Source organism: Magallana gigas, chromosome 4, assembly GCF_963853765.1.
Source record: "Magallana gigas chromosome 4, xbMagGiga1.1, whole genome shotgun sequence".
Taxonomy (NCBI): domain Eukaryota; kingdom Metazoa; phylum Mollusca; class Bivalvia; order Ostreida; family Ostreidae; genus Magallana; species Magallana gigas.
The window spans coordinates 37,276,460-37,348,548 of record NC_088856.1 but is presented as its reverse complement, the minus strand read 5'-3'; the positions used below and the strand labels follow the sequence as shown (position 1 = coordinate 37,348,548).

General features: G+C 33.2%; 6 protein-coding genes and 1 long non-coding RNA gene across 7 annotated transcripts in view; 4 read left to right on the top strand and 3 right to left on the bottom strand.

The window, feature by feature from the left end:
* Window positions 1-2,175, bottom strand: part of LOC105326173 (E3 ubiquitin-protein ligase TRIM71) — a 2,743-nt gene extending 568 nt beyond the window's left edge. Inside the window, exons 1-2 of the mRNA XM_034449883.2 lie at window positions 2,078-2,175; window positions 1-1,164 (exon numbers count right to left, since the gene is read on the bottom strand). The exon at window positions 1-1,164 is cut by the window's left edge and continues 568 nt beyond it. Of these exons, the coding sequence (XP_034305774.2) occupies window positions 1-1,164 (1,164 nt within the window). The 5' untranslated portion in view covers window positions 2,078-2,175. The remainder of the gene's footprint in view (window positions 1,165-2,077) is intronic.
* Window positions 2,176-11,418: 9,243 nt separating this feature from the next.
* On the top strand, window positions 11,419-13,627 carry LOC136274329 (uncharacterized). The gene is made up of 4 exons (XR_010712617.1): window positions 11,419-11,616; window positions 12,793-12,842; window positions 13,111-13,179; window positions 13,578-13,627. It is a non-coding gene; the product is annotated as an uncharacterized lncRNA (long non-coding RNA).
* A 5,935-nt stretch (window positions 13,628-19,562) lies between these two features.
* On the bottom strand, window positions 19,563-22,123 carry LOC136274750 (E3 ubiquitin-protein ligase TRIM71-like). Its single transcript, XM_066082340.1, has 2 exons — window positions 22,044-22,123; window positions 19,563-21,501 (listed from the first exon to the last, which is right to left on the bottom strand). Exon 2 carries the CDS (start codon window positions 21,499-21,501, stop codon window positions 19,774-19,776), a length of 1,728 nt encoding a protein of 575 aa, XP_065938412.1. The 5' UTR covers window positions 22,044-22,123; the 3' UTR covers window positions 19,563-19,773.
* Window positions 22,124-31,206: 9,083 nt separating this feature from the next.
* On the top strand, window positions 31,207-36,818 carry LOC136274748 (uncharacterized). The gene is made up of 2 exons (XM_066082338.1): window positions 31,207-31,288; window positions 34,774-36,818. The coding sequence occupies exons 1-2, from the start codon at window positions 31,220-31,222 to the stop codon at window positions 36,511-36,513; spliced, it is 1,809 nt and encodes a 602-aa protein (XP_065938410.1). The 5' UTR covers window positions 31,207-31,219; the 3' UTR covers window positions 36,514-36,818.
* Window positions 36,819-38,842: 2,024 nt separating this feature from the next.
* LOC117682417 (E3 ubiquitin-protein ligase TRIM71-like) lies at window positions 38,843-41,700 on the bottom strand. Its single transcript, XM_066080722.1, has 2 exons — window positions 41,219-41,700; window positions 38,843-40,772 (listed from the first exon to the last, which is right to left on the bottom strand). The coding sequence occupies exon 2, from the start codon at window positions 40,723-40,725 to the stop codon at window positions 39,073-39,075; it is 1,653 nt and encodes a 550-aa protein (XP_065936794.1). The 5' UTR covers window positions 40,726-40,772; window positions 41,219-41,700; the 3' UTR covers window positions 38,843-39,072.
* Window positions 41,701-47,396: 5,696 nt separating this feature from the next.
* LOC105337502 (basic salivary proline-rich protein 2) lies at window positions 47,397-49,381 on the top strand. Its single transcript, XM_011442228.4, has 2 exons — window positions 47,397-47,566; window positions 48,638-49,381. The coding sequence occupies exons 1-2, from the start codon at window positions 47,480-47,482 to the stop codon at window positions 49,244-49,246; spliced, it is 696 nt and encodes a 231-aa protein (XP_011440530.3). The 5' UTR covers window positions 47,397-47,479; the 3' UTR covers window positions 49,247-49,381.
* Window positions 49,382-54,959: 5,578 nt separating this feature from the next.
* Window positions 54,960-69,492, top strand: LOC105337504 (PR domain zinc finger protein 14). Its single transcript, XM_034449889.2, has 9 exons — window positions 54,960-55,206; window positions 55,701-55,981; window positions 61,058-61,177; window positions 61,686-61,846; window positions 63,940-64,207; window positions 64,847-64,979; window positions 66,152-66,278; window positions 68,786-68,896; window positions 69,197-69,492. Exons 1-9 carry the CDS (start codon window positions 55,139-55,141, stop codon window positions 69,356-69,358), a joined length of 1,431 nt encoding a protein of 476 aa, XP_034305780.2. The 5' UTR covers window positions 54,960-55,138; the 3' UTR covers window positions 69,359-69,492.
* Window positions 69,493-72,089: the final 2,597 nt, after the last annotated feature.

The window sequence follows — 72,089 nt, the reverse complement described above, 5'->3', positions numbered from 1 at the left end:
TTTGTTTTGTTTGTCTGCACATATCAGATCCTCGTCCTGTGTGACTGTGTGGTAACCATATCCACCACTGGTTTGTATTTTCTGTAGCTGATTCCCCTGTAGATCTGTTTGGACAAGGTTACCAATATCATTACTGACCCAGAGTCTGCCTGATTTACCCAGTGATACATGATATACAATGTAAACACCTGGTACTTTGTACTCCCTGACCTTAGTGACAGAAGGAGACAGAGACAGTGTTTTTGTCACGTCAGATTTCTTTCTGCCTTGTTTTTTCTGTTTCCCTGTAGGTTTCAACTCTGTAGAAGCAGTCTCCATGGGCTTTATTTTTCTGTTCACTGGTTTAATGTTAGGAACGGTTAATCTACCCAGTAGTTTGGCAACATCTTCCTTGCTGTATTGACCAGCAGTAAATACGGGTGGGACTGGTTTGGATGTTTCTGGTATGGGTCTTATGATCAAATTTTCAGAATTGAGAGCAAATGTTAATTGTTCTATGTTTGAAGGGGATAGGTAACCATAAAACGTTTTGATTAAATCATTTAGATAGTTGATATAATCATCAATATTTTGGTTTTGGTCGTATAATGTTTCTAATAATGACTGTTCTATTTTGTCGACTTGTTCTATTTTATCTGATGTGACTGTGTTTATCAGATTTTTCACAACCTCAGCTTCAGCCTTCATGGATGTTCTTAAACCTTCCATGATCTTCTTTATTTCTGTGACATCACCAGCAATATCTTTTTTTAAATCATGAGAGGTTGGTTCGAAATAATTTCTAATTTTGGCAATTTCTTCTTGACATAGTGATACCTTTTCATCAAAGACCATTTCTAGATCGGTAAACACATGACCGTGATGTTCTTTTGTGGTTGTACATTTGTAACAAAGAGGAATTTGGCATTCCTCGCAGAGAATAACCATTTCTTTTGTGGGATGGATCTTGCATTTCTCTACAGGAAGTTGTCGTTTGCGTTGTTTATAAGGGACCACTTCATGGTTTTTGGTTTTCTCATTTTTCTGATGTTCATCTCGGCATTGTTCACACAGTGGTAGGTGACAGTCATTGCAGTAAAACTGGCAGTTATTTTTACAGTCTTCAGTGCCACACACCAAGTAATGCTGGGCGTCGGGTGGAATTTGTGATTCAGATAATGCCATCTGAAATTATTTGGAAAGTCCAAGAAATTTTAAGGAAGCCGTGACATTTATTTATTTATTAATTACCAACTTTTTTTCTGGTTAGGCAGGAACGTAGCATCGAGGGGGGTTGGGTTTGGGGGGGGGGGGGGGGTCGGCTGCCCCCCCCCCCCACTTTTTATCGCAGAAACGAATGTTTTAAAATTTACATATATATATACTATGCCAACCCCCCCCCCCCCCCCCCCCCCACGGATTAGGATTTTGAAGATTTTTGGAAACTTTAAATTTTACTTTCCTTCCCTTTATTTTGCTTGTCAAGATTTGTTGGATGAGTCTGCCCCCCCCCCCCCACGTTAAAAAACGATGCTACGTGCCTGCTAGGTAAATATGTATACAATGTATAGACCTGGTGCTGAGCAGAAATTTAATATAAATCATTTAGCAATTTAAGGCACTTCAGTAATCATGCGTGGAATCAGAACTTTTTTTCTAGGGAGACGTCTCCTGCAATTGTGTTGCGTTTGACGGTTGGGCAGTTAGTTTCTGGCACAGGTCATTTGGTTTACAGTATACAATTAGGCCTAAATATTATGTAAAAATACAATTGGTTGAGATTATATACACTTTTTGTAAAAAAAAAAAAAAAAAAAAAAAAAAAAAAAAAAAATGGTTGAATGGATGAGATGCTAGTTCGAAAAATGCATGTCCCTCATTAGCTCCCCCCCTCACACACTCTCAGTTTGCTTCCGACGCCAGTGATTATCACCTAGATTCTAGTGTTTGAAAAAGGCCGCTACTTTCGGTTCGGTTAATAAGAATAGTACATATAAAATTGTCCATTGTTGATCAACTTAATAATCGTAAACGCAATCTATTATTTACGCAAGTGAATGAATACATCATGAGATATAGATACACTTTTTCAACTTACCGTGTGTATCGATGTGACCTTCAAGTTATTTCAGCCATTATGACGGGAATGACAACCGTGAGACTCGAATGAGAGAATGCGAGACCTGTGTAATTTACTTCCTGGTTCTATGTTTAAATCTCTTGACCTCTTACCCTGAATAAACAGTCATTTATTTACATTAGAGACCCGGTGTTTTTGTGATATGGGTGCTGTAATATCAAAATATAGATGTGTGTAAACAAAAGTGTACAAATGTCATACAAGATTAAACAAAATAAAATTAATACTGAACTAGAATCTAGGTGATAATCACTGGCGTCGGAAGCAAGCTGAAAGTGTGTGTGTGTGTGGGGGGGGGGGGGGGCTAGACTAATCCTTAGAAATATTGACAAGCCAAAAAAAACCAACATAATTCCCAAAATCATGAAAATCCTAATCCGTGGGGGTGGGGGTTACAGTTCCATTCAAGGTAAATTTAGGAAGAATTATGTTTCCTGCGAGAAAAAAGGGGGGGGGACTGAACCCTCTTTGTGCCTAATGGTTTAGTCTAACTTTGCAAACAAGTGGGGGGGGGGGGGCTAAGCTTCAATCAATCATTTGATTTAAAAAGCTCACACGATCTTCACCTTCTATCACTTGAAAAAAGCCAAAATTGAATTTTTTCGAAATGTGAGTTATGAAAAATCATGACACCGATTTTATTCTTGTTGATTGAAGTTGGATGAACTTTTTAATAATATAAAGGCCTATTACAACTTCAGAAATATATAATCAAAGCATTATACACTTTAATTAAAGATAATGTTTTGTTATGGATTAAACACGCTGTCAATGATTGTACATGTAAGTAGAGCATTATATACATATGTTCAATACTAGTATATATATATAGGCTATGCCTGCATGCGCCAATCTAGTACATTTATGCCCTTGGACTCACCCTCCCATGCAGCCTCAAATATCTTCCGGACCTCCTCCCCCCTACTCCTTTTGAAAAAATATTCTGGATTATTGCATGTGCATGTATTCTAAATCTGATTGAATTTTAAAGATAAATATACAATATATCAAATAAACACAATAAATCAACAGCTTTTAATGGCAATATTCATCTTTTTTTTGACAAGTGTCGCTCTGGATATCACCAAAGATGACGAATCATCATTAAAGAGGAAGGCAAACAGTTCCAGTAAATCGTGACAAGAAAATTACCGTCCCCTGAATAGTAAAAAAATGTTCTTTTGTGAAAATTTGACTCAATTTTGATGATACCATTCTTGTTCTTGAATTTGACCTTAATAATTTTTTGCTGACCTGAATGTCTGAATTGTCTCGATTTTGACTACTTGCTCATAGATTAATGGCACAATATATCTTTCAATTTAAAGTTTCACAATTTCTCAAGATGCAAAATTCTCTCAATATTAAATTATTTTCTTGATAGATTAAAAATTGCAAACATTGTCAAATTCATCGTTTTAAATTGATAAAAGTTTAACATTCATTAAAGCTTGTATACGTACATGTGTTTAACTCAGAACTTTATCCTGAAAAATCAAAACTGAGAGGAAAGCCTGTGCATTGTTTAGACAGTTATTAACGTTCATGTTTTGATTTGTTTTCCATGTAGATTTCATTACAGTGTTTATGAGAGAGAGAGAGAGAGAGACAGAGATGTTAAATAATAATTGGGCTTTTATTTTCATTTACAAACTGTTATATTCTGTATGTTTTTAGAAGATGGTGTGTAGTCTGAGAGAGTAGTTCACAGAGAGAAACATGTGTGCAATAAACAGTCTGGATGAGGCTAAAGAGGGACAACTCCGCTTGTCCTTAAAATGGAAAGATGAACTACTTTCTGCTGGAGATTTACTTTTCCCTGTTGAACAACAGAGTGAATGACTGCATGGCCAGCTATAAACATAGTCAACATGGAAGCTGGCTAAGATACCGCTAAATCTGTAGCAGAAATAGTTATTCTTTTATTTTTTTCCAGATTTCTATCAAAGAGACAGATATATTTATATTCTATGTACATGCTTGTTCAAATTATTCATTCATACAAAGGTAGATCAAATCTGTAATGGTACACAGAGATATAGTTTGATGAATAAAGGGAGGTAGGGCTTGAAATTTAAAGGTTAGTGAAGCATTTGTCATTTCTTTAAGGGTTGATCGAATATTAAATGCGTTGGCCGATAAGTGGAAGATCAAAAATCCACAAGCACCTAGATCCACCAACTATTCATTATCTGTTAAAAATCAATTTAAATTGTCTCAGGAAATTTTACTCTGGGATCACACAGACTGTGCTGGTGGTTTAAATTTGTATAAAAAAGTTGCCAAGAATGCTTAACACATTACACATTTTTAGATAAAAGCTTAATTAGAAATTGTTAGTAGGAAAACGTCATGAACTTATTATTGTTGACTGCTCTGACACTCATATTTTTTATTTACTTATTGAAATGTTGATATGCGTTTAGTTATAACAAGAGAAGATTTTTTTTACCTTATACAGTCATGTATTTCTCTCTTTCTACACATCAATCTGTGTCAAAAAGAATTTACATGCATGAATACTACACGTCAATCATCTAAAATCTTCCTTTAATTTTTTATTTACATTGTTAATATATACTGTATATTATTTAACCTATGTATATGAAAATTATAAGCATTGCAGACAATAATTTGTGTCAACATTTTATTTTTTTCTGGATATTGTACGTTGTACAGTTCTTAGTGGCTATGATAAGTCAGATTAAGTCAGATTCAAACTAGTAAGAGATACATGGTATCTGACTTTGATGTCTATTTCACTTAATGAATGAAACAATAAAATATACCAAACAAAATTACTGAGTTTTCAGTTCAAACGTTTTCGTGACCCTTAGATTAAGGATCAAAGACATGTTATTTATGTTGTCCTAAATTTTTCAATATTAATGTCTAGTTTAAATTTTAATAAGCTAAGGTTGAGTAGTTTCACGTTGTCACTTTATTAACCCCCCCCCCGACTCCAAAAAAGGTAGTGACAGCACAGGTGCTTGTGGACTGGACCATGCACTACCCCTACCCCCCCCCCCCGGGCCCCCTTTCTATTTTTTTTTCATTTTTTATTTCAATTTAAAATAAAGTAAAAGAAATACCACGTCTCGGTATCATTTTATATTCACACTCGTTTCCCATATATATATATATATATATCTGTTATTTTTTATCATATATATATATATATATATATATATATATATATATATATATATATATATATATATATATATATATATATATATATATATATATATATATATATATTAAACGCTAACAATAAATCTATATGATCTAATTTTTTTATTAAGATGTCATTGAAATCAATGCAGCTTTTGACTGTTTTTATACAGACTGCATGAAGTTAGATATACTGAAAGCGCAATTTGTATTTCCATGACAGATTTTATTAATGCTCTGAGTTACGGTCACCCTTCTTCCTCCCATATCAATTCAGATAGTAAGATATTTCATAATTGCCGAAAATTAGCATTGACGTCCCCTCCTGCAAACAGACCACCCCCCCCCCCCTCAACCACGTTGACTATGTCCTAGATCCTTGCATGATAAAGGCAATGCAATCAATGCTATAGTCCGATAGACACGGTTATTTTAGATTTCACAATAGGAATATATGCATTTTGAGGTCCATATTTTTTTGATTGTAAAAATTGAAATATAATAGTTTACATTCTAGAGTTCTGAATAGATATATATTTTTTAAAATCAAAATGAAAAAAAAATTACTTAACATATATTTAGTTATATACGATCAAGATAGAGAGAGGAATCTGGGCCCACCCACCCACTTAATTAAATTATAACACAGGGGCGTCGGAAGGTATTTCATATTCAGGCGGCGAATTTGATGGATAAAGGAGGGGGTGTGAACCGGGTCTGAATTGACTTGAAATGAAAATATTCTCCGATATTTCCAATTATTGTTAAACATATGTATTAAAATTATGATAATGTCAATTTTTTGATGGCACTATAAAAGAAACAAAGCAATTATGTTCACAAAGGCATATTCCATGTCCACTGAGGCTCAGCTCGTGCCTACAGAGGCACAGGATGTGTCCACAGAGGCACATACCATGCCCACAGACGCATATGACGCACTAACAGAAGAGGGGCAACTGCGCCCACAGAGGCCGAACACATGCCCACATGTGCCCACGACCTGTTCCAAGAGATTAAAACCGAGTCCTTAAGAACACAGACCATGCCCCTGAAAATCGATACAGAGGGACCTGGATTTATAAAAACAGATGCAACATGTGAAAGTTTCGAGAAATATTCCGAAACCAAGGTAATTATAGGTTTATCATTTTGCTGAATGATTAATTATTGATGTGTAATTATTAATTGTATTGTTCAATATTATTTCTTCATTCCTCTATTAACTTAAATTCATATGTTATTAATTTTAACATACTAGTGATTTGGAGATACCGGGTCATTCGTTTACATCGACCATATGCATGATTTATTGTTAAAAATGAAAAAATAATTGTGTAAGGTGGTCCTTACATTGAAAAATAAAATACAATTCTACAAAAATACAGGCTGTTGATTTTAGGGAATTATGCTGGGCTTTGTGAAATCTTTAATTATGCAATGAGAGAGAGAAAGAGAGAGAGAGAGAGAGAGAGAGAGAGAGTTAAACTAATTTGGAAAAGTGCTCCTTTTTTTCTTTTAGATACACAAATGTTCCATGAAATCGATAATGTTAGACCATGATAATGACGACAGTGGTGACGACGAGGAAGAACTGGACCAGGTGGTATGGTCATAACTTATTGTTATCAAATTCATTCTCGGCAATCTATACTTGTTATGAATATCAAAACAAATTGGAACATTCAATAATTCATAGTCACGTGGTTTACAGGCCCTGTCCAGACTTTGTGCCGTGTCGGGGGAGATAATTCTTTCAGAAGAGGTACGGAATAAAAACTTGTGCACCTTTTGTTGAAATATACAGATTACGGATTAATCTAGTTGATTTAATATTATATATCTATATACATGTATGCACACTCTCTCTTAAGACACGGGCATTGTCTGAGCTGACCATCAGGACAGTTTTGGCTGAGGAGCGAATAACGTTAGAGGTGATTATACTTATATGCATATATCAACCGATATAGTCCTGAAAAACCGTATTGTTGTAAATTTGGGTTTACTAGTTGGGAGTAAATAAAACATTAACAATATGTTAATTTTGTGTTTCCTGCCTCCCGGTAAATTAAAAATGTGTAACGGGAAAAAATTACTTACATGTAATAAATCGAGAAATGCGTACTTAATCACATGAACCTTTTTGTTTAAGGATAATTGTTTATATCTGTTTTAAGACCAGAAGGATATCCAAGATGGCGATACAGTCTGCCTACTCAGCGGTCGTGGTAACTACACTAAGGTCCTCTTAGAAGGTGAGAAGGAATTTAAGTTCAACAAATAAATAATTATTCTAATGTTAAAATGTAAATCAAAGTACTACATGTGAATCTCTCTAGTGTAAAGCTAAAACACGTAGAAAAAGGTTCTTAATTTTTATTCCCAATCTATAAGCTATAGTTTAGCTGTATGTCTGTAGCTCCCGATTTGATGAACATAAAACTCGGATGGAGGATCAGGTCGTCCATCCAAATTTTTCAGACCGGGATCCACAGACCTGCAGTTATTTCATAACTATTGTGAAATGATTTGCCAAACGTTCATCGATACGTACAGGTATATTAGATGGCCGCATATATCAATGAATCAGATGCTTAAACCATGTGCAAGAAACGCGAATAAATAGCTTCAAACCTATAATTATATAACCATGAACGTGCATTGCCATGAGAAATGGTCGGGGACAAATTAACGCGGACGTATGAGAAACTACTGGATTGGAACTGTAGTATTTCAATCCATCTCACCGTTAAATATACATATCTAATGCCTGCGTTGAGAATTTACAATAAAGCAAGGAATTTTAAATCTAACTTTAGCTCTATAACCAGGAAGTAAATTACACAATTTTCGTATTCTCTCACGACCAGGGCATTACCTTGATACAGAATACACGTGATAAGTCTCTATCTTAACGAAACATGTAAGTTAATTAGAATAATTTTGTCTGAAATTGTGAGGAAAAAAACTTCAAATATCTTACATATCTCATGATGGTACAGCATTAAATTTTATCATATTCCTAATCGTAATCTAGATAGATAGATAAACCAAAAAGGTCTTGTCCTTATTATTAAACCGAAAGTAGTGACCAACTTTAAAGACATGATGAAGTCATCCAGTTTTATTATTCCATTTCGTTTGCATTTGTAAAGATATGTTCTATTCTAGAACAGTTTCTGGTGTAAGCAAAGCTTCAACGGTCAAAATATCTATTTATAGTCACAACCTTTCATATTGAAATTCAGTACAATGTACAATGCCTTTTTTTGCAGTGTGTTCTTGTTGCATGAATTCCAAAAGAAAAAACTTGACCCAATGGGTAAGTGTGCCATTTATTGACCATTAAATGACAAAATTATAACCAAATCAGATTAAATAGAATAATTAATATATAATTACAATTATCATATAAGCTAATGTAATAACTGGGCTAAGGTCAGAAAGGTCTTCTGATAAATTAAGGATTTAAGCCTAGAAATGTTCAGTTGCAATTAGTGCTTATCCCAGTTATTATTATATAATGAATATAAAATTTTGCAAACAGAAGATGTTAAATGCTTGCATGACGCATGCAGCGCCACCCAAAGAAAATGGATTTCTAAACAGAAACATGTCATAAAAAAATTAAAGCTATTTTCTTAACACATATTGAAACTATGAGCAACCATATGATAAACTCTAATAAAATTAAATCTTTAAAAACTTGGTAAAGATATACCTTATTATGTTGTTCATGACTAGGTACATGTAAAAACAATATGCTGCAATGATTCAAAAAGCAATGAGCATCACTTGTTAACATACAAAACATTAGCATAATACACAACCCATTATGATGTGACCACATGAATATAAGAATTTCTGATATATTACAATTAAATTATCATGATGGTAGGTTCAGGGTAAGCAGCACAATTCGTGCACATGTATGAAGATGGCATGACTGTGTATACATGTACATAAAATAGAGCAGACAAACTCTAAACTCAATTTAAGTTCTCATCTGCACATAAGTTCAATTGAACATATTATCTCATTTTTTGTTATTTCTTTAGATATCTATGACTTATCTACCTGATGAATGTAAATGTACTTGGTTTTTGTTTTTAGTTAATACATACATGTTAACTTTTGAAAAATAACTCTGGAAGTTTGATGATGGTATTTGATATCTGTTCACAGGAGTGGTTTGTGCCAATATCCGTGGTGGTCTAGGGGAAACAACTTATTTTGCATTCTCTTCCTTTTTTAAAAAGTACGTCAAAATCATACCCTAGAAGTTCAAAAGATATAATTTTATAAAAAAAACTTATCTACATTTTATTTCCATGCTTTTGACTATTACACGAAAATACGTAGTTATTTTGATAATTTCAGAGTCTAATTATAATGTGCATTCTGAAGCTTTTGAAATGAAAATTAGTCTGGTTAACTGGTATATATCTTTTATAAGTAAAGCAATGCTTGCATCTGAAACAATTGTAATTATTAAACTGTTACTCTATTTTGCATTATTTTATACACAGTTGAAGTTTCAATGTTTTTTGGTAGAAAAGTTATATCGGTGTATTCCTAAGGGGCAGGTGGTACTGGAATATTTGGAGATCTGTCGTATGTTGCAACCACTATTGAAATAAATTATTTCAATAGTGGTTGGGAATGTATTTCATTAAAAAAATCACATTGCAACCACTATTGAAATAAAACCACTATTGAAATAAATTATTTCATTAGTGGTTGGGGACGTATTTCATTAGAACAACTATTGAAATACAACTACTATTAAAGTAATGATTTGATAGTTTGCCAAAATGATATACTAATTCGTTCTTTCCAAATGTGTTACTATAGTGATGACAAAGTTGAATTTAAAAAGAAATTCATTCCCATCTACGATAGAAAAAATAATTTTGATAGTAGTTGTACTTCAATGGTGTCTGTAAAATAGTTCTTATAATGAAATACACCCCCAACTTCTATTGAAATCATTACTTCAATGGTAGTTGTATTTCAATAGTGGTTGCAAAGTGATTCTTCTAATGAAATACGTCCCCAACCATTATCAAAATAATTTTTTTCAATAGTGGTTTTATTTCAATAGTGGTTGCAAGGTGATTTTTCTAATGAAATATATTCCCAACAACTATTGAAATAATTTATTTCAATTGTGGGTTTATTTCAATAGTGGTTGCAACAGTCGTACGCCGGTTTGACGTCGGCCGGTCTGTCACCTAGAAAGTGTGATAACATAACCTGATATAGACACAGATACAAGTAATGTATAACCTGATATGTACACATGTACAGGTATAATATATAACCTAATATATACACAGATACAGGTGATGTTTAACCTAATATATACACAGATACATGTTATGTATAACGTGATATACATGTATACACAAGTACAGGTACATGTAATGTATAACCTGTTATATACACAGGTACAGGTAATGTATAACCTAATATATACACAGGTACAGGTAATGTATAAAATTTTACTGTGGAATCACTCTTGCCCAGAAATTTACATCATCACAAACCTAATATACACAATAATTTGTTTAATACATGTATTTATTAAAATTATCCTGATTACACTAGGAACGAAATTACGTCCCCACGAACTAGGAATAGTTTGTCTACCCACGAACATTGATCCCCACAAATGTAAATGATTCCACAGTATATACAAAGGTACAGGTAATGTATAACCTAATATATACACAATGTTAGGTACATATGGCATTGCGTGTAGTGTCTGGGCAGAAATCCAATGTTCTGATAACTTATTTTATTAAACTTCCTCCTTACTATTGAACATCCTTGTGGCAAGATGAAGACTTCATGTAAATCAAAGATATTGATTAAACTCAAGGTAACATTGATTAAAGAAATTGGGCAGGGTTGGCTATTGTTTAATAGGACCATGATCGTTTACCGATTGTTTAAAAGTGACAAATATCAGTTGTCCGTGCAATTACAAGATAAAGGGAATAACTAGGTTTTATACTTCCTGTTACTAATTTCAATGTCCCATATTTTATACAGACAAAACCTCATACTACTCTCTCTCTCTCTCTCTCTCTCTCTCTTTCTCTCTCTCTCTCTCTCTCTCTCTCTCTCTCTCTCAATAACCCTCTACAGAAATGAAATCTTTTAATTTAATATCAATCAATACGAACAAGCCATTTAATTCTGTTTCAGCTTCTTTATTGTGATAAAGAAACCCAGAGAGTTCTATCAAAAAGAATACATTGTCAAATACAGTGAGGACACCAGTAGTCTGCTGAAAGAATCAAAAGATGCAGATGGTAAGCGAATCCACCATCTTGATTTTAAGAAATCACATTCTTGAGATATATTGTAAAGTTAACCTGATCAAGTGTTTTGTGTTACCACTGCTTGCGAATATTAATTGTTGCTTACAATTGTTAAATTCTTTACGTAAAAAAAATATGTAAATTGATTATGGTACTTGGACATGTACTTGCTTGATTGGATTCATCGCCTTGGGGTTTAGTTTTTGGCCATCCTCACTAGACAAGGGTTTTCAATCCACTTCTCTTTCTACTTCACATTAGGAGAGAAGCAGATTCAAAACTCTTGTAACCAAAGATTGTTTTAGTCGCCTGTTTGCAAAATTTAATATTAAATGATGAGTAAATAACTGCTGTGCATACAATTCACCGGCAAATCTGCATATACTGTGGTTTCATTAATATTCAAGGGTATCAATTTTCATGGATAAAGTAAAAATCACAGTTTCAAGGATTCGTAAATTCGTGGCCAATCGGCCTATCAATACATAATATTAATAGAAATTGCAATTCAATGAACATTTAATTTCGTGGATCAACTGAACAACGAAATCCACGAAAATTGGTATTCAACGAATATTGATGAAATTATTGTAGATACAGGATTCAGTTCATCATTTCATCAAATAAAGAAGATAGAGTAAATTTATTACTAGATCGAATATTATTGCAAAATTGATGGGTTAGCATAAAACTCTATATATACATACAGGAAATGTTAACATTTTGCTGATTATTGATTGATGTTACATATGTATGTATTACATAAGGAATAAGGAATCATTCTTTGACTATCATGAGGTGATGATTTCGGTCGCGGCGTGATCAAATCCAATAAAGCCTGAAGGGCTTTGCGATAGATTTGATCATGCCCTGAAATTATCACCTCATAATATTCAAAGAATGATTCCTTATTACTTATATTTATATAATTTTAAACCATCCTACGATTAAATATTTAAATATAAATAAGCAAACCCCGCTGGCACCTCAATTTGGCTTCATTTGAAGTTATGTGTTTAATATAGTACAAAATCGATAAGTATTGTTATCACAGGCAAAGGCACTGGAAAATGTAAATATATGTAGTTAGTTCAATTTTTAAGAACAACTTTTGATCTGAAACCTTAGACGTGGACCCCAATTTACACTGCTGTTTTTCTTTTTCAGATAAAATAAAAGGAAGATTAACATTGAGAGAAAAATTACTTCTTTTAAAAGTAAGTCATTTGAAATTATACAATGTCATGTACTTGCTATGTGTACAATGTATTAGCAAGAAAAGGAATATGAGGTGACCTAATGAAATGACCTTGAACACAAGTCATAGGGCAAACATCAAACATCCAGATGAAAAAAAGATGAATATAATTTGAAGAAATTTTAAAATGGAATAATTTTAATTTATGACTGAATATTATGTATATATAACGTGCATGATTGTCTGTGTATTACTTACTATCATTCAAACAGCTGTTTTATTTATAGCCACTGATGAAATACATGATACCTCTGTGTTTAGTGTACATCGCTGAATACTTTATCAATCAGGGATTAGTAAGTACATTTAAATATACTTTTAATTAAACTTCTCCACACTGGAAACCAAAAAAATTTTTTCTCATAAACCAGGTTTTTAACTACGGTATAAATGTTTTATGACAAAATGCAAAGCAAAAATGTTGTTAAATAAATGCACTTTAAAAAAAAAAATACTTTTAAACTTCTCCATGCAGCTTTGAAACCAAAAAAGGTATTTCTCTTAAACCAGTATTCAATTTTTTTAGAATTATAATTATATAATGTATTATGACAAAATGCAATGAAATTTTTTTGTACATGCATAAAAGCACTTTAAGCCTCGATAAGGTTTTAAATGACGGATAACTATGTGCCTTGTAAGTGTTTTAAACCATTTTGCTGTTCAATAAAATGATGGTTATTGAATTTTTCAGTATGAACTTCTGTATTTTAATCACATTTGGCTCTCTGAGAAAGAATGGTAAGTATAGATGGTAAGTATTTTGATCATTTCCCAAAATTTGGAATTAAATCTTCATACAAGAAAAAGCAGTACCAGGTTAGTTTTATATGACTGTTTCTTATGTTGATAGGTATCAAGTGGACTACCAGTTAGGGGTGTTTATATCCAGGTCATCTGTCAATGTGTTCAAAATCAACAAACTTTGGACTCTTCCAGTGTTACAGGTACAGAGAGAGAGAGAGAGAGAGAGAGAGAGAGAGAGAAAGAGAGAGAGGAGTAGTTACAAAGAGATAGAGAGAGAGAGAGAGAGAGAGATTAGGGTAGAAATAGAAAGAGAGGTACATAAAGAAAGAGAAAAGAAGGGATAGAGCTCTAAAGATGTGCACAAAGAGGATGTTTTCGGAATGAGAGAGAACAAAAGAAATGTGAGCAAGAACTAAAGGAATGTTAGCAAAGCACCAAAATAAGAGAGGACAAATAGGGGGTAGGAAGGAGACAATTTATATGATAAAACTATGAGTTTGGCTTTTTTCTTTGAAGATGGCTACATTAATTTTTTTTACATCTTAAGTTTGTATACGTCAATGAGTTAATTATTTCCAGTTCAAGCTGCATGGCCTGATTTTTTCGCTATTACATTTATTATTGATAAAAAAATTTCCTTATAAGCCAATTATCTTAGAAAGTTATAGACTTTCGCCTATTTACACCAGCAGAGTTGGTCTCCTTTCAAAGTAAATAAAATAATTTCTTTATAGGCATACAAAAAAACAAACCAAACTGCATCATGGTAATGTTTAGAAAAGGGAACCATTTGGTTTTGTAACCGGAATGATCAGGTTTATTCAACTCGCATGATATGCATTGATTGTAAACAAAACAAACTTCAGAAATATTAGTGAACAAAATGTACACAGGTTTTTTTTTTCTTTTGATTTGCCAAAACATATTGACCTTTTTTTATAGCGATGTCAAAGTCGTAAAACAATCATACATGCAGTCGCCTAAATTTCAGGGGCAGATTTCAATATGTGATGAAACAACGTGGTACCTTTTGTTTCGTTCGTTTTTAAAACAAAATTTGTACATCATTTATATCATTGTAATATGGCTTAACTGACCAAGAAAACTACTGCAAAGTCTTTTATTAATTATTATACACATATTTAGCATAACCATTGTTTAAAAGCGGTCACAAAATTTTATATAAAATTGGACCAATCAGCTTTAAAAGGGAACACCTCAACTATTTAAAATACATGTACTTTGTCGGAGGCTAAAAAAACTGTGCTTACCAATTAAGAGATAACAAACCATTTAGACTTTTAAATTCAATTTGGTTTTTTGCAGTGTGTTAATGTTGCAATACTCACAGCCCAAGTCTTTCTGCGGTTCATCCCCAATATCTGGATCATCTTTGCCCTTGTCGTGTTTGAGGGACTTTTGGGGGGAGCCGCCTTTGTCAATACGTTGTACAAGATCTCAGAGGGTGTAAGTACATGTATATAGTACTTCTAAATGCTGGTCAACTTTGTTATATGTATTTTTGATTAAAATTATATTGCGGATATAATTCTTTTATTTGTGGTACTTTAGTGTCAATATGCAATTTCAGTGGATCAGATATTTAGTGGTGCACATTGTTTAGAAGCATGCTCAAGAAGGAAACGACAAAATTAGATGCACATGTTATTGAAAGAGCAAAACCAATGTTTTTTAATAAAGAAAAATTATGCATTATATTTATCTTCATAATGTAATTTTCCAATTAAACATTCTTCATAGTTTAAATGAGACATAATTATGATTTCTTCTATTTTCAAAGTAACACAAAGTTTGAGAATTATAAGGCATATAAATTATAAACAAACAGCATTGAAAGTGCCTCAGTAAAATTGAACCAGGGTTTTTATGTTTTGAATGTTAATAATGATATGTTTTTATTTCATTTTGAGGTTTCTATTACAGATTGAGGCAGAATTCAAGGAATTTAGCCTGGCAGCTGCTACTATTGCTGACTCCGTGGGAATTTCTATCGCTGGTGCGATCTCCATTCCAGCTCACAACCATATATGTTCACTCAATCTGAAAATGTGAATGTCTCCTGTATATTGTATAAAAATGATGACTGTATGGACATTCTCCAACACTGTGTTAGTGCTAACCATAATTAATTTCTTTATACTAAAAAAACAACAAGTATTTTAATTTGATGGCATATAATTTTGATGGAATGTCATGATAAGTCTGCCCTTCTTTCCCCCCTTCTATACCATGAAAGGGATACTACATGCACTAATACATGCTGGAATTTTAAATCTTTTAGAAATAGTCTGTGATGAAATGTCAATATTTCTCTTAAATTTAAAGGTTAAGTTGCTATGAATATTCAAAAGCTTGTGTGTGTGTTGCTAAAATGTATGATATAATTTTGAATGATGATCATTTGTTAAATGGATATTTAATTTTGAAATATTTATGCAGCATGTAAGCTCCAAATGCGAAGTACATAATATTTGACTCTATATTAAGAAAGATAACTCTTTGCAGAATAAATGACTAATTTATAGATAATGTTTTAACATTGATGTGTGCAATTAACTGCGTACAGAATTTAACTTCGTCTAAAATTGTCAGAATAAAACGTTTACTGTACATTCAAATGGATTATTAAATCCAACATGTTCATCAAATTTAGGTAGCAAGGTCTTGTATTTTTGAGAATAGAAAATTTAGTTATAAAATTATCATATATTGTTTGATATTTTCTCGTTCTGACTTAATAATAAACTCTGTTTTTTATTCTTAGTTCACCGCAAACTCCTTTTTTCTAAAAAGTAAATTTTTACGTTGTTAATATACAAAACATGTAAATGTAATACATGTGTACATGTGAAAATGTGTACATGTAAAAAATTATGTGCAAAAACTATTGTGTATTGAATTAAATTATACATGTGTATTAATGTTCATGCTTAATTTATTTCTATACAAAGTGCCAAAAAATGCAAATCTATTATATTTACGATTTATTTTTACTTCCAGTTATTTTATCTAGTACATAAAAGAGAACAATCACACCTCAGTATTGAACATATTTGGAATGTTTGATTTAATTTGAATGTTATGTATCAGTTCTTTTATTTAGTACACATGTAAGAGCATCATATTTTTAAACATTTTTTTTTAAACATTAAAATGCTTTTTTTTCGGTAGTTCATGAGAGTATGAAGGTACATGTAGCAAGCATTGCAGAAAAAATACATTAACTGTGTTATGTATTCCTTTGGGCTTCACAAGATTTGATAACGAGACCAACCAAGTTTATATCTCACTGTAATTGTTTAAACAGTGTTTATTAAGTTTACCATCATACATGGCCATTTTACGCATAACTACAGCGGTAATGGTTTTTATCTATGTGAAGAATGACTGCGTATTATTCACTTGACGTAACGCCTCAAGCATATTACTTCAATATTTCGTTGATATGTCATTGCAGCTGGTTTGTTTGTTTGTATTGAGTTTTCTTTGCTTTATTTGTGTAACACTCGACTACTTAAAGATTGTCTTTGTTGTCCACATATAACCAATATGGAATACAATTGACACATATTGGGGTAAAAAAAAAACCAAAATTTAAATATCACCGAAATCTTATAATTCAGATTAGCATTTTAGAAGTTACCGCCACCAGATGGACACGGGAGCATATTTGGGGCGAACATTTGTTGGATAAAAAAAAATATTCATTGTTATACCTTTTATCGTCTTATCAACATACAAAAAAATTGTGTCTTTTTATTTATGCAAATATTTCATATTGTATTGATGTGATTCTTCCTAATTTAAATCGCGTTATAAAGTTTGATTGTTGAAAATTGGCTTTTGCCATCGTGATAGACTGTTTCCCTGAACTACCCACAATGCTACTTTTGCGGAGCATTATGGGTAAGCCAGAGGAACAGGCTACATATGAGTGTTCCCCACTGATATTTAAGAAATAAACAACGTTATTTAGTGAACATGGCGTTATGAATAGCTATTGCTCTGTTGGCATATTCCATGATGCGCGCTAGCGCATCATGGAAAATATGCCAGCAGAGCAGTTGCTATTCATAACGCCATGTTCACTAAATAATCGTTGTTTATTACTTATATTTGCATTTTACTACTTGCAAATACCCTGTATTAGACTAGACCTTGACATTTAGCTATTGCATAAAAAATAAACATTCAGACTGTAATGTATTTTTTTTATTCACATAGATTTGTTAACAGAATCAATGATATTCATAATGTTATAACATGCAGTAATTCCTTTAAAATGTTATTATATTAAAGACACGTTTTAATATTTTATGGAGTTGGAGAAAAACACATGATGTATCGTTACGTATAGTGGTTTAAATCTATAACATCATGGAAAAGTATATGACGTCACACCTTTATGACGTCATAGTATATAGACAGAGCAATTGCGATTATAGAAAAATAATTGCAGTTCCTCCGTATGGACTTATAGTGGGAAAGTACAATGCATATGCAAACATACATGTATATATCTTGTAAATTTTATCCATATATTTGAAAAATATTGTCTAGAGACAATTTCCATTTTCGTAAATAATTCTTCTCTCAAAAATTGCTTTAATATATTACCTGAACTTCTTTGGTAGAATTTTAGGCCCTGAGATATCCTGTTTTTACCCCAAAAAAATCTGTTTTAATTTCTAAATAAATACCAAAATGCTTTCAAATTTGGATGTTTTTCTTCAATCTTTATATATATACAAAGCCCTTCTCAAAGATTGATATTGTCTAAAAAGAGCAATTTAGATATTTGAATCCAATCTTTTTAAAGTGTATGAACAATTGGCAACTGATGAAAAGAAAACGCTGAATCCAAAAACTCAGGAAAATGAGAGTCAGGGAACATCGTTTACCTTGTGTACACCTTTGTATACATCGCCAGTGGCACCGCGCCTGATACATTAATCTATCTTATACACAAAATTCCTAGTGGTACGATATGTGCTCTTTTTTTTTTTTTTACACAAAATCGCCTACTTTGGAAAGCGTAACTTGTCCTCCACTCCCCCCCCCCCCACCCCCCTTTCAAAAATCTTAAAGGGAAATAACTCTCACATCGGTAAAGGCTAGAATATAACAAATGAAACATCCCTTGATCTTGCATGCACAGATCTCCACGGAGGGGAGTATCAAGGGTCTGCCGGGGGAAGAGGATACCCCTCCCTCCACTAGAAAATCCAGGCTTATTGAGTTGACGTATTAAGTAACTTATTGAATTTATTTCTTGTACATGTAGCGATTACTGCAGAAACAATGACATCATCCGTAAACGAAAATGACAAGCTTAAGGGGGCGTTACGAAAAAAAATGGCATTTTTTATTCATATTGAATTATATAGAATATTACACTCTCTCTCAATGTTTAAGTTCTGTGGTGCACGGAACTTCATGCAGTTAACTTTTATAGTGAAATAATAATAATTTCATTCCCACTAAGGCAAGAATACTTGTCATACAAGAGAATTCCGATATTATTCAGATCAAATTTGATTTTAATTACCGACACCTCCTTATTTCCAACAATTTCTTTTAAAATTTACAACTCTCAATTTCCAACAAATTCCTTTAAAATTTTCAGATGTGTCAAACAAACATTATCTAAAGAATATCGGATTTATAAAAAAAAATTGGGTATTCACAATTGTCAAGAATTAACATTTTTAAAAGCAGTGGGAAGGGGGTATATTTATTGGCATACGATTTAAATATTTGATAGATCTATATTTAAAGATTCTGAATGTAACAAATGTGTACTGATCAAATATATTTGTAGGTCAGTTTAAAAAAAGTTAATGTATTTTAATAAACCTATTGCATCAATTAAAATAACAATACCATAAAACTACTAAATAAAAACGAAGAGTGTAAGTACCTGTATATTTAATAGTTAACTCTTCAGCAATGAAATTATTCTATATATTTACAAATTAACATACACAGGTTTACATGAATGATATGTACTCCAACGTACACTGTAGATACCAGTCATTGTACACTATCACTGTGTTGTTGTTACATTGTCTTACAACATACACATAATACATAGATGAAATTATCTTATGGATATGTAATGTTCACTGTAGATACTTGTACACTGTCACTTTGTTACCCCATTGTCCCACCCAGAGATTGTTCTCATCATCCACACACAAACTACGGGGATACGTTATCCCTTGTTGTTCTGTAAGTAGTGGGGACAAGAATTGACCGTCCTGATCCAGAAGATGAACTGTTTCACTGACACTATCACACACCAGGATGTGACCGAGTACATCAGTACATATTTCAAAGGGATTAAACTCTGACCCCTGACGTGTGTAGGAGAACCTGTGTTGTCCTGATTTATCCACCACCACTACAGCATGTTTGTCAAAGTCTGATACACAGACATCACTATTGATGTTTTCTGTGATGTAGTGTGGATCACCATACAGTCCCTGTCTTTTGTTGTCTCTCTGTATGTTCTGTATTTTTGTCCCTGTCTTGTTGTACCTGGTGACTTTAGCCTCTTCATCCTTTATCATCCCCACCAGTATGTCCCCGTTGATGTGGGAGGAGTGTACACTGATTGGTCTCCAGTCTCCTGTTTTAATGGATTCAGTGATTGTATTACCCGGTGTTATCCTTTTGATGACTTTGTTCTTTCTGTTTGTATAGATCAGATTCCCGTCCTGTGTAACTGTGTGGTAGCCTTCAGATCTACCACTGGTTTGTATCTCCTGTAGCTGATTCCCCTGTAGATCTGTTTGGACAAGGTTACCCAATGTATCACTGACCCAGAGTCTGCCTGATTTACCCAGTGATATATGAAATACACTGTCAACACCTGGTACTGTGTACTCCCTGACCTTGGTGACAGAGGAAGACAGACACAGTGTTTGTTTCACGTCAGATTTCTCTCTTTCTTGTTTTCTCTGTTTCCCTGTAGGTTTCAACTGTGTAGAGGCAGTCTCCATGGGCTTTATTTTTCTGTTCTCTGGTTTGATATTAGGAACAGTTATTCTACCCAGTAGTATGGCAACATCTTCCTTGCTGTATTGACCAGCAGTAAATACGGGTGGGACTGGTTTGGATGTCTCTGGTATGGGTCGTATCATTAGGTTTTCTGAATTGAGAGCAAATGTTAATTGTTCTATGTTTGAAGGGGATAGGTAACCATAAAATGTTTTGATTAAATCATTGAGATAGTTGATGTAATCATCAATATTTTGGTTTTGGCCGTAGAATGTTTCTAATAATGACTGTTCCATTTTGTCGGCTTGTTCTATTTTATCTGATGTGACTGTGTCTACCAGCTTTTTCACAACCTCAGCTTCAGCCTTCATGGATGTTCTTAAACCTTCCATGATCTTCTTTATTTCTCTGACATCACCAGCAATATCCTTTTTCAAATCTTGAGAAGTTGGTTCGAAATAATTTCTAATTTTGGCAATTTCATCTTGACATAGCGAAACCTTTTCATCAAAGACCATTTCTAGATCAGTAAACATATGACCGCGATGTTCTTTTGTGGTTGTACATTTGTAACAAAGAGGAATTTGACATTCCTCGCAGAAAATAACTAATTCTTTTGTGGGGTGGATCTTGCATTTCTCCACTGGAAGCGGTCGTTTACGTTGTTTATAAGGAACCACTTCATGGCTCTTGGTTTTCGTATTCTTCTGATGTTCATCTCTGCATTGTTCACACATTGGTTGGTGACAGTCATTGCAGTAAAACTGACAATTCCTCTCACAGTCTTCAGTGCCACACACCAAGTAATGCTGGGCGTCGGGTGGGATTTGTGATTCAGATAATGCCATCTGAAATTAGGAAAGTGCAATCAATTAAAAGGAAGTTAAGGCATTTATTTATTCATTCATTACCAACTTTTCTTTTCTGGCTAGGTACATGTATATATATATCTGGTGCTGAACAGCAATTTAATATATTTTATTTATAGCAAGGCACTTAATCATGCGTGGATCCAGAGGTTTTTTCTCTAGGGAAACTTCTCCTGCAATTGTGTTGCGTTTGACGGTTGCACGGTTAGTTTCTGACACAAGTCATTTGGTTTATAGTATACAATTATGTATTAATTAAATATACAATTGATTAAAAGTATACAATTTTTGTAAAAACAACAACAACAAATGGGCGAATATATGGGTCAATGAGGGCTAGTTCGAGAAAATACATGTCCCTATGTTTGAAAAAGGCCGCTACTTTCGGTTCAGTAAATATTGTCCATTGTTGATCAAATTAATAATCGTAAACGAAATCCAATATTTAGGCAAGCGAATGTATGTATACATATGTCAACGTTTTAACATCATTAGACATCAATAAACTTGTTGTAACTTACCGTGCATATCAATGTGACCTTTAAGTTATTTCAGCCATAATCGGGTGGATGACGCCCTGATCATGAGATTGGAATGAGAGAATACGAGACTTGTGTAATTTACTTCCTGGTTGTATGACCTCTTACCTTGAATAAATAGTCATTTATTTGCATGAAAGGGACCCAGTGTCATTGTGATACGCGTGCTATAGATGTGTGTAGACAAAAGTGTAAATATATGTGATGCAAGATTTAACAGTAAACGCACGTAGCATCGGGGGGGGGGGGGGGGCTTTTTTTGCGTAGAAAAGATTTTTCCTTAACGTTCATACAAAAAAATTAATTAACAAGGAGTTTGCACCCCACTTTTCCTTTCCCGTGACTATGTAAAAATTAGATTAAAAAATAAGGAATAAGTGAAAAGGAAGTTAATAGTATACCTTTACCTTCTATCACTTGAAAAACTCTATGAAAAATCATGACACCGATTTCTTGTTGATGGAAGTTTGATAGACTTTTTAGAAATATATATAATCAAAGCACTGACTATACACTTTATTTAAAATAATGTTTTTTATGGATTAAACACGCGTTCAGTGCTTGTACATGTAAGTAGAGCGTTATATATACATAGGTTCAATAGTATTATGTCTGCATGCGCGGATCTAGTATGTCGGCAGCCTCAAATACCTTGCGGACCACCCCCCCCCCCCCCAACACATCCTTCCCAACTCCTTTTAAAAAATATACTGGATCCTTGCAAGTGCTGTATTCTAAATTTTATTGAATATTAAAAAAAAAATACAATACATCAAATGAACACAATAAAACAACAGCTTTTATTAGCGATATTTATCGTTTGACAAGTGTCGCTCTGGGCATCGCCAAAGATGACGAATCATCATCAAAGTGGAGGCCGAACAGTTCCAGTAAATCAGGACAAGAAAATTACCGTCCCCTGAATAGTAAAAAAAAATATTTTGTGAAAATTTGACTCAATTTTGATGATACCATTCTTGTTCTAGATTTTGACCATAATAATTTTTAGTTGACCTGAATGTCTGAATTGTCTGGATTTTGACTACTTGCTCATAGATGAATGGCACATTAGCCTTCAATTTAAAGTTTCACATTTAAGATGCACATTTCTCGTATTATAAAAATATTTTCTTGATAGATTAAAACTTGCAAACATTGTCAAATTCATCGTTTTAAATTGATAAAATTTTAACATTCATGAAAGCTTCAATACGTACATGTATTTAATTGGGAAGTTTATTATAAAAAATTACAACTGAAAAGTTAGCATGTGCATTGTTCAGACCGTTATTAATATTCATGTTTTGATCAGTCTACATGTAGATTTCATTACTAATTAATAATAACTGTGTTTATGAGAGAGAGAGAGAGAGAGAGATGTTAAATAATTCTTGGACTTTTATTTTCATTAACAAACTTTATTTTATATTCCTGTTTTTACAAGATGGTGTTGCGTCATCTGAAGGAGTAGTTCACAGAAACAAACAGTCTGGGTGAGGCTAAAGAGGGACAACTCTGTTTGTCCTTAAAATGCTGAGATAAACTATTTCTGCTTGACATTTACTTTTCCCTGTTTGTACAACAAAGTGAATGACTGGCTAGCTGTAAACATAGACAATATGGAAGCTAACTAAGATGCCGCTAAATCTGCAGCAGAAATAGTGATTCTTTATTTTTTTTCAGATTTCTATCAAAGAGACATATTTATTTATATTATATGTACAGGTTTGTTCAAACTATCCATTCATACAAAGGTAGATCAAATATGTAATTACACACAGAGATAGAGTTTGATGATTGAAGAGATGTAGGACTTGAAATTTAAAGGTTAGGGAAACGCATAGGACTATGCCATTTCTTTAAGGGTTGATTAAAATTTGAATGTTTTGGACGAGAAGTGGAAGATCAAAAATCCACAAGCACCTAGATCAACTTTTTACAGAAATGTATATCCATAGTTGTATTTTTTTATTTATATTTGTTAAAAATTCAATTTTAATTGTTTCAGGAAATTTTACTCTGTGATCACACAGACTGTGCTGATGGTGTTAAATTTGTATAAAAAAAGGAATGCTTACCACATTACACATTTTTAGATAAAAGTTTAATTAGAAAATGTTAGCAGGAAAACGCCATGAACTTATTATTGTTGACTGCTGTGACACGCATATTTTTTAGTAACTAACTGAAATGTTGATATGCTTTTAGTTATAACAAAAGAAGATTTTTATAAGTTATACATGTATTTCTCTCTTTCTACATATCAATCTATGTCAAAAAGAATTACATCCATGAAAACTACACGTCAATCATCTAAAATCTTGCTTTAATTTCTTATTTACATTGTTAATATATAGTGAATATTATTTAACATAGGTATATACAAGTTATAAACATTGCAGGCAATAATTTGTGTCAATATTTTATTGTTTTATTCTGGATATTGTACGTCGTACAGTTTTAAGTGCATATGATAAGTCAGATTAAAACAAGTAAAAGATACAAAGTATCTGACTTTGATGTCTATTTCAAGAACCGAGTTTTCAGTTCAAACGTTTTCATGACCCTTAGCTTAAGGATCAAAGACATGTTGTAATTTATTAGATGTCCTATTTTTTTTAAATATGAATGTCTAATTTAAATTTCAACAAAGCTAAGGTTAAGTGGTTTCATGTTGTCATTTCATTAAATTGTTTTAACACCCCTCCCGACCCCAAAGAGGTAGTGACAGTTATCAGAAATAGACACAAATGCATAAACATACAGTAATGTATTTTTTTATACTTTCACGTTAAATACTGAAATCTGATTGATTTAGACGCAGTTGATAATCCGTTCTATTACCCTCAGCGTTAACAGCACACTTAGCAACGGGTAACACGACGATTTGTTACATGCGCGTAAATTATGCGCGTACGGTTCGCCGTAGAATTTCCGTCATTTCTATATAAAAGCAATATAAAAATTATAATATTAAATTATAATGCAACCTCTGCTTCGCGTCAGTTGACAATGGTTATCTCGGGGTGTCCATTTCAACTGTTACCATCACAAACAGGCACTATTTATATTATACTCCCTCATAACACATAAGCGGATCTAGACTAGAAAGGTTGAGGGGGGGGGGGGCGGCAGGGTTTGTGTTTGTCTTCACACCCCCCCCCCCACCACTCGCACACCAAAAATATGTCTCAATCCCCCCCCCCCTTTGCAAACAAAAGTATACCTCGAACCCCCCCCCCCCTTGAAAAATATTCTGGATCTGTGTATGTAATCCATGTTGTTTATTTGGTTTTTAAAATTAGACCAAAAGAATCTATGGGATCCGATGTTTCTATTATGATGTCATTAAAAGCAATGCAGCGTTTGACTGTTATTTCAAACAGCCTGCATGAAGGTGGATATAATTAGAGCCCAATTTGTATTTCAATGACTGATTTTATTAATGCTTTGCGTTAGGGTCATGCATGGATAAAGTTGGGTGTGGGGACCCTTGCTCCTCCCCATATAAATTCAGATATCAAGATGTTTCAAAATTGCCGAAAATTAGCATCGACTTGACACCCCCACCCCTTGCACACAAATCCCCCCCCCCCCCCCCCCCCCCCCGCCCGCGTTGACTATATCCTAGATCCTTGCATGATAAAGGCAATGCAATCAATGCTTTAGTCCGATCGACACGGTTTTCTTAGATTTCACGATAGGGATATATGCATTTTAAGATCCATATTTTTTATTGTAAAAATTGAAAAATAATAGTTTACATTCTAGAGTTCTGAATAGATAGTGTTTTAAATCAAATTTTTTAAAAAAATTACTTAATATATATTTAGTTATATCTGTATCTAGATAGATAGAGAAATCTGGGCCCACCCACCCCCTTCACGAAATTTCAAACACAGGGGAGTCGTTGGAAGGTATTTCATATTGGGGCGGCGAATTTAATGGATAAAGGGGGGGGGGGGGGGGGGGGTTGAACTGGATCTGAATTGACTTGAAATGAAAATATTCTACGATATTTCCAACTATTGTTAAACATATGTTTTAAAATTATGATAATATCATTTTTATGGCACTATATAAGAAACAAAGCAATTATGTTTACAGAGGCATATTCCATGTCCACCGAGGCTCAGTTCGTGCCTTCAGAGGCACAGCACGTGTCCACAGAGGCACATATCATGCCCACAGACGCACATCATGCACTCACAGAAGAGGGACAACTGCGCCCACACAGAGGCCGAGCAAATGCCCACAGGACTGAGGTGCCCATGACCTGTTCCAAAAGATAAAAATAGAGTCCCTAGGGACACAGAACATGCCCCCGAAAATCGAAATAATGGCACCCGGATTTATACAAACAGATGCAACATGGGAACATTTCGAGAAATATTCCGAACCCAAGGTAATTATAAGTTTATCATTTTGCTGAATTGTTAATTATTGATGTGTAATAACTAATTGTGTTGTTTATTATTATTTCTTTATTCCTCTATTAACTTAAATTCATATGTTATAAATTTCAACATACCAGTGATTTGGAGATACCGAGTCCCTCGTTTACACTGTTTTGGAAATGTGCGCCTTTTTTCTTTTAGATGTTCCAGGATATCGATGATGTTGGACCATGACAGCGATGGTGACAGTGATGACGAGGAGGAAGGAAACGACAAAGAACTTGACCAGGCGATATGGTGATAATTAATTGTAATCAGATTAACCAGATTTATTTGATTATATTTTCATCATGTAATTGATTCAATATTACGAATTAATTTGTACAGTCATTTCATGCATATCGTTTACAAATTTATGCTATGCTGTAGTATGCAATTTCATTGATATGCTATGAGATTTCAATGCATTGCTATGAGATTTGTTTGCTATATTATGAGAAATTGACATGAAGGGCTTAATGATATGGTATGCTATGAGATTTGAACAAAAACGCCTCCATACACAGAAGAGTTCTACACATTTGGAAGTTAAATGATAAAAAGCCAAAATTAACCACTACTCTACAATGTGAGCGTTTATTCTTTCAAATAAAACCATTTAAACCCAGTTAAAATCATGTTGAATGCTATGCTATGGAATGCTATGGTATGATATGACGAATGCAATTCTATGAGATTGTATGCTATGGTATGAGATTCCAATGCTATGCTATGAGATTGCAATGTTATGCTATGAGATTTCAGTACTATGATATGCTATGTTGTAAGTTGTAAAAGATATGCTTGAACTGACTGTAAACATTCTCAGCAATGTATTCTTGTTATTAAAAGAAATATCAAAACAAATCTGAACATTCAATAATTCGCAATCGCAATTTCTCGGGCCTTTCCGGCAAGCTCGGAAAAATACCTCGAATGTATTAACATCACCGGATGTTAGAATTTTATACAAAATAGAGTCGCTTCCCAGTAAAATAGATATCGGCTAGACAGCATTGTATGTCGTTCCTGTTGTATATTTTAGGGTATATCATTGACTTTAATGAAGTCGAACTCACATTTCAACAGATCTTAAATATGGAGGGTAATCGTGTTCAAAAATCCAGACATGTAAACTTGTAAATCCGAATATGCAATCTTGTTGATGTGTGAGCCTGAGTATGAATATGTGTAATTCTGATTGTGTAACCTATAAACTCGGGCATAAACACGTGTAAGATTTGACTCAGTTCCTTCGCACGATGCACATTTTGCAACTTTATTGTTTACATTAGTTAATTAAACCTTCAACTTTGCACACTTTTAATCCGTAGTTTCTGCATTTGTAACTTCAGGCTCGGCAAAAGCACATCTGACATGATACAAATTGACAAATGTAAAGTCTACAAGTTTGTCGAATTTTGACATGACCTTATATGGCAACTGCCTTGCTGCGGGAAAAGGCATGCCGTAACCGCCGGAATGAACGAAAAATAAACATAATATTCAGCTGAACTGTTGCAATAAGCTTTTAATGAACGACACCTTTTCTATCGAAAATACCGGTATTATTTTTAGAAAAAAAATTGAGGTATGATTGAAGCTGGACCAAACAGGAAGAGGTTCATGTAGAAAAAAAATCGTTGCCGATGTGACGAAGGCGCAAATTTCCGTATAGATATAAATCTCATCGTATTATAAAAGGAAATGCCTAATATTTTATTTCTTTAAAAAAAAATTTGACATGTAATTTAAACTGGAATATAAGTAAATGCGTACTCTTTTCTAGAAATGAGATGGATCAAGAAATTTCCTAAGGGGGTAAATATATTTTGAGCGGCATGGGGTTCGAAGACCGCCGTGAGGTCCCATGTAACTCCATTGCTTCTGAATTCTAAGAATTTGAGATAGAATTTTTAACCGGGTTTCCGATTATTGAAATGGTAAAAATTGCAAGCGGACGAGTGGCTGTCAAAAAGGTACCCTTACTGTACCGATAACTCCTCGAACAGTTTTCAAGATAGGAAGTTGTTCTTTTGCAGATCATTTATACATATATATCAGAGGTATGCAAATTGCTAGGATTTTGATTTCTGATAATTTATGAAAAAATATCAGCTGTTGAACTTAGTCATTTTTGGGCAAAAACATTGCATATAGAGTACCCAATTTTTACTCTTGTTATTTTTCTGAATTAGTTAGAATAAACGACCTGCAAGGATTTGGTAATTTTTCGCGGAAAAATTTATGTTACTTTACATGTATTTATTTTTTGTTGTTGTTGTGTAAGTGAAAGATAAATAATAACACAATCTTCAATAATAATATAAAACAAGCGCGTATTTTTGTGCGCCGTAAATTGAAGTTTTACTATGGGAGACAATGTAGCTCCCAGATCGTCCATCTGTATTTTTAAACAGGGAGCTACAGACCTGCAGATAGTTCACAAGTGGCTGTAAGGCTGTATTATAATAGCTCTTCAGAAAATTTTTATCAACCAATTTCACAAAGTGAGTCTGTATTGAACCGACATTCAGGACGTCATACTCATATCCCGTAATAATTGCTTGAAATAATAAAAAACAAAATGTCAATTTTTACCTGCATGTATGCTTTTTTCTCTATATATTGCCGACAATGCTTTTTTCCCTATATATTGCCGACAATGCAAAGAAACATTTCTTAAAATAATATTGATACATATTTTAATTTTAACCTTGTTATCTTTAGAATTTTTATTCATTTTTTAAAGAGGGTGTCGCTTCTTATGTCTCATATTAATCACAATCTCCAAACCAATGTCTTTAAATAGTTTGTTTTTCTTATCGATAACTTTGCAACTCAGATGGCCGACCCCGTGTAATTTTTCGCGGGGATGTGGGGGAGGGAGGTCTTGTCACAATTTTGTGGTAGCGATAAGGATGCATTTGGAGATATTTTTTTAATTCAGCCGAGGCCAATACTTTAACAATAGGTTGCATGTACTCTAAAAACAATGGCGTCGGAAGCAAATTGAAAGGGGGTGGGGCTAAACTAATCATAAAAAAATATTGACAAGAATTCCCATATTTATGAAAATTCTAATCCGTGGGGGAGGGTATATCAATGACTCCAATTTTACCTGCCCAATCCCCCCACCCCCAATCATGAAATTCCTAATCCGTGGTGGTGGGGGGGGGGGGGTGGTGCTAGTTTACCTACTATGACTCTAATTTTCAATTTCACTATTGATATTTCATTCTTTTTAAGGTCTTTAAAGGAACAATTTTGTTTGTTGCGAGGAAAGTAGGGGGGGGGGTAAATCCTCCCTGTTGCTATGTTCCTAATGGTTAGGTCTAACTTGGCAAAAAAGTGGGGGGAGGGGGGGGGGCTAAGTCCCCCCCCCTCCCCTAGCCCCCCCCCTCCCTGTTCCGACGCCTATGAATAAAAATGCGTATATATCTTTATACACGTGTATTCAAACAAAGTCATTAAATGTAATTTTTTTCAGTTCTAGGAGGATATCTGAAGCCGATCGAATTCTTTACTCGCATCTTTTATACATTCTCTTGATAAAATGTACACCAATCTCATAATTTAATTTTCCGAAAAATAATACTCTATGAAATGTTGTTATCCAGAGATAATATGATTTTAGGCCTACCTAATTTTTTTTTTTATTTATTCCGTCCCTATTCCGGCGATTACGGCATGCCTTTACCTGCAGCTAGCCTTTTTCTATCAGTGACGTCACTGTTTCCATATAAGGTCATGTCAAAATTCGACAAACTTGTAGACTTTACATTTGTCAATTTGTATCATGTCAGATGTGCTTTTGCCGAGCCTGAAGTTACAAATGCAGAAACTACGGATTAAAAGTGTGCAAAGTTGAAGGTTTAATTAACTAATGTAAACAATAAAGTTGCAAAATGTGCATCATGCGAAGGAACTGAGTCAAATCTTACACGTGTTTATGCCCGAGTTTTATAGGTTACACGATCAGAATTACACATATTCACACTCAGGCTCACACATCAACACGATTGCATATTCGGATTTACAAGTTTACATGTCTGGATTTTTGAACACGATTACCCTCCATACTTAAAATGTGTTGAATTTATATTAAGTTTTACAAAAAGGGGGTGTCATGGACGCCTAGGTAATACATTTGAGGTGTTTTTCCGAGCTTGCCGGAAAAGCCCGAGAAGTTGCAATTGAATATTTCGTAGTCACGTGGTTTACAGGCCCTGTCCAGTTTTAGTGCCGTGTCTGGGGAGATAATTCTCAGGGAAGAGGTACTGAAAAAAGGGCCCACCTTTTGTTGAAATACAGTATCCAAATTACAAATAAATCTACGAGTTTTAATTTTTTTCTGTGTAATTTCTTTATATACATGTTCTCTCTTTAGGCACGGGCGTTGTCAGAGCTGACCATCAAAACATTTCTGGCTGAGAAGCGAATAACGTCAGAGGTGATTATACTTATATGCATGCATGTATATAAACCGATCATATATTCCTGAATTAATCGTCTTGATGTAAATTTCGAATTTACCAGTTGGGAGTAAATTCAAAATTAACAATATGTAAATTTTGTATTTCCTGCCGCCCGGTAAATTAAAAATATGCAACGTGACATAAATACTTAATAAATCGATAAATGCGTAGTTGATCATGTGAACCTTTTTGTCGAAGGATAATTGTTCAAATGAACATTTATATCTGTTTTAAGGCCAGGAGGATGTCCAAGATGGCGATACAGTCTGCCTACTCAGCGGCCGTGGTTACTCCACTAAGGTCCTCAAAGAAGGTGAGAAGGAGCTTAATCTTTACACAGGAATAATTATTCTAATATTCAAATATAAATCAAAGGTTCTACATGTAAAGCTCTGTAGTTTAAGCTAAAACACATACAAAAGTATTTTACTTTTATTCACATGCTATAAGCTATAGTTTAGCTGCAGGTCTGTAGTTTCCCGATCTGAAATAAAAAATTCGGATGGAGGATCAGGTCGTCCATCCGAATTCAGTTTCAGACCAAGATCCACAGACCTGCAGTTATTAAAAACTATTGTGAAATTATTTGCCAGTTTATTGGCTAGTAAAAAGTAGACAAGGTTCTTAGATATTGTCAGTATAAACAGGGCAAGATTCTTAGATATGGTCAGTATAAACAGGACAATGTTCTTAGATATGGTCAGTGTAGAGAAGACAAGGTTCTTAGATATGGTTTATATAATGAGACAAGGTTCTTATGTACGGCCAGTATAGAGAAAACAAGGTTCTTAGATAGGGTTTGTATAGAGTAGCCAATGTTCTAAGATATGATTAGTTTAAACAGGACAAAGAGTTTAGATATGGTATGTATAGAGTAAACAAGGGTCTTAGATATGGTTTGTATACTGAAGACGAGTTTCTTAGATATGGTTGGTATAAAGTAGACAAAGTTCTTAGATATGGTCAGTATTAACAGGACAAGGTTCTTAGATATGGTCAGTGTAGAGAAGACAAGGTTCTTAGATAAAGTTTATATAAAGTAGTCGAGGTTCTTAGATATGGCCAGTATAAAGTCGACAAGGTTCTTAGATATGGTCAGTATAAACAGGGCAAGGCTCTTAGATATAGTTAGTATAAACAAAACAAGGTTCTTAGTTATGGTTTATATAGAGTAGACAGGGTTCTTAGTTATGGTCAGTATAAACAGGGCAAGGTTCTTAGATATGGTCAGTGTAGAGAAGACAAGGTTCTTAGATATGGTTTATATAATGAGACAAGGATCTTATGTACGGCCAGTATAGAGAAAACAAGGTTCTTAGATATGGTTTGTATAGAGATGAAAAGGTTCTTAGATATGGTTTGTATAGAGATGACAAGGTTCTTAGATATAGTCAATATGAACAGTACAAGGTTCTTTGATATGGTCAGTATAAACAGGACAAGTTTCTTTGATATGGTCAGTGTAGAGAAGACAAGGTTCTTAGATATGGATTGTATAGAGTAGAAAAGGTTCTTAGATATGGTTAGTATAAAGATGATAATGTTCTTTAATATGGTTTATATAGAGTAGACAAGGTTCTTAGATATGGTTTATAGGGAGTAGAGAAGGTTCTTAGACATGATCAGTATAAACAGGAAAAGGTTCTTAGATATGGTTTATATAGAGTAGACAAGGTTCTTAGATATGGTCAGGATAAAGAGGACAAGGTTCTTAGATATTATTAGTATACTGAAGACGAGGTTCTTAGATATGGTTAGTATAGAGTAGACAAGGTTCTTAGATATGGTCAGTATAAACAGGACAAGGTTCTTAGATATGGCTAGTATAAAGTAGACAATGTTCTTAGATATGGTCAGTATAAACAGGGCAAGATTCTAAGATATCGTTAGTATAGAGAAGACAAGGTTCTTAGGTACGGCCAGTATAGAGTAGACAAGCTAGGTTCTTAGATATGGTCAGTATAAAATTATCGTTCTTAGACATGGTCAGTAAAGACATAACAAGGTTCTTAGATATAGCGTATGTAAAGTATTTAAGGCTCTTGAATCAATATGGCCAAAATGTAGTGTTGCACATTCTGGTACATCGAGACAGCATAATATATATTGAAATTTAGAAGAAAAATCCGTGCTTTTAAAATAAATTAAGGAATAATTGTTTTCTTATCATTTAAAAATGTAGAAATCTGATTATCAAGCGTGCAAGGCGACTATAGTAAAGTTAAACAAGGAAAATCATTAGCCAATGACTCGCTTAACTATGGAGGCGTAGTAGGCAACCAATCAGATCGAGGTTCTTATCAAGGTTCTTAAATCCAATAATACGTTACTATTATACCTCTGTACAGAACACAGGTGGTTTGTAGACTGGTCATCTGTCTCTGTCGTACGAAAAAGATATCGTGCATATCATACAGGCATTGCAAGTCGAAGGTGGTAAGTTAATTAGAACAATTTTGTCTGAAATTGTGAGAAAACTAACTATCTAATATATCTCATGACGGTTCAACATTTTACATATTCCTAACCGTAATCTAGATGATAAGTCAACAAGGGCTTGTCCTTATTATTGAACCGAAAGTAGTGACCATTTTTAGAGACATGATAAAGTTATCTAGCTTTATTATTCCATTCCTTTTGCATTTTTAAAGATATGTGTTATTCTATAACAGTTTCTGGTGAAAGAAAAGTAAACGGCCAACATTTTTATTTACAAACGAGACTTTGACCCGTGCCTGCACGGGTTGACATTACATATCGGACATTTACGAAATAGATACATCGACACACCATATTGTTGACATTTACATAACAAAGCTATAAGCCTAAAATAATGCTATGAAGTTCACTACACTTTCATTTGTTAGAATAATCTAACTGTGTCTTGTCTCGTGAATTTGGCCCTTGCAACAGTTGGATTGCCTCCCATATATCCTTAATGTAGCAGAAAATTGCAGAATCGCTCCGAAACGATTTAAAAAAAAAAATTAATTAAGTTGCATTGAAAATAACAGTCAAATTAATTGTAATAAACCTTTTTGAGTCTGTAAATATCTTTCAAAATTTAATCCATATACTAGTAATCGAAAAACTCAACACTTTTTCATTAAACGTAAAGTTGCGAAATTTCTTTGCTACAGAGACAATACACGGAACGCATTCTATCGTAAAACCGGGTCCGTAGGAAATTGATCATTTTAACGATAAAACATATTTTTCCATGGAATCAAATTGCCATCACGAAGACAAAAGTAATTACTCAGTTTATAGGTATATTTGTTATTTTATAATTGCTCTCATAAGATATAGATGAACAGAATATATAATTATAGCAAATTTCCTATTAAATTTTACACGTATTTGTATTATCGTTTCTGAGTTTATTCATGAAAATATGATATTATGGAAACATAAACTAAAGATTCCGTTAGCGTGAATGTATTGCGCAAACGCAAGATTGTTAAATCCAAACAAATCCAGATGATTTCAGGGATTTTTTAAGGAAATTTCGTTGATTATTAATTATCAAAGCTGAATTGAGAAAATTAAAACAAATTGGCAATCTTCAAGTACAAATGATGTTTAATATATATAAAACTAAAGACATTACTCTTCCGGTATTAAAGGCCAAAATTCGGGTCTATTGTTTTGATATAGTAGTATTGATATTTGTATGACCTGAGTAATAAACGCTGTAACGTGTTTCATTGTCTTGATAAGTTTTAGTGGATTTGTAAAGTGAAGCTATTTACCTTATTAAATTGTATATACCGGTATATTAAAATTTTCTAATTTCAGATGGCATTATCTGAATCCCCAATACCACCCGACGCTCAGCATTATTTGGTGTGTGGCACTGAAGACTGTAAGAAGAACTGCCAGTTTTACTGCAATGACTGTCACCAACCAATGTGTGAACAATGTAGAGATGAACATCAGAATAATAAGAAAACCGAAAAACACGAAGTGGTCCCTTATAAACAACGCAAACATCAAATTCCTTTAGAGAAATGCAAGATCCACCCATCAAAACACATAGATCTTTTCTGTGAGGAATGCCAGATTCCCATTTGTTCTAAATGTACAACCACAAAAGAACATCGTGGTCATCTGTTTACCGATCTAGAAATTGTCTTTGCTGAAAAATTTTTACTTTGTCACGTAGAAGTTGCCAAAATTCGAAGCTATTTTGAGCCTACTTCTCAAGATTTGAAAACGGAAATTGCTGAAGATGTCAAAGAAATAAAGAGGACAATTGAAGACATAAGAACATCCATGAAGGCTGAAGCTGAGTCTGTGAAAAAGTTGGTAGACACAGTCACGTTAGATAAAATAAATCATGTTGACAAAATAGAACAGTCATTATTGGAAACTTTAAGCGGTCAAAGTCAAAAAATAGATGACTACATTAACTATCTCAATGATTTAATTAAGACGTTTTTTGGTTATTTATCTCCTTCAAACATCGGACAATTAACATTTGCTCTCAAATCAAAATACCTAATGATGCAACCAATACCAGAGACATCCAAACCTGTCCCACCCGTATTTACTGCTGGCCAACACAACAAGGAAAATATCGCTAAACTGCTGGGTAGAATAACTGTTCCCGACACCAAACCACAGAACAGAAAAGTAAAGCCCATGGTGACTGCATCTACACAGTTGAAACCTACAGGGAAACAGAGAAAACAAGACAGGGAGAAATCTGACATGAAACATACACTGTCTCTATCTTCCTCCGTCACCAAGGTCAGGGAGTACAAAGTACCAGGTGTTTGCAATGTATATCATATATCACTAGGTAAATCAGGCAGACTCTGGGTCAGTGATATGAATGGTAACCTTGTCCAAACAGATCTACAGGGGAATCAGCTACAGAAGAAACAAACCAGTGGTATCAGATCCGAAGGCTGCCACACAGTCACACAGGACGGGGATCTGATCTATACAGACAAACAAAACAAAGTCATCAATAGAATAACATCGGATAATATAATAACTGAATTCAATAAAACAGGAGACTGGGAACCACTTAGTATACATTGCTCCCACATCAACGGGGACATACTGGTGGGGATGATAAAGGATACAGAGGGTAAAGTCACCAGGTACAACAAGACAGGGACAGAAATACAGAACATACAGAGAGACAACAAAGGACAGGAACTGTATGAGCTACCGCACTACATCACAGAAAACATCAATGGTGATGTCTGTGTATCAGACAATAACAAATATGCTGTAGTGGTGGTGGATAAATCAGGACGACACAGGTTCTCCTACACAGGTCAGAGGTTAGGGTTTAATCCCTATGGAATATGTACTGATGTACTCGGTCACATCCTGGTGTGTGATACATATCTATTCAGTAACACAGTTGATCTTCTGGACCAGGACGGTCAGTTCTTGTCTCTACTACTCACATCACAACAAGGGATAGATTATCCCATTAGTGTGTGTGTGGATGATGACAACAATCTCTGGGTGGGACAACGTAACACCACCACAGTGACAGTGTACAAGTATCTACAGTGATCATTATATGTCCATACACTAATTAGGTACTGTGTGTGTGTTGTGAGACAATGTAACAACACTGTTATATACTGGTATATACAGTGTAGATAGAAATGCATGTAAACATTCATGTAGCCTGGTATGTTTATAATTTTGATTAATGAATCATATTCATTGCCTGACAATTGATGAATAAATAAACATGTATTATTTTTCTTTTTATAGCTATTAGACACTTATTTTCTGATTGAATCTTGACAATAGCTATCAAAAGGACTTGCGTAACATATGGTTTTACTAGTAAATGATGTCATCAAACTCTGATTGAAGTAAGGAGAATGTTTTCTGAATGATATCCTTAAAAGTGACATCTTAAAAAACAAATGTAATTATGTGAACACAAAATTGTTAATAGGCACTGATCATTTAAGATATTGATATATAAATTATCGTATTATTCTCTTTCACTAGTTCTAATCTAATTTATGTAAGAACACTGTCTTAAAAGCCCGTGAAGTTGCGATTGGATTTCCATCTAAGTGAATTCTTTCTCAAAAGGTTGATTTTCCCCTGTGACCTTGATCTTCGAGCCTTGTTGTCCAAATGCTGGGCCTGACTTGAAAAAAAAACCGTACCTTGAAAGAAATACAGACAATATTCAACATTCAGCGTTTCATCAATTGATGAATTTGATAGAAGATAAATATTTAGGGTCCTCCACATCTTTGGGAGAAGTCCTAAACATCTAATTTATAGTAACTGAAAGACATGGATTTCGAGTATACATTCGACTTGAAAATGACAGAAAAACTCCATTTTGGGGGGGGGGGGGGGATCAACGTTTAAAATATCACCGCTATATTCAATAAAACAAAGTGAAACGTCCCTGCAGTATTCGAACTGGAGACCTGCGGGTCAGTAGATCAAAGGTACATCCATTGCACTACAGTGATAGACATCAGAATTCGGCGATACAAACTGTGTCATAATGGGATAACCATGCGCGGATACAGAAAATTTTTCGGGGCGGGGGGTTCCGACGGTGATTTGAGTTTAGCGGGGGGGGGGGGGGGGTTCAAGGCATATTTTTGGTAATTCTATAATGAAACTGAAAGAAATTTGAATTTTACAGGGGGAGGGACCCCTGGCCCACCCACCCCCTTTTCTCGATCTGCGCATGTTATCATCACCAATATTTCATAGTTTTCTTAGGTTTAAAAAGGTTTCGACTGCATAATCGATTATCTTGTTACATGTAAAACTGGATAATGTAGATTTCATTCTTGTTAGCTTCTATATACATGAAGAGCTGTGAATTAAAATTAATTTCCGTAAGAAATATAGGGAATTTAATGATACTTTAAAGTTAGTCGATGTGAATATATTTTAATAGTCATTGATGGAAAACATATTCGTCATTATTTACACACTTTGTTTTTTTGTTTTATTTTGCTCGTAAGCGGAATCAACTTATATTTAATGCTTACTAAATTTGGTCTTTCAATATAATCAGTTTAAGTTTGAAAAATTGTCTTTTTCTAGAATTTCTTTTTAAATATATTTTTTTTATATTGCATGGAATTGAGTTTTTTAAAGTATAAAACTTAGGAGGAACATCTTTTGGTTCAAGTATCAATTTCAATCTAATTTTGCATAATATGTATATGATGATAAAGAGCTCCCTGCATTCCATTCATAAGCTATCGTTAATTGATTATCTTTATTCATACATACCCGTTTATAGTACAAATACAAGGACAAATTAAAATTAACAAAGTTAAGATCAAATGTTAAACAAGTGACATTCTATAACATACATTCCTCTCTGTATGGATGTTTAATATATGATAATATCTACCTTTTGAAATTATGCACAGCTGCCAAAAATAATTGTTTGGCGTCAATCGATGTAAAAAAAAAGAATTGAATAATGAAAGAATAAACAACTTTTGCATGTTGAAATAATTAAAACATATAATGATTCAGTCCTACTAAGGAAATAAACTTAATTTATATACAAGTATTTTACAACAAATTTGAACCCTTTGCCATTTTAGGCATATAGGAAGTTGAATAAAGTTGGAGATTGTCACTTATGTTGTGCTACATATTATTTAATTTTAATAGCCAAAATAACACTGACACGGAAACAAATAATGTTAAATGGAAATATAAATATTTTTCCGCTGGAATACTTTGCTTTAATCGATCGCACTCATTTCCGATTTGCAAATAATATTGATTACATGCTATTTAACACTCTAAGGACTTATTTGAATGACTCAAACTGCTGAAAACTTTTTTCGATAGGAACATGCAATATCTAATTTATCAGCGTTAAATTTGCATCTTCAGAGGTTTTAAAATCTTATAAAAAAAATTCACATACATATATGTAGATACATTTCCGGTTGTATTATTCATGATTGTCATTTTCATCTTTACATGTTTTGTTTTTCAGATACAAACACAAATTAATATCTTAAAGGACATGTAACCGCCTGAAAGATCATTATATCATTTCAAATGGGTAGCAAAGACACATTCATCAGGAAAAAAATGTGCACTAATCAGTGTCTAGAACATGTAATTTTGAATCAATTTCATATTCCCCGATTTCCACTCAGCCACAAACAGGTTGTCGTTGGTGTCCACACATAAACCGTAGGGACAACATATATCGCAGTTGTCAATGTAGCGGAGGAACTGTCCGTCCTGATCAAGGATATGGATACTGTGGTTGTTACAGTCAGCCGTCAGGATCCGACCCTGGCTGTCTGTGGTGATGCCGTAAGGATTAAATGATCTGGTGGCAGTAGTGGATGGCCCATTGTATGTAAAGCGATATTTTCCTACTCGGCTGGCCACAACTACTGCACTGGCCCAACAGATAGATACACAGATATCTTCATTCCTATTTTCATTAATGTATTTTATGCCACCAGGTGAATACAGAGGGAGACCGTTAGTATCAAACTGGACATTTTGTTTCTCCTTTCCTTTTGTGCTACAGTAACGCACGACTTTTGATTCTCTGTTATTATCACTGTCCATGATTACCAGGAGGTCACCAGAGGAGGTAGTACAGACACCATGGGGTCTCCATTTTCTTAATTTTATCTCCTGTATCTGTTTTTCCTTCACTATGTTCAGAGTTTGATTAATGTAATCAGTATATGCTAGATAGCCTTTCTTTGTTATTGTAATGTCCTTTGGCTTATTCCCTGACTTCGTTTCTATTGACTTCACTAATTCTCCTTGAAGATTGAAGAGCCTCAGGATATGGTCATTGCTGCACGTCCACACTTCTTGATCACTCTGACAACACACACTGTACAACCGATTTATTTCTTCATGTTCAAATTTTATATCTCTGATTATTCGTGGTTTTTCAGTTTCTGGTCTTTCATTCGGAGAAGCAAAAATTACTGCAAAACCATGTTCATCTGATAATAAGAGAGAACCGAACTGTTGATAGATATGTTCTTTTTCGATCTTTTGAGCCGTAAATATACCCCTTGGTTGGGCCGATTTCTGTAAAGGGTGCATTTCCTTAAAATGACTGTTCCGGGATTTATATGCAAAGATAAAACTTATATCATTTGACTCTAAAACTGTTTGGAGATCTGTTATAAACTGTGTGATTTCAGACATAACGCAAGTGATGTTAATTTCCTCTCCGCATAAGACGGCCAAACTGTTGGATTCCATACTATTGACGTCTGTTGAAAGTTTTTTGATAATTGTATCTATTTCTCTGTGCCAATCATCTCCATTTTTCTTAATTTCTGTTCTCTGTTTCTCATAGTGTATTCTTATATTGTCTTTTTCCGTCTGGATTTTGGAAATATTGTCATGATATTGTGGATAAATTATTTTCTCCAGTTCTTCTAAATCCCTTTTCAACATTTTTCTTTTCTCTCCGAAACTTTTTACAATGTCCATTTTTTTGTGCTGTTCATGTTCCCCAGAAGAAATACATTGCACACAAATAGGAATGTCGCATTGCTCACAGTGTATTACGCATTGTTTTGGTGAGTGTTTAGAACATGTAGGAGTAGATTCTCGTTTTGTAATTGGCTCCACTTTATGGTCTTTGGATTCATCTGAAAGATGATCCCCGACACAGGCTTTACACAAATGTATTTGACATATTTCACAGTGCAAAGAGGTGTGTGTCTCACAGATATGACACCGTAATACGTCCTGGGCACAACGTCGAGGATCCATGGTTAGACACCATATATTTGGTTGGGCATTGTAGATTTTACTTTTTTCTTAAAATGAAAATAAAAATGTTATTGTTTGGTTTCTTTCCAATGTTTTTTTTTAACATAAAATTGTTTTCATAAAAATCTATTCCAAAGTTATCAAAGGTTCATTGAATATTTTGCTTAGAAATAAGGCTAAACTAAAGTCATCCAAACAGCTATACATACATAACAATTGGTGAAATATAAAATTCAAGTCAAATTAATAGCAATTCCTTCTAAAAAAGCGAAGCAAAACACCCTCAAACCCTTAATTGAGAACTCAGAAAATATGAATTGAGAACCACGTGTAACAAAGTTTTCATAGTACCACAATACCATTATTTTCTATTTAACCATATCACTATATCATTTATAAGATATGTAGTGTACTTGTTGTATCAATATATAAAATTTAATAGTCAAAGCTAAAACGACCTCGATCTTGTTATCAAAAATATATATATACTTACCGTCAGCTGTTTGTTCAATAACCGATGTTATGTCCCTCTAGACTTATTATAAGCGTTTTACCTGCAGTTGTGATAAAATAAACCTTGGCCTGTTTCAGCAATTAGGTATTTCACTTGTAATAAAAATGAAACACAGTCTTAAGACTTTCATTGATTTTGATGATAATGTAGGTTGCTGGAAGTAAAACATATGTCCTATGCAGTTAAATTATCCATGGTGCCACAAATAATTTCCTGATTAATTTAGGAAACAATCTATGGGAAAATATAAATGTCCTTATATTGGTGCTTCAGATCCACTTTCGCTGGGGTTTGAACTCAGGGTCGTTTGAACCCACCCTCTTAGCAGTGAGCAGCCAGTGCGCTAACCACTTGTCGTCTAGGCAAGAACAAATCTTGCTTTTGTTGACAACCGAAACCTAGCGCACTGTACGGTTTTTCAATTGAGGTAAAATGTAGAAAAACGACAATCTGAGAGGGTCGTGGCGATACACACTGTAGAGAAATATTCATATTATAAGCACAAACATTGCAATGACTATGAATTTGACAAAGATTTATATTTTGGATAGATCAATAACAGAGATATTCGTCGTTTTGGAGCTCCCTATGTTTTGTTTGTCTTTTACAGAGATATGTTCTCTTGCCTAAACCGAGAGTTACACACGTGTTGCTATGAAGCAAAGTGTGTGAATTGATAAAAAAAAACATCAAAGAGTCAGGGAAATTTCCGTGTGTTTCCTATATCTGCATTGTTCTTAACAACTCTGCAGCTGGGTAGCGGTAAAATGTTTCGTTCTTTTAATTTTCAGCTATTATATGACATATTTATAGCAGTGACAAAGTAGGTTTTAATACATACATGTATCTCGAAAGCCACAACAGACTGCAAATTAAAGTGTTATTTGCCGTACGCAAGTTTATGAATCAATTTAATTGCTTTTTAAACGGATTTTCACATCCTCATACGCTCAGGAAATTTTTTATGGCGCATTATCATGTGCTGAAAACTGCAGGTTTAAATTTTCTAAGTTGGTATGGAACACCTTTCAATATTAATGACGTGGATAAAAGTACAGTACATGACTTGATTGACCCTTTTCGGTATAAGGTCATGTACCCCTTCAATTGGGAATTTTTGATCGACAAATTATTCTACTGGGAAAACAGTTTAAGATTTATGACTCAACTCAAGTTATCAAAAAACCAAAAATTCTGTACAGTTTTCTTGGTTTACATTTGCATAAACCATGATTGCTCATTAAATTAATGTTTTCATCAATATAAACAATACTTAACAGAACACTAAGATAATTTGATTAATATATTAAAGGGTGTGTTATTTAGCATAGTTAAAAAATCAGCATTTATCTTTCATATCGTATAACAAACACTACTCATTTAGTTTGAGAATTTTTTCAACGGGGTTAGGTAAAAAACAGTCAATTTTCAATGTGGAATAGGTCATAATACAGGACCCGCGTACAATGGATATTATCCCCTGCATTATAATCAAATTACGTTCACCTGTTTACTTTACAATATTTGCCCCAAAAATATTCTTTTTAATTTTATGAAAAGTATCATTTATAAAAATCCCAGCGGCGTTCGAAGATATAACTTACAGATGCATAGCTACGCTCAATCCCCTTGCGCTTCATGGCTAGGTAATTTACTTTCGAAAGAAAAAGGTTATAAAATTATATTTGATTTTATTGTTTATTCGATAAGAAGTACGTCTCAATATTAGTAGTCCCCCCGACAATTGTACATGTAGCGCAGCGGGTTAATCATTTTAAAAATTTCAGCTGTCAAAAACTTTAAAACGTATATCTAGTTAAATATTGTAAAATTTTAAAAATTCTGAACTGGTAAAAGTTTTTCAAATACAATGCACTCTAATTCACATTAATATCAACAGATGACTATAACACCTTGAGTTATATTCTCAAATCTTATTTAAATAATGTGTTACACATGCCGGTATAAGTAGCATAGTCTATACATATAGTGTGAGGAAAGTTTGATACATTGTAAATGTTTTTTGTGCCATAAATTTGATTGTTTGATGGTAATCAGCAGGGTGGAAACATATAGTTCTGGATCTTTTTAACCATCCCCGATTTCCACTCAGCCACAAAAAGGTTGTCGTTTGTGTCCACACATAAACCGTATGGATAACATAAACCACAGTTGTCAATGTAGCGAAGGAACTGTCCGTCCTGATCAAGGATATGGATACTATGATTGTCACAGTCGCTCGTCAGGATCCGACACTGGCTGTCTGTAGTGATGCCGTAAGGATTAAATGATCTGGTGGCAGTAGTGGATGGTCCATTGTATGTAAAGCGATATTTTCCTACTCGGCTGACCACCACTACAGCACCGGCCCAACAGATAGAAACACAGATATCTTCGTTCCTATTTTCATTAATGTGTTTTATGTCACCAGATGAGTACAGAGGTTGACCGTTGGTATCAAACTGAACACTTTGTTTTTCCTTTCCTTTGGAGATGCAGTAACGCACGACTTTTGATTCTCTGTTATTATCACTGTCCATGATTACCAGGAGGTCACCAGAGGAGGTAGTACAGACACCATGGGGTATCCATCTTCTTAATCGAATTTCCTTTATCCGAGGTTCTTTAACTATGTTAAGAGTACGATTACTGTCATCAATATAAGCTAGATAGTCTTTCTTTGTTATTGCAATGTCATTTGGCTTATTTCCTGACTTGGTTTCGATTGACTTCACTAATTCTCCTTGTAGACTGAAGAGTCTCATGAAATGGTCATCGCTGCTTGTCCAAACTTCTTGATCACTCTTACAACACACACTGTACAACCGATTTATTTCTCCAAATTCCGTTTCTATATTTGTTATGACTCGTTTTGTTTTTGAAACTAGCATATCTTGGCAAGACGACGGAGATGCTTGAACATTCATTGTACTTCCGTATTCATTTGACATTATAAAAGAACCAAACTGATGATAAATCTGTACTTTGTCGATTTTTTGAGGTTTGAAACTGGGTAAGGCAAATTTCTGAACAGATGGTAAGTTAATGAATTCAGCATTGCGGGATCCATAAGAAAAGACAAGACTTACATCATTTGATTCTAGAAGTGTTTTAAGATCAGCAATAATATGTGTAATCTCAGAAATTATGCGGTTGATATTATTTTCTTCTTTATGTAAGATGGCAAAATGTTGAGATTCCATCTCATCAACGTCTGATGTCAATTGTTTGGTAATTGCATGTATTTCTCTATGCCAATAGCCTCCATGCTTTTTAATTTCAGTTCTTAATTTCTGGGATTGTTCATTCAGACCAGCTTTGTGAACTCGAAAGTACGATGAAATATTTTGATATTTTGGAAAAATGGATTTCTCTAATTCTTCTAGATCTCTTTGCAATACTTCTTTTTTCTTCTCGAAACAAATCAAAATGTCCACTTTTTTGTGTTGCTCATGTTCACCAGAAGAAATGCATTGCACACAAATAGGAATGTCGCATTGCTCACAGTGAATCACGCATTGTTTTGATGAATGTTTAGAGCATATAGGAGAAGATTCTCTTTTATTTATTGGCACCACTTTATGGTCTTTGGATTCATCTGAGAGGTGGTCCCCCACACAGGCTTTACACAAATGTACTTGACAAACGTCACAGTGCATAATGGGGACAGCGGCTTCACATAAATGACACCGCAAGACATATTGTGCACCAAGACTGGGGTCCATGTCACAGCCTCTCTTTATTAAAAAAGGTAGACATTTTTTATTGATTATTTATAATTTGCTACAATTTCACAATCATTTCGCCATTTTAAGTTTTCTTATAAATGAATAAAGCTTGTGCGCATTTATATATATATATATATATATATATATATATATATATATATATATATATATATATATATATATATATATATAATATATATATATATATATATATATATATATATATATATATATATATATACACCAAAGTTACTCGTTTTGTTTTCACCACACATATAAAATATAAATGGATGCATTGGAATTGGTAAAGTCAGAACTGTAACAAACTATAATAATTGTTAGTTTATTTTTTAAAAAAAAGTTTAGATACACTGCTGTTACGGTCATATTTTGCACTATTCACTATTTTTCTTCTCTAGATTTATTATTGAAAAATGATATATCTATACTAGAAATGAATGTCTTCTGTCCTCTTTAAATGAAAAATAACACTCTTACCAGTAACAATTTATGATCTAGTTTTTACTGTATCTCTTTCAGCACTGTATCCTTCCACTTGTTAATAACATGAATAAACCTAATGAATGTCTTTTTGACATTGTAATCTGGAGGTTGAATGCTGAAAACAGAGCCAATAAACACATGACTTAAAAGCTATTTTTTAGCAACAAATATTCTTGAAAAATCAATTCCATGTAGTTGATTGGCTAGCTCTTTATGAGGAATAAGTATTGTAAATACTATATACCTTGTCTGATTAATCTGTTCCGAAATAAGACGTACGTTACAAAATAACAATCTAAATATAGACTGGATGATAGAGATGAGTTTACATATAATTATGTAACACTTCTCGGATTTTAGATATCGAAACTAGCAACGAATCCAATGGCTATCACATGTGAATATATAGAAGTGGAGTTCCGTCATCTCATTTGCACAAAGTTGATACTTGTGTGCACGTGGTCAGATACCGCAATGAAACATTTTGCATCATTGAAATATGCGTTTACAGTCTAATATTTGCATTCTTTAGTAATTTTGTCTTTGATTACATTACGAATCGATTTTGTATTATAGCGCCCAATAAATTCAAATGACGTATTGTTGAGGCGGGGTTTTTACAATTAAAGAAATAAAATCACATAAAAATGTTTACATTCTAATATGTAATTGTACAATTGCTGAACATTCTTTAAATATAAGTAAAAGTATTCTTTGAATATTATGAGATGATAATTTCGGTCGGAGCTGATCAAATCTATAACAAAGCTCCTCTGACTTATTTGATTTGACTACGCCCGACCAAAATTTCACATCATAATTCTCTAAGAATGATTCTCTACTCCTTAAATGGTAGAGTTTTTATTATTCCATAAAGGCCCTTTCTGGGTTGAAAGATAATATGTAATACATGTATAATTAATACGTGGTGTATGCATTCAACTTATGATCGTAACTTTAACTATATTTAATAGCTAATCCGTTTTTAAATTAATCAATGTGCGTGTGTAGATTTTGATGTGTGAAAAATAAGAACAGAAAGAGGAAACTCGTTCATAGGAAAGAGCTTATATTTATTTTTCATCATAATGAAAAATGATGCAATTATAAATATCTAACTCATATAAACATCTGATTTACATACAGAACTGAAAAAAAAACTCGCTAGTTGGCCAGCTGTAGAAATGCGGAAGAAAGTTTAAGTCGCAATATTACCACTCACAAAATCAATTTTTTTTAAATTAATTTTAAGCATTCTTAAAAAGCTCTGAATATTATGCAGCGGTTGGATTTAGTAGTTATGATTCAGAATACGTTGTTTTTGTGAATTTAATATACTCTCTCTCTCTCTCTCTCTCTCTCTCTCTCTCTCTCTCTCTCTCTCTCTCTCTCTCTCTCTCTCTCTCTCTCTCTCTCAATGACAGATTTACAGTATCAATAAATTAATTTATATGCAGGAACTAAGCTTATTATAATTCATATTGCAAAACACCCCCTTCACCTGCTTATGCTACAAATCCTATAACACATCAATTGTATTTATTCCAGGACTGTGTAAAAAAAATCTTTTTAATTTTATTATATACAATACACAGAAATTAAAGTTTTGTTATTGCATACATTTGAATGGTATACCTAATCCAGCAGTGACGCCATTCACAGATGCGTAGCGGATTTAACCTGTTCTTGACTTTTGAACCGAAATGAATCTGAATTAAGCCAGAATTAAACAAAATTAGATTTAAACTTTTCAACCTGACTGAATCCAAAACTGAAAAAAGTATTCTATACAAAACAGGAGAAAGGTAATTTTTTCACCATCATTTTTTTTTTCATTCTATTTTATATATGTATGTATTAGAATTATAAAATGTTGAAAAGGTTGTTATGTTATTAGCTGCGTGGATTTTCTGTAAAGCACTAGGTGAACCTTTATGATTAATTATTTTTTAAGCTATAAAATCTCTAAATCGGCATCTATCCGGTTGATGTGAAGTTCATCGTTGAAATGAAGGTGTTGATTTTTCTGGCCGGGATATGCACAGTTTGGGCATTCCCTTACAACTTCAAACGGGAACTTCTTGCAAAAGCAAAGGTTTGTTTTACTGATAAATATGTAATACATGTACTTTATAATGCATACAATTTTTATCTACATATATTCTGTTAAAATTGTCAAAGCAAATTTCAGAGTTTATTGTACAATAATATTGAATATACTGAATAAAATTCAATAATGTACATTAATTTATATATTTTGGCTTTCATATTGTCATGAACGAACTAAAGTTATTTATTTAAAAATGTTTTGAACTTGTATAATTATATTATAAAGTCTGAATTTAGTTGTGATATATTTGAATCTACCGAGTATGATTCCCTATGTTTCTTACGAAAACTTAGTATAATATTTTTAAATCAAAATTCATATCTCTATGCAAACTATAACAGGACTGAAAACTACTTGTCCCGTTTATCGACTGGTCGAAACCTACAGCGACTTAAGAAAAATCACGGACTGCGCGAAATAATTATGATGAAGGCAGACTCAAATTACCATAGGAGACGATTTGGCTCTTTGTTTGAGCTATCGTACTGATTTACATTATCAGTTATTTAGTTAATTCAACCTACTTTTTACAATCACTTTATTAATTTCCTAAAAGAAAGATGTAAATATTAACAAAACAAAAATGCTTTCTTTAATGATTCATGCGGGTTATGAAGGTAGGAATCATTGCAGAGAAAAATTACCTCAATCGGTAACACAGGTTAAGGTTTTTTTGTTGTTGTTATTTTGTTTTTGTTTTTTTGTTTTTTTTTTTTTGCCGTGTTTCAAACTTCATATCCTGAAAAAAGGCATTTTTTGTTTAAATAACTATACACTTAACGATCAAAAGTATTATCATATTGTTTTTTTTTTTTCTCATGGCTATCCATATTGAATACCTGATAATGGATTTTAATTCATTTTAATATGAATTTATCGATCAAAGATTGCATGCAAGATTAAATTCTGTCGGCATTTCAGTTGTACAGTAATAATGTTAAAAACAACGTAAAGTGTATAAAATTTAATTTCATAATATTTCATGTTTTATAAGATAATATAGATAAGATGATGATAATCCGACCTTTAGTTTATGCCTTTGATATATTGCTTTAGATAGATGATGGTGAAAATAAAGAGCCTTTGAGATGTCCCCCAGAATACACCGGACCGAATCCCTCCCCAGAATGTCCTCCTTCAAAGCAGACAAAACGCAGCGAGGACCAAGGTGAAGGAAGGGAAAGACCATCGCCATCACAGGAAAATGGACGGTGGCCAAATCAGATAAATAAACAACGCAGATACATAGAAAGGCGACAAGAGGAACAAACTCCGTCGCCACAATGCCCACCGCCACCGCCACCCGGAGAGGAGAAGGACTATCCACCACCGCCACCAGGATGTAAACCACCACAGAAAGAAAACAAAGATGGAGAAAAACCACCACCACCTCAAAATGAGGAGCAACGCAGATACAAAGAAAGGCGACAAGAGGAATCCGAGTGTCCACCGCCGCCACCACCTGGAGAAGAGAAGGACTATCCAACACCGCCACCAGGATGTAAACCGCCAAAGAAAGAAAACAAAGATGGAGAAAAACCACCACCGCCTGGAGAAAAGGGGGACAATCCACCACCGCCACCAGGATCCAAGCCGCCCCCACCTCAGAAGCGTGTCTACGATTTTCTTCGGTCTCTAGAAAACATTCTCTCGGAAGAAGAATAGTTTGGATATCCTAGACATGCATGTAGGAAGAAAAAACGTTAAAAAACCCGATATTCCTTAATATTGAATGTGATTGACTCTTAATTACACTTTGTGTAACTATGGTTTTTTCTATTACATTTTAGATATTTTTTTCCCAATAATGCATTGTATATCATACTTAGATATAAAATGATTTCTTAATTACTTGAATTTTAATTTGCATTAATTTTGTTTTATCGTAGGTATATAACAACCACACTGTACATGTATTCACACATTTGTCTATTAAAAAAATATATCTTCATTATGAAATGAAAAGAAGCAATTAAATTGTTTTGAAAATATTTTATTGATTAATCAATGTGACTGGAAAACAAGTAATTTAAGGAATAAATAATCTTTTTTTTTGAGTAGTATGAGGTGAAGTGATATACTTTTGGTCGGGCGTGATTAAGGCCCAGACCGAAATTATTACCTCATAATATTCAAAGAATGATTTCTTATTACTTATTTTGAATAATTTTCAGCAATTGTACGATTAAATATTAGAATATTGATAATGCAAACATCGCTTTCGCCCAAAGAAGTCGTCATTTGAATATATTGGACTGTACATTAAATAATCGATTCGTAGTGTTATCACAAAGACATTGAAAATTGTATGTTATTACTTACAGTCCCTATCACTTACATGGAATTATTACAAACTGTCATACAACGTGACAGATTTCAAAGAACTGGTACATGTAGAATTTATAAGGTTCAGTAATTAAATCTACAAGCTTCTTCTATATACATGACTTGTTTAAGAAACAATTAAATTGATAAGGCATGCGCGGATTCAGAATATTTTTCCGTGGGGGGGGGGGGGGGGGGGGGGGGGTGTCCGAAGGATAATTGTGTTTGCCGGGGGTGGAGTTGGGAGGGGGGGGGGGGCGAGGCATATTTGCGATAATTTTACTACGTGTACTATGTAAATTTAATAAATTTTCATTTTCCCCCTCTAGATCCGCGCATTAAATAAATTTTCATTTTGCCCCTCTAGATCCGCGCATGTAAGGTATCAATAAACGTTTACGTATTTAAAATAAGGAAAGACAGCCGATCGACTTATAAACAATTTTTAATTGCATTAGATTCCCTTTCAGAACGAGACGCAAATCGGAGCATCACTCTGCCTTTTCCGTCAAGTTGAGAAAAGTTCTTGACGGAATAAGCCGAGTGATGATTTTTTTTTGACAAAACGCATGCAAGAGTTACTGTTCTTGCCTCATGTATGCAAAAGTGACATCTGATCAAAGTAAAATTAATATAACTACGTGTATACAGCTTTATATTAAAGGGGCATGGTCACGATTAAGGTCATTTTCAAGGTTTAATTTAAATAACATGTGTGTAGTGCTGTTTACGGTGCAGGCACATAGCATCGTTTTTGAAAGTGTGTGTGTGGGGGGGGGGGGGGGGGGGGCAGACTCATCCAAAAAATCTTGACAAGCAAAAAAAAACAAAACGTTACTTTCAGCAATCCTTAAAATCCTAATCCGTGGGGGGAGGGGGGGTCCTGAAGAGTAAGAACGTATTCCTTTAACTTCAATTTCACTGTTCCTTTCCTTATTTTCAATTCAATTTTTACATGGTCCCATAAAAGTGGGGGGGAGGGGGGGGGGGGGCAACTCCATATTCATTCAAGTTTTTGTATGTAAATTTAACAAAAATCTTTTCTGCGCAAAAAAGTGTGGACTTGCAAATTTACATAAGTATTATATTGTGTTTTCGGGTTTTTTCTATACCTTTCTAATTCTATAGATATATGAAGTTTTATGACAATTGTAAAGTATTTGTATTCGTGTGAGAACCACTATATAAAAAAAGACACAGTAAATTGCGGGAACTTGTGTTTAAACCCAGTGTATATCATATTTATATATTACAATAAAAAAATGTTCAAACCATGTGTAGTCCGAATTTTAGATCTTCATAATTATTAAAATAATAAATGTACAAAGAATTGTTTCCATTTTATTATCTCTCAAATCTGAATGTGGTATTAACAAAACTGTCAAATCATCGTCTGTAAATAAATATAATACGCATTCCATTAGCTTAAGGGTTTTTTTCAAAATCCACCTTCAAACGCATCGTTCAATGTTGTCTACATTTACCGGTATATATTTCTGAGGGTAAATGTGATTATTTCACTATTTGTCGAAACTTTATACATGTAGCTCCAATGACACCACGTACGGACTTCTCATGAACAGACAGCAATGATGCGGAAAATCACGACTGATTCCGATTATGTGGTACAAATCGACCGAAGTGTGCCGAGTGCCCGAGTATTAATAAAATTATATTCCACATCGTTATTAATTATGCCGTTTTCTGATCGAAAGTCATGTCAGAATTCAGAATGGTGGGGTTTTCTTTCGTGAAGGGGTGCGCAAGAGATATTTTGTCTGCTGGGGTTTGGAGGGGGTATCGAGTATCGTATCGTATAATCGGTAATTGATTTGAAATTGATTTGTTATTAAAATTTTCAAGGGGTGCCGACCACCCCCCCCCCCCCCCCCCCCCCTTCTGATCTGTGCATGACATTTTTCAGGTTTTTTCATGTGGAATTTTTTTTTACACAATTTGCATATTTAAAGATATATTAAAAGAGAGAGAGAGAGAAAAAAAAATACAAATTTTTGCAGAAAAAATTACATTCTATTTGAATGTATCTCCTTACATTGTATGAAGAAGAACTCAGAATAAGAAATAGGAAAATATTTGGGTTTTTTTCTTATTTATGGCAAAAAATCAAATATTTCAAATTTGGTTGATGTACACGTACAATGTATGACATGTAGACTTTCCAGGTTCCTTAAATTATATTTTCCTCTTCCCATTCTCTGCATTTAACATTGCATTGTAAGACTGACACTTCCACATCAATAGATTTAATACACGCATTACTAATTCTTAATTATTCAGCCATGCATCCATGCTCATAAAAGGCACAGCTGTGGTGATTTGAAAGAGTTAAAAAAAAAATACTTACCGCACAGGCAAAAAAAAAATATCCCTTATTCTAAAAATTTCTTTTGATCTTATAAACCATTAAATAATTATCATGGTTGAATTGTGTTATCGGATGCGGTAATTTTATGTATTGACTCAGAATTACATAAAAATATTGACTTTTGAATAAGAACTATCCCCCAAACACCACGCGAAATATTAGTGGCCTAACCATTGACTTATTAGCGCCGATGTGGTAATAGTCAGAACCATACCCTGTAAATCTTCGGAATGCTCGGCGGGCCGAGCGAACCGTTTGAAGTACATTTGTGTAGTTATTTAGAGTTTTTAAACCCAAGATCAACAATCTCTGTAGGTATTCTATGTAGAAAAATATTAGGGTACTAAGCCTGTAGATATTCTAGTTTATTTACTAATATTTTGATATGAGTCACGTTGAGTAGTAACCTTTGCCTTTGTTGGCGGTGTTTTAAGACAACTAAATAACCTAGTTTTAAATTCTGTTTAAAAAAAAATTAAATCTGTTTAAATCACTGTCATTCCGACCTTGTGGGTCTTCATTGCCGGAATGACCTGTAATGCCCTAAGGTAATTTTTTTGTCATTTCTTTCATTCTTTCCTTCTGTTATTCTTTCCTTCTGACTTGTTCTTTCTGGGTTTTTTCTTTCTCTCCGCGATGAAACTATTTTCTCTCTATAAAATTCGTTCTATTTTTTTTTTTTTTAGTTTTAGTTTTTGGTATTCCTATTAATTCAAGCATATTTATTTGTGCCTAAAATAAAAAGAAATTAAAAGAATTTAAAGCATTTTAGTTTAATTTGTTGAAAGCAAGGATCAACAAAAGAGATTTTTCGTAAAATGTCTATACATATGACAAACAAGACACATTTATTTCTAGTACTACCCTAGTATATCTTTTTCTTAATTTTTTTTTTAATTCGAGTGTTGTCTTAAGTGAATTACGCAATGTATACAGGCTAATTAAAATCGGACAGTTACCGATATAGAAAGATGTCATTGTCTGCATATCTATATTTCGTCAATGTCATGGAATCGGCGTCTTCAAAATATCCATAAGATTGTATAAATTTTTGATTTATTTCATTGAATTATAAACATTTCACGACAATCGCATTGAAATTGAATTATAACATCACTTTATTAACTTCGTCAGTTTATTAATTAACGTCTCTGATAATTAACTCATTGTCTGCTCATCAAAGATTTGAAATCGCCGTCAAAGTTGTTTCGATAAAGATATGTTATGTGATTGACAAAACGATTCTTTGAAGTACATCACTGAGACCTTGAATGTTTTAATTCTCTAATTAAAAGCTCAAAATTATGAATTCCAAAAATAGAATTAACAAGCAGTAGATTGTCATTAGTTTTTATCACTACTTTGAGTAAGATTTTGACCATTCTAATGTTATAATATAATTGTAAAACAAATTAAAATGTTATATTGCAAATGTAATGAATGAATAAAATATAGAAAATGTTAAACAAATTCCAAAAATTATCATTCTGTTACTGTATTTCATTGGGTTGTTTTTGTTTTAATTTTTATTTAATAATTTTTTTCTTTTTTTTGTATTTTTTCTTCAAATTATTGCTATAAATTATAATGATCAAAATTAACAAATATATTGAATATGGTTTTCATAAGACGCTTTTAGATTTCATTAAGAACGAGAGTTTAATTTATCATTTTTTAAAATGTAATTAAAGTTAAACACTTTTTTGATAAACAGAATCGCATTTTTAAGATTTTAAAATTACAATGACAAAATATCCCCAAAACATGTTGACTTGCAGACCAAAGGCAGACGCTCTAACAAATATTGCGCTACGCCTTACGTAGCATGGGGAGGGTGTGTGAGCCAAAACCCTTTTTCTCACGACAGATATTCCCCGTTATTTTAAGCTGCTGTACTTACTACCCCTCCCTCCCCAAACATTAAATTTTGTAGAGATTTTTTTTTTTTTTTTTATCAAATAAGTTTGCCCCCCCCCCAAAAAAAACCTAAAAAAACGATGCTACATTGTACGTTCCTGTTTAAACACCGCAATGAGGGGGGAAACGAAATACATTTGTAAGTCTTTTTATTTTTTAAGATTATTTTTTTTCAAAAAATCGACATAATCTCAAAATTAATGTATCTTTTCTTTTAAAACAGTGACAAGCGAAGACAATAAAAACCTGGCCCTAGGATCATGAAATTTTAAGGTTTTAGTCAAACTTTGTACCCATTGATATTTTGAATTTACGAATGATTGAAATCTAGTCTCAGTCCAAAAATACTTTATGATCCTGAGGCCTGTTGATATATACATCTTTGATTAGACAGAGCCGCTGTTTAGAATACCCGTCAAATTAAACTCTTTATCAAAATAATGCGCAATGTTTGTACTTCCATATTTGGAATGCGAAATTCCGACAATTATTACGGTATCTAATTATCGCGCTTTATCTCCCCCGTCACGCACCCTCTTGCTCTACCCCTGACAGCTTTCTTAAGATGGAGACGCCTCAGTCCCTTTGTCTAACGGTACAATGGTCCCAATAGGATGTGTTGACTTTGAGCACTAACGCGTTACAATATGCACCGCCCCAAAAAAAGGCCCGCGATCTCCTAACCCGCCCCTTTATTTGTTTTTCATATGTTCATGTGCCCTAATTTGAAATAACTTGCCACTTAATCCGCACCCGAAGCAAGATTTGTAAGTAAACATCTTGGATTTCGGAATGTCTCTCTCTCTTTTTTTTCTGGTATTTGCGCAGGCTCGTAGAAACGTCGATTAGGAATAAAATTACGAGAGCGAGACATGTATTAGTATTTGTATTGTGAGGGGTACTAAGAGAGAGAGACAGTGGGGTTAGATATGGACCAAATTCGGCAAAGTTTGTTTCCATTTTTCGCCCAAAGGTTCGCGAATGCTCATTTCCATGGGTAAGTTAATTCAAAAAGCTATTGACTCATTATATGATCATTAATATAATTTGTAATAAGCAAAAAAAAAAAAAAATTTAATGAAAAAATTAAAAAAAACATTAAAAAGAATAAGAAAAATTGTTAATTTTTAATTAATAAGGTTTCCTAAGAAAATTGGGAGAAAATTAGAATTAGAAGATCCCTCGAAATACAATACTTTGGTGAATTGTGTGTGTGTGTGAGAGAGAGAGAGAGAGAGAGAGAGAGAGAGAGAGAGAGAGAGAGAGAGAGAGAGAGAGAGAGAGAGAGAGAGAGATTGGAAGAGAGGGAAAGATGGAAGATTGAGAGAGATATGCATTTTTTCTAATCTTTTACACGACTATGCAAAAATTATTTGGTTAAAAAAGTGTATTTCCTAAATGCATAAGAAATACGATGAAAGGACATTTTGATAAACATCTTTATTATTTAGCTTTTTTTAATCATGTTTTAATTTTTTCTTTAATTTACAGAATCCCCGTAGAGAGATTTACGGTCGGTGGACATGGATTTCCTTTCTCGGCGCCCATGTTTCTTGGGCCACAGCATCACCCGCCGGTCCCTGCGTCGACAGCTCCCTCCCCATTGCTCACTCCCCCGTACCCCAATCGAATGGCGCCACCAGTGGGGGTTCCAACCTTCAACTTTTCTCAAGCGGACGTGGACAGTGTTCTGTATGGTTATACCAAGAATCGAGATAAGAGATGCAACGGACATGCTATTTCAAATTTAAGAATAGGGGACCTTTCTCATGGTAAGTATAGATATACCATTTCATATTCACTAACTTCTGATTCAATTTTATTTTTATTTTGATGTGTTAAATTCTGTTGTCTGTGATTTATAGAAGGATTATAAACAGGTTCTCAGGCGACGAGAGAACTACACTCGTTTCTGCATTTCTATTCTAACTTTAAAAAGTTCCGCTTTTTATATCAATATGATAAAGATAAATGGAGAGAGAGAGAGAGAGAGAGAGAGAGAGAGAGAGAGAGAGAGAGAGAGAGAGAGAGAGAGAGAGAGAGAGAGAGAGTAATGGAACATTAACTTGGGGTTTCTATTAGTCTGTTTTAACAATATTTGAGTATTTCCTATGTTTTTTGAAAATACATGTTTATATGTCAAATACATGGATATGTCAAAATTTAACCTTAGGTTTGTTAAAAACAGTTTCAAAAGAAACGTATTTGTACGCGAAAGAACGCATGCGTATAATATTGAAACGGCAATTATTTTTTACGTAAAAAAATCTAAAAAGATGTTGCGTTTTGTATTCTAGCATTCATTATCGTTTAATTATAAAGATATCGAGAATTCTTATGAAGTTTATTTGTATATTACATATTTTTTCATTAATAAGGAATTATAGATAAAAGAAAGTATTCTAAAATATATATATATATATTTCCATACATAAATTGTAACAAACAGTTCAATGAACTTTATCTGATTAAAATCATCGCAGTGTGCATTGCTGACAAAACAGTAAATTGATAAATAAATCATAATTTATTTATCTCAATTCATATGCTAAAGATTGCAGATGAATGCACATAATTAAAAATTAGAGCAAACAGAAAGCGCTAAAGAATTTAAAAAAAAAAGAAGTCAATTCCGGTATCTTAAAGAATTACTGTTTCTGAAAAAAGTAGAGCAAATTTTCAGTTGTAAACTTTATTAGAAAAATATTCTCATTTTTTTTACCATACCTGCATAAGCTTAACTTAATAATCTTAATAACTTGTTATTGTCTTAAAAAAAAAATAATTCCAATTTCCAAATGCAATTGGCTACATAATCAAACAGCACATATTTTATCATAAATCATGCAACATTCAAGTATTGTAGAGGTTTGTTTTTTTTTATCAGAGACGGAAAAAATTAGAGAAGATATCAATTTTCAAATACGCAATTGTAAACATGAGTTGACAGGGGAAATGTTTTAAAATACATCTCGTCGGAAAGCTTGTTGACTATGAACTTCAAATTCGTGTATCAACGGTCTGCTTAAAAACCCCTGCGGTGTATACTCAAATTATAAAGTAATCATTCAATAAAAGTAAATAGTTTTACGATTAATAAAAAAACCAATTCCCATTATTGCAGATGACCACCCCCCTTTTTTTCGATAGATTTTCTTTTAACATATAATAAAATCATGAATATGTATCCCGGTTTTTATGGTGAGAGTATGTGTATTAGTGATTGTGCGTACACCCCCTCTCCTTTTTATTCAAAAAAGAAAAAAAAATGTACGATTCGTGAGAAACGAAGACGAGTCGAGGTCCCAAAGGATGCAATAAATAACATTGGGCAAAGGAGGTCTCCCTGAGGCAGATTCACCGTGTGTCCCAACAATACTTAGACAGCTGATGTGCGTCGATAGTGTATTCGAAATGTTTGGTAAGAAAACATTGACATCTTTATCGGCTAATTTCACTTAAAATCCTACCCGTTTTCCGTGGGAAAACGCAGTATCTATTTCTCGCAGAAATGGTGTCTGGTCGTTTTTTTTTCATTATTCCTGAAAAAGGATGTGAAAATTTAAATTTTGAAAGAAGCTTTAAGATTATTTTTTTTACATGCAGATTTACTGCATACTCTGTTGAAGGAACAATCGGTTCAAATATTAGAATTAAATTGCTATAGATAATATCCTCGAACCATACAGTAAACTTGCATGTATTGGTTGCAATGTTGGTTGGCTTGTGAAAAAAAATAGAACAGATGTACGCCAAGCATTTTTTAATCCTATTAGTTTATGCAAGTACATGTACATGTACTTCATTGGGGGAAGATACTGTATATTAAATCATAATTGATGAATCTGTATAATTTTTTTTTTAATTTTTGGCAGTGTTTGAATCTAATATGAAATTAAAATGTTTGCCCAATTTATACAGTGTATTTTTTCTATATGCTGTTTTACAGCCAACGCATTTAAATAAAGATTATAGATAATAAAGATTAATAAAAATAAAGATTCTTTTTTAAAAATTCACACTCCAACTTCACCCTTAAAATACAGAAAAAACAAGGAATTGCTATATATCTAAACTATATTTATAAATATAATTGCCTAAATTTTTTTCCGTAATAACCCCCCCCCCTTAAATAATTTTACAATTTCCGATCCATACATGATAAATTTGAATAAAACAATTATTGCTAGGATTCAAATATTAAAAATCGGTAGAAGCTTCAAAATTCGTGAAAAAACAAGTTTATTCTGGTATTTTCGAAAAACAAGGATCTAAATGCTCTATAATTCCAAGTGAATTATTCATCGTGGAACAACATGTTAACAATGGGCAGACAATAGAGTCCCGAAAGCAAACACTATACCCTGTCAATGGCTCGGTATTTGTTGAGGGGTGACATATTTCCCCTAGTCTACAAGAAAGGTTATATGATTAACTTGTAATTTAACTAAGCCGGATTATTAAAGATTTCTTCTGAAAAGAAATAATCAATTACTCTCTGGATTATCTGCTTTAAGTTTATTACCATTTACTAACCTTTTTGAGTCGTGTTCGTTTTGTTATTTTTACAGGTTAATTCCGTAAAATAACAATACCCGGTGGTTATAGGTTCATGATTGGATTAAGACCGCGGTCACAATGCATCATGATTGGATAAAATAGTGATCTATGATGGGTTTGACCGCTCGTTTTTGAAAAGATTAGACCCTTACCTAAATTTTTAACACATTCCAATTAAAACAGTCAGTGTTTTTACAACGGGGGATTAACGGCAGAGCGAGATACATCGCTTTCGCATTTTCCGCAATGTAATCGCAAAAATGTTTTGCCAAAGGACGCGTGGCTTTGAATGCCCTGTTTTGATTTCATTTTCGATGTGGCAATATTTGAACTGCGCATTTGGTTTCATTCCATTAAGACTCCGCTGAGCGCCGATTCTGCTATTGTAAGATTTAGACGTTGACATGTTTTTTTCTTATTAAAGTTCGACCCCCTGAAAGATAGATTATTGGGGATTGTGTTTTCAGTTTTGTAGATTACTTTTAATGTGATGCTTATTAATTAAGATTAAATCAACAAACTACAGATGACATTCGTCAAAACTTTTTATTTAGTATGCCCGAAGTATACATATATGATTTAAAATACTGTTAACGTTTGAATATGAAGTAGCCCCTTTCTGTTTTCATTTGATTATATTGTGCATTATCCCTCATTACAATATATTTAAATTCCTCCGCAATGAATCATTAACCTGTATTAACCTAGTACCAATGGTTAGCAGATTTTTTGAAAACTTTAAAGAATCGAAATTGATTAAAAGACAGAAATAAAATATGCAGAGTAAAAAAAAAGACAGAAAAATGGCTAGAGAATGATGCCGTTTTTACATACGTTAGAACCAAAGTCTTGTTATAATATCGAATTAAATCAAACGAGTTTGCTAATCAGACAGCAATCGCACGACAAACTCTCGCGAGAGTTCATTAGGAAATCAATTTCCCTCCCCCGTGGCCCTAACTCGAATATTCTACGCGCCTCGTGTTTACACTTGTCCAAATAAAGATGCAAAAGTGGACACTCAAGAGGGCGCAAGCGGCGAAATTTAGCACATGCGCGTCTTCGGCGAATTTGATCATTTTCTATCTTCTATTCTGAAGAGCGACGAGATTTAATTTACGATATCCTATTAATATGGAAGATCACTTCGCAACTTCCCAAAAGTTCAAACATTCCGACATCCAGGAGAGATACCGCCCTCCCTAAAGACAAGATTTAATCATAATTTTAACAAAAATTGGATTTCATGCAAATGACAATCACCGCTAGAGAGTCCCGCTAACTTAATGTTAAGTTAATCAGGAGGTACTAGCTAGTATCAAGACATCTTCAAGTATAAATATTGTCCGAACCCCAAAGCCATTGTACCACATCTCTCTCTCTCTCTCATTCTCTCTCTCTCAACATTTTTTTTTTAAATACAAAATCAGCGTGATATTCTTAACATCATTTGGGGTTTGATATATACATTTTCTTTTGAAGAATCTTATTCAAAAACATGTTTTTTTTATGTAAAATTGGCTGCCCCCTCCGTCAATCTCTCTCTCTCTATCTCTCTTTCTCTCCATTTCTCCATCGTTTCACTCCTTTTACTAACTATGGTTATCTAAACATTGTCCTCGGTTGTGGTGTTACACACCATTTGACCGATATTAAGCTTTGGAATAGAGAAAATAAATTTTGTGGGCGTTCTGTCACCTAACCTTCCTTCTCATAATCCATTTGGACCATCTGTTCTATCTCTCGCGTAAACTAAAAATAATTCATTGACACCGCTTTGGTAACACTACAAAGACTGAGAAAATAAGTATACACGAACTTTTCTACGTCTAATTATTTATTTCTAACTTTGATCAATAGAAATTTTCATTTGTTTAATTACGCATTCATCATCTAAGCGAAAAATTAATAGAATTGTATTTAATGATAATACCAGGTGGCGAGATATGATATACATTTGCGGAAAATAAATCCTCATTTTGCGTCTGATAACATACATTTTGTTGAAAACACGTCTTATTAATAGAATGTGCATTATTTTTAGTTGCTTATGAATTTATATTTTGTGATAAAAAACAAAACAAAACAAAACATACAACCTCAGATTTAGCTTTAAAAAGATATTACATTTTACCAAAAAAAAATTTTTTTTAAATTGATAATTTAAAAAAAAGGAGAGCGGCAAGGTATAAACGTGTAACTTCCTCGTATATATGTATTTGTATTACTGGTCATATAATGAATAGAAATTTAAATCTGGATATCTGTATTTTTTTTTTTTGTTACAGGAATTGATAAAATATTATCCCGGGAGGGATTTTCTCCAGACAAGAAAGCACCGAGTGATAAAGGAACACCCCAGCCATCCAATAAAGTCATTGACGTCAGCGGCCTGGGAATTCCCGAGGGTAAATATAGCCAATACCCAAATCGTAATCAATACTTATACCGGTATATTGATAGAAATAAATTAGCGAAGTTGAGCACCTTTAAAGCACAGAATAGAAATTTACTGAGAATTGAACGTGTTCAATCTATGATTTTTTAAAACTTTAGGCAATTAAGATCGTATGAAATAATGATATTGTTTTAATGCATATGCTTGAAAAGCGGGTGGGATGAACGTTGCGACCCTTTTCTTTTAGTTGATATTAATTTTATTGAGACGAAGAGATTTGTACAAGTACATGTACATGTACTGTGTATGAATAGAAAAAAGCAAAATATTAAATTTTTAAGCCAAAGTATATTAAGATATCTTATATATTTAATTTAATATTATGACCAAAGATACCGTATTTGTAATCTTAATGTTGACCCCAAGCCTTCTTTAAGGTTTGTAATTGAGAGGCAGGTACAAATGTACAATGAATGTTGAGTCCTATTACTGTATACCTGAGATCTATATATTTACAGGTTTGGTGTTGATACAAACTGCGTATGCTGGAGTTCACCATTACGGAGTGTTCTGTGCAAAAACAGTTCTGAGCCGAGGGACTCGATTTGGCCCGTTCAAAGGAAAAGTCGTCAATACGAGCGAAATTAAAACTAACGACGACAACTCTTTCATGTGGGAGGTAAAATCAATATAATATTATAGACTACTTTAATACATAAACAATGCCATTATAACACAATTAGTGATTTACTTTTCGTTTGTTTTAAATTTCTTCCAGTAGGACAAATTTTCGACTCAAAATGAGCAATTTTCCTAACGAAGCATCATTTTCTTTAAAATCAGTGTAGATATAAAAATAAAAAGGAAACAAAATTTTGTTTTTGTAATACGCAAAATTCTATAACCCCCCCCCCCCTCCCTCCCACCTCGTCTAAGATATCTGAATTTTGAAAATGCGTTAACAATAAGAAATTGCGTGCCAAACTTATTAACCCATAATAACAAGTATACGCATCTTAAGTTTTAAGAAAAATAGAATTTTGGCAGACAAAGGGTCCGACATTTTGCCCCCGAATTTTTTATATCCTGGGGGTATAAAACGTCTTTTGAAATTGAGTTACTACAAGTGTCTGCTTCCCTGTAATTTTCTTACTATGACTACTGTCTCCTTTACGTGACAAAGTCTTTATTTTTTGTTAGATCATTGGTCTAAAGAACCATGAAATACGATATCTAGATTTGAACAGGGGAAGAATAGAAGGGGGGGGGGGTATATCGCTCGTTTTGTTTGCCATTTTTTGAAATTCAAGAAACCCGACGTCCTAGCGCATGTAACTTACAACACCTGCTGTGTTGACAAATCTGTCTATATTGCACAAGTACTTGATGGAAACCAGCTATTTTCGCGGATTGTTTGCTTTAATCTATTTCCCTATTTGTTTTTCACTATGGAGCACTAGAAGTTCATTCTTCCAGCGACTCTAAATACTGCCAATCGTAAGCACATCTCAAGAGCTTGAATTAAGTGTAACTAAGTAGGGAATTGTCAAAATAAATAGCATAATTCGATACTGCACACACCATTTATCCGCGAATTGTTTCGGTGACAACTCGTTATTTGGATTGGGGTCGGGATGTTTGTTTTCGGTGTTTGACTTGAAGTAATCACGAGCCCGATTGCAAATTTTCAAGTGGTTAAAGAGACATTTATAGACAGTCGTGCAATTGAGTCTAACAGGTCGTGTTTACCATTAAGGACGATAATAATCCGTCAGCAAATACAGCTCCTTAAATTGCCCCCTACTATCTGTCCGTTGATCTCTTCATGTGCGGTTTTATTTGTGTTTAGATTAATCTTCTTTCTCCAAACTCAACATTTTTTCTTCTGTTTTATAATACATCATGGCATGTTAAATGATGAACCACAATCCCTTTACTCTTTTAACATTCCTCAGTCATATAATTATTGTCTCTTACTGCCCACTCCACATGTACATTGTACGCTAAACAAATCCATCTTCGAAATACTACAACACAGTCTTTCATAAATCGTTTAATCCGTGTATTTACTACAGTGTACAATTATTCAGATTAATTTAGGTGATTCGTCTGGTATGGTAAAATGAGTTAACAATTACACTCATGATATTATCTTTATCACACACATATAACTAGTATTACGTCGATTATTTTAAAGGTGCTGAATGGTCAACAAATTAATCTCAACCATAAAGGTCTAGATATTATATCAGCCATGAACACAATAGAACAATCCACACATTACAAAAGTTATGTCCCATGGTCCCCATCCTTGGGGAAATTCCATCGATTTCTTTAAAAAGCATTTATAGTTTAGAAGTTTGACAAAAAAAATCCGTTTCCGTTGTGAATTTTGATTGCCATAGGATTGGGCGACCAACGTATGGAAGGAATATATAAGTTAAATTCAAAAAGATTTCATCACAGGTCATGCAAATATTTGGTTACATAAAGAAGGGGACAAATAGTTTCTTCCCTTCTGTCCTTTCGATTTATCATGCAAAGGGAAACAACTTTCGCCAAGTTGAGATTGGTCTATTATTTATTGAAGAAAAATTCAAAACATTTTAGATTTTAAATTTGACAACTTTTTCTCTATCTGTATACAAAGTTCAAAATGAGATGACATGTAATGATGTCTAAAAAATGGCCAGACCATCCACCCCCTTAAGATACAGCAAGCATGATTTCAAATACATGTAGATTGAAAATATCATTCAATTTTTTACAAAGATATTTGAAGAAGGAAAACTCAGCCATTTCATCGATGGCCGTGGTACTACTGGCGGCTGGATGTCCTTCGTGAACTGTGCCAGGTATGCACAAGAACAGAACATGATTGCCGTGCAGATCGAGGGAGACATCTACTACGAAGTATGCAAAGATATTCCAAATGGCACGGAACTCCTCGTCTGGTACGGTGACTGCTACCTACAGTTTATGGGAGTGCCAGTGTCTCTAAAAGAAATGGCGGACGGCGGGGCGCAGGAAGAGTCTGAGTGTAAGATTAAATTGCATTTGATGTGTAATAGATCAAATTAATCGAGCAAAATTAAAGATTATTTTCCTTAATATGGTAAAATTGCATCGACCATGATATCAGTCTGTCGCTCGATTTCTTATACAATACTATGAGCTCCTGAGACACAATGTCAGACATTGTGAAATTCAAGATGTGGTAAACGAATGGAGCCTACATACTTCTAAAAACAGAGATATGAAATCTTTTAATGCTGTTTCACATTACATGTAATACATGCAGCTTGGCTTTAAACATGTATGGTGTATACCTGGGCGTATTTTTCACATGTAGATAAAGGCGGTGAAAAGAGCTGCTTTCAACTGGCATTTTTTAATGGAATATGACGGATACCAGTTTTTAAGCTCTGATTTTACCCGTTTATTGACGATCAATGAAATATTTTCGGTAGAATACCCGTAGTCTCTGTAAAACGACATTTAAAATGCTTCAAATTTGGATAAAACATATTTAAAAACAACGTTTCGGGATATGGTATTATACTGCCTGTTCGGATCACAAACGCAAATACATGTTACAGCGCTTCTTATTAACATCTTGATATAAATTATATAACATTTTTTTAAGTTATGAGTTTGATTTTCTTTTTTCTTTCAACAGCCACGGGGGAGGGTTACCAATGTGAAAGGTGTGGCAAGGTGTTTGCCTACAAGTACTATAGGGACAAGCACCTGAAATACACGCGCTGTGTGGACCAAGGGGACCGAAAGTTCCCCTGCCATCTCTGTAGCAGGTGCGTGGAGTTATAGACCACTTTAAATGCAAATCTTTTTAAACGTTTCAAAACAAGGTGTTAAAACAAATCCAATTTAATTTCTGTATTTTCAGCAATAATAATATTCGGTTAATTTTCATAAACGGAGAATAAACAAGATTTGCATAATTTATATTATTTTATTAGTTTATGCAGTTTGTAAAAATCCGTGGAAAGTGTTGAATATATTAGATGACATTTTATCCAATCGTAAAAGCACAGCAATGCATGCCAAATCTTGTTTGAATACACAATACTTACTGTTTCAAAAATGTAGGATTAGCATTTTTCGTATATATAGTTGAACAATATGAATAAAGTTTGACGAGACTACATAGCTAAATTTAAAGTATTAGTGTATAACAACGATGGCAGATGGCTTTACATGTACAAAATATATATTTTGAAGTTATAGTTTAGCTTTTCATAAACCGATTAATCGTTTCTCGGTTATATTAATAAGTCGAAAATACCCCAAACCAGGTTATATTCCTATTAGTCTAGTAGCTTTTGAGCTCATGTCGATGAACTTTACTGAATATCGTACAATTTTTTATTAAAGAGCAGACTAAGAATTGAAAGTTTTGTCAGGGGTGCATAAAAAAAAAACAAATACATGAAATAATTTTCAAACCTTTATTTCATTTTTTTTTTTTTGAAGTATCTTTCATAATCATGCTTACACTTTTCAGACGTAAAATCCAATGACGAAATGTGTTTTAGTACTTTATAGAAACACTCTTTAAACACTATCCAAAGTACATATCAAAATGATGATCGTCCAGATAAATGTACATGGATTTTTTATTTATTTTTTTTGGTCTCAGACTGGTTCTTTTTCCTTATTCCTGTGATAAAACAGCAGAGTAAAATCGGAAATGCATTTTTAAATCTTACGCTATTACACGTAAAAAAAAACCCGAATCCTAAAAAATATTTCCTCTTTTAGGACGACATGGTAGATACGAAAGTTCTACTATATAGGAATAGAAGAGTACAATTTATGAACGCCCCTTATTTTTGTCAAAAGTCTATACACATATATCACTCATTTGTCTTTCGAATAAATTAACAGTTATGGCATAATTCAACAGTTTGAAGAAAAACTTTTTAATCTAGTATTCCTTTTGATAAAATTAATTTTTTTTCAGGTCTTTTGAAAAGAAGGATCGGTTAAGAATTCATATTTTACATGTACACGAGAAGCACAGGCCACACAAGTGTATCGTCTGCGGGAAAAGTTTCAGCCAGTCCTCTAGTCTGAACAAGCACATGAGGGTAAGGTTTTTTTTATCGATTTATATCAGTAATCATAATTTATTTATGAAGGGAAAAAATATCATAAACCGGAAATTAAAATCCATCCATCAATTAATTTTTGAACTTTTTGATTTGGTTATTAAATATCGTAAATGAGACCTGCGTATGAAAAGTAAAACAAATATAAATACGAAAAAGAGGTTTATATAGAAATTCAATATCAAAGACACCAAGAACAACATGACTCTATATTTTTGGCGCCACTGGCCGCGGTCATGATATCGGGGTTACCACTCGGCTGCCACCGCCAAAAAACCAAGATGTAACGACCTAAATCATGCATGGGGTTGGATCACATATGCACAAATGTTACAATTAACAATATGAAATATATAATATCAATAAAAACGAAAAGGAGGTATACATTGTATATATAAATGCCGATGATTATATGATAGAAATACGTTTCGCATACACGTACTTCAACATTTCCAAAACATGTATATTTATCAAACCATGAACCGATATATTATTATAATGTCAAAATCAGTTGAAACATATTCAAAGACGTAGATATACAATGCATTTACATGTATAGTAAATAAATGTACTTTTGTAGTACAAAAATATATTAACACAATAATTATGCATATCTACACAATTATAAAATAATGTAATATCTTTTCTATTAAATTTCCGCAATTCAAGTTTTGAATATTTTCACTTTTTTTTAGATTTGTAAAAAAAAATGTTTTAAAGAGGAAACGTGAAATTTATTATTTTATATTTTATCTATTCATAATAACACATTTATTTTTAGCGATGTAATTTTCGTTTTTAAGATAAAACAAGGTTATTTTTATCATTTTTTCGTGACATTTTCTATTCATAATTCAACTTCTTATAAGATGAATTAATTTGAATAAGAATTGTTAAGGGAACCTTTTTATTTTCGGGGAGCAATTCAAATTTCACCAAACCTCTCGTCACTTACCTGAAGATATTGTCTCTTGTTAAGGAAAAGGCAAAATGGGGAAAAAGAATGCATGAATGAATTCTTCTCTTTAACACTTTAAGTGTTTCCTTTCTTGCTAAGCGCCACTTAAAATTCCTTTTGAAATTAATGAGTATTTTCTGCCAATGTAAGGCCTCGAGCACGTCTTCCGCTATCCATTTTTCCGCTTCCTTTTCAAATCCTTTTAAAACAAAAACGTATTTAAGAAATTGAAACACCTTACAGAAGATTTTAATAATCCGTTGTTATAAAAATTGGACCCAGGGACCCCATATTTGTTCATGATTTATTGTTATCACCAGCTCTGTAATTTTTTCCCTTTTTTAAAGCATTTTTCAAAAATCAGAAATAACAATTAGCAGTTATATTAAGAAAACTCGACATAATTATGTAGTTTTAACCAGATAACATTACCACATAACCAAAACAACCACTTTTTTAATTATGTAACTGAATAAAAAAGGACAGATAATTGTTTAAATGTTTTTAAGATTTTTTTAGACGGCAATTACTGTTAAAATAGCATATACAGTTAGTGTATTCTTTACAAGAAAGCAAATCTTTAAATAAATAATTAAATTCTGAGAAATATTGAAGATTATGATATGCTATGCCTTATTAATTATATAATTTTATCCAAATTGTCATCGAGCCAAAAATAATATTAATAATAATAATAATAATGATTGTGCAATATTGGAAAGTATTATGTATCAATGAAACAAATTTAAACAATTCAATTCATTTTCTAATTCATTTTATGTAATTTATAACGATGATTTACATTCATATTTAATTGTACCATAAAATATAACTTATGCAATATTATACCTATGAAACGTAACTTTATCGTATATCTAAAGATTATAAAAACAGATTCCTCAGAAAGGTAATTTGAGGAACACAAAAAAATTGTTTACAGAATAGTTTCATATTTTTTTTTCTTCTTTTATACCATTTTAACACAATCGTATTCTGTTTTATTTTCATTAGATCTAGGATTTATGAACAGAATTTCAAGTAGACGAAATAATGTTCTCCTTTTTTATACGATTCAATTTTTTTCAAAAACAGCGAAATTTTCGAACGGTTTTAAAAAGACAGTTATAGTATATGGAAAATAGGAATTTACATTTTTCAAAACATAAATCATGGCCAACTCCATAAAATAACAAATTGACATTAAAATTGAATACAAAAATGATATACATAAAGTTCTTAACAATTACCAATTTAATATTGTTCATCACTTTGAATAAACAATTATTTATCATTCTGAAAAGTAACATCAACGTACATCGTACAGCAGGTTTTCCAAACTGCTGTGTCAACATTTTAAAATAATTTTATTGTAAAAGCATGCATGGTTCAAAATTTTTTTTTAAAAACAACAGAAATGATGTATAATAATGATCGCCATGGTCATTTTTTTTTTTACAAAATAGAAAAATAACTGCTTTATTTAAAATTCATTATTATGAAATTCTCATTATTTGATACATCACTACAGGTACACAGTGGAGAGAGACCTTATAAATGTGTCTACTGTAACAAGGCATTCACAGCTTCAAGTATTCTTCGTACCCACATTCGACAGCATTCAGGCGAGAAGCCTTTTAAGGTAGAGAGAGAGAGAGAGAGAGAGAGAGAGAGAGAGAGCGAGCTGTTTCAATATTACTTACAAATCTTCATGGGATGATGTGTCGAAGATTTTAAATATTATTTTGTAAAGAAAGGATCTATAATTATAAGCTGTCCTATTAATTTCTTTTACCTTATGAACTGTTTTGATTATACTGAATTATATATTTTGTGAAATGAAAAGCAAAGTGCACGTGTTTAAAACAATTAACATTAAATAGTTTAAGAAACATATAACATTCAATATCAATGCAATAACATTGCATCCTACGTTTTTCAGTGCAGACACTGCGGAAAGGCTTTTGCTTCCCATGCAGCCCACGACAGCCATGTTCGAAGAACGCATTCTAAAGACAAAGTCTACGCATGCTCCGTCTGTGGAAAGTGCGTTTCGAATGCATACGAACTCAAACTGCATATGAATATTCATTCCATGTCGTAGAACATCAAGTGCTTATAATTTTGGTCTGTGATGGTCATGTAATATAGCGAATTTGGTGTGTTTTATATTGAAAATGTTTAGTCTTTTTGTCCAATATTTAAAATGTTTTTATATATTTGTTTGATACAGTTTTAAAATAAAGTACAACTTAACTGCAATATTGTGTTCTTGGCATATATAATATAGTTGTAGATTAATGTGGATGAGTTGAAAAATATATATATATAACTGGTGCTCAAATTGATTTTTGAGTCTTTCAATTCATACCTTGTTTTTGAATTTTGCTATAACAATTCATAAACAGAAAAGAAAGTACAAAAGTATGAAATAATTTCACCATGGAGTTAAAAATTGGGTTTAAATAAACATTTAGCTTAAATGATTTACTAAATACTTGGGGAGGGGGGGGGCAGCACAAATAAGTAATTAAACAAAACAGAAACAGAATAAATTAATCATATGATAACATACAAATTAATTTATCGAAATTTTTAAAGAAATCATCACAGGTGCTTGAGGACAGGACCGACCCCCCCCCCCACCCCCCCCCCCCCCCACTTTCAAGTATCTAGGCCCCCGGGACTTCACTCATTTTTTCTTTAAATTATCTTTCTTTGACATGTTTATTCTAATGTATACAATCATTCACACAGTTACTTTAAACAAACACTTTGAAAAACAATATCTCAAAATCATACCCTCTATATACATAAGAAAACAGGGTTGCTAACTTCGTCTGCCATCGGAGAAGTTCTGCCGATGAATATTTGTTGAAATATGCTATTACTTTATCTAACAGTATAAACGGTGACTTCATGTCGTTGCCAGTTAAATCCCTTCTCTGAATATCTGCATTTTATGTCCATGATAATACATTTATTTGGTAAATAAGGTCAATTTTCGCCGACAAGTTTCACGGTTTGAATTGATCCATCTTCATCCAACGGAAGTCATTTCAACAAATATTCATTGGCAGTACCTCTCTGCAGGCAGACGAAGTTAGCAACCTTGTATTATATATAGAGGGGATATGATTTTTGGAATCCTCAGAACGTTTGTTTAGGTAGTTTTTTCCAATGATTGTATACATTAAATTACAGATGTCATAAAAGGATAATTTAAAGAAAAAAATGATTAAAGTCTTTGGGGTCTAGATACTTTTGGTGGGGATGGAGAGGGGGTGGGTGGGTGGTCGCTCCTGTTTTCAAGCATCTGTGTTACAAACGGCTATGCCTTAAGCATAACAAATTACAAATTTAAGACAACACACTCTTACAGAATGCTCAAACAAGAGGCCACATCAGTCACCTGATCAACCCGATCAACAGTTTTTGTATCTTTTCATTTCTAATACATCACACTTTTGTAAAACATCGTGAAATGTAAAAAAAAAAAAATATATAAAAATTTATCAGCCTACAAATCTAGCATCTTTTTGGGGATCTGAGATGCATCAATATTATTGTCCTATACCTCAGTGTATCAACAATAAAAAAAATTCAAAATGAATTATAAAAGGTGATAAATGCTAGAGAAAGTAGCATTGTATTTCTTGAGAAAAAAGATTTATAAACAGAATTCTACATGTTTCTATTTTAAATTCCCCATTGGGCCCAAGTGTTGTTTAGTGGTTTCAGTTTCAATAAATAAGAATGTATACTAAAGGTATCTGTGGATGATTGCATAGTAATCCCACAAAATGTAGCTTTGCAGTTATATAAAAGTAGCATAAGAAGATCACTATAACCTTGATATGAAGATAATTATGAAGACACTTACATTGAAATCCTACAACATTTAGCGTTATATTTCTTGAGAAGATTTATAATTAACGTTTTATTTTTAACTCCCAATTGACCCCTTCATTAGTTTAGGGGTTACAGTATTAAGAATTTCGAATGTACACTACATTAGGATGCTCGCAAAGAAATCTTACAAAATAACAATTATTGAAAAGAAGAATTTTAAACATTAATTATATATTTATTTTTTTAAACTTTCAACCCCTTATGGGGTCAAAGTATTAGTCTGAAGTGTCATTGTTTTATTAATTTACACTAAACACTATTAATAGGAGAATGCTTGCTTAGTTATCTCACACATTTTAGCATTGTTGTTCTTGAGAAAATGCTTTTTAAACATTTTCTCTTTATATTTTCATATAAATATTGACCTTCGAATCAATCAGGCCTGGGGGCCATAAAAGTTAGACAGGCTCACTTTTGATCTCAGTCTCACTTTTCCACTATATGTTCCTTTGGTAAAAGTGAGACTGAGATCAAAAGTGAGCTTGTCTAACTTTTATGGCCCCCAGGCCTGGTCTGGGGGCACGTTGTGAATATCTACAATATCGAAAGATGCTTGCCCTGTAATGTAGCAAATTTTAGCACTGTAGTTTTTGATTTTCAAACACCCTTCCCATATATTTCTAGGTTAAACTTAAAATTAACTCTAAGAACACTCGATACTAAATACAGCTCACGATGTTTTACATTTTGCATCATTTTTAATCATGTGTCACTAATAAACACTTTTTGGAAAAGGTTTCATTACATGTAGTTTGTTTTTTTCATAAATAGTAATAAAGATCTAAATTTTATTTTATTGCTAGATTTTGAAACAATATAGATATAAGACAGACCTTGTTTCCTGTTCTACAATAGCAGAACCTCATGGAAATGAAACATCTTTGATCTTAACATAAGTATAATAAAATACATGTATATAATGA

Coding starts and splice junctions, on each gene's coding strand:
- LOC136274750 (XM_066082340.1), bottom strand. CDS start 21,501: ATGGCATTATCTGAATCACAAATCCCACCCGACGCCCAGCATTACTTG.
- LOC136274748 (XM_066082338.1), top strand. CDS start 31,220: ATGTCCAAGATGGCGATACAGTCTGCCTACTCAGCGGCCGTGGTTACT. Junction 31,289..34,773: donor CACTAAGGTCCTCAAAGAAG/GTGAGAAGGAGC, acceptor TTCTAATTTCAG/ATGGCATTATCTGAATCCCC.
- LOC117682417 (XM_066080722.1), bottom strand. CDS start 40,725: ATGGATCCTCGACGTTGTGCCCAGGACGTATTACGGTGTCATATCTGT.
- LOC105337502 (XM_011442228.4), top strand. CDS start 47,480: ATGAAGGTGTTGATTTTTCTGGCCGGGATATGCACAGTTTGGGCATTC. Junction 47,567..48,637: donor AACTTCTTGCAAAAGCAAAG/GTTTGTTTTACT, acceptor ATATTGCTTTAG/ATAGATGATGGTGAAAATAA.
- LOC105337504 (XM_034449889.2), top strand. CDS start 55,139: ATGGACCAAATTCGGCAAAGTTTGTTTCCATTTTTCGCCCAAAGGTTC. Junction 61,847..63,939: donor ACAACTCTTTCATGTGGGAG/GTAAAATCAATA, acceptor TTTTTTACAAAG/ATATTTGAAGAAGGAAAACT. Junction 66,279..68,785: donor GTCTGAACAAGCACATGAGG/GTAAGGTTTTTT, acceptor ACATCACTACAG/GTACACAGTGGAGAGAGACC.